Source organism: Cinclus cinclus, chromosome 8 (genome assembly GCF_963662255.1).
Source record: "Cinclus cinclus chromosome 8, bCinCin1.1, whole genome shotgun sequence".
Classification (NCBI taxonomy): Eukaryota; Metazoa; Chordata; class Aves; order Passeriformes; family Cinclidae; genus Cinclus; species Cinclus cinclus.
In genome coordinates this window covers 23382482-23454123 of record NC_085053.1, presented here as the reverse complement: position 1 = coordinate 23454123, position 71642 = coordinate 23382482, and the positions used below count along the sequence as shown (strand labels likewise).

General features: G+C 41.2%; 2 protein-coding genes across 2 annotated transcripts in view; one reads left to right on the top strand and one right to left on the bottom strand.

Annotated features, from left to right (window-relative positions):
- The first annotated feature begins 12821 nt into the window (after positions 1 to 12821).
- On the top strand, positions 12822 to 48938 carry SPATA6 (spermatogenesis associated 6). The gene is made up of 13 exons (XM_062497416.1): positions 12822 to 12869; positions 17462 to 17599; positions 18961 to 19009; positions 19734 to 19775; positions 21132 to 21256; positions 25404 to 25484; positions 27279 to 27557; positions 29193 to 29280; positions 30890 to 30930; positions 32023 to 32213; positions 41289 to 41388; positions 44896 to 44963; positions 48758 to 48938. The coding sequence occupies exons 1-13, from the start codon at positions 12822 to 12824 to the stop codon at positions 48936 to 48938; spliced, it is 1431 nt and encodes a 476-aa protein (XP_062353400.1).
- An 11493-nt stretch (positions 48939 to 60431) lies between these two features.
- SLC5A9 (solute carrier family 5 member 9) overlaps positions 60432 to 71642 on the bottom strand; it is a 23670-nt gene continuing 12459 nt past the window's right edge. The window contains exons 9-15 of the mRNA XM_062497942.1: positions 70863 to 70998; positions 69892 to 69999; positions 69559 to 69709; positions 68345 to 68513; positions 67623 to 67838; positions 62058 to 62205; positions 60432 to 60640 (exon numbers count right to left, since the gene is read on the bottom strand). Coding sequence (XP_062353926.1) covers positions 60432 to 60640; positions 62058 to 62205; positions 67623 to 67838; positions 68345 to 68513; positions 69559 to 69709; positions 69892 to 69999; positions 70863 to 70998 — 1137 coding nt within the window. The remainder of the gene's footprint in view (positions 60641 to 62057; positions 62206 to 67622; positions 67839 to 68344; positions 68514 to 69558; positions 69710 to 69891; positions 70000 to 70862; positions 70999 to 71642) is intronic.

Below are 71642 nucleotides of genomic sequence, written 5' to 3'. Positions count from 1 at the left end.
GGGCCAGATTGCTCTGGATGATTTAGATACCTAACTCAATCAATGAGTATGAGACATTGAAATGCCTTTGGAAAAAAAAAAAACAAAACAAAACAACCAACCCTGCAGTCCCTAATCTTTAAATTTCATCTTTAATTTTGGAGTGAAATTGGTGCTTAGAAAATATATCTCAGGGAGGGCAGGGAAAGAAGAGTCCACTGAGCAAAAGTGAAATCTCACTGAGCCAGGGACTGTCATCAGCCAAAGAGGAGATGGGAAATTAGCACACAGCTCAGGTTGGCTCACTCGCAGGAATACACTGACAAAATCCATGCAAGCAGATGACGCCATCCAGCCCCTAAAAATCGAAAGTCCTTTAAAATTAGGGCCCTAGGTGAAAGATACTTTCCCAGGCATTAAGACTCTGGCAGCCCAACCAAAGTACAAGATCAAGAAAATATATTCGAAGGAGTTACTTTATTATAGATAACACTCCTTTTTCCAGATAGCCATGCTTCACTTAAACTCACTGAACCAAAGGCCACGTTGCAATTCACTTGAGATAAACAACTTGGCCTAAGATACGATACAGGACAAGAAAAATTAATAATTTTGAGATGCATCATCATAGGAAGAATGTGAGGAAAGTTTTTTATCTTCTTTTTATTGGGACTCTTGAGATCTCCTCCTGGGCTACTATTTAAGGCCCAACTTTCTTTGTGCTGCTTGGATCCAGTTCCCATAGCCTGGCACAGAAACAGGCTTCTGAAAGGAAAGCAGCACTATATATACTATATGTATATATATATATATATATATATATATATATATATATATGTATATATACATATAGAATGGACCAAGAGGAGAAGAGCCACCTCAACAAGAGTGTTACTCAACAGGGGGATGAATTTAAGTGATTTTCAAGAAATCAGTGATTTAGTCCACAAAGGGGCTTGGGGACACAAAGGCTTGAAAGATTTGGAGGCAAAATAATAGAATTTTGCTTTAAAGTCAACTTGAGACTGAAGAAAACCACTCTGAAATTACCTGCTGGCTACAGGTTATCCTTGTGTTGGGAAGGAAATGCTTCATCTGTCTGCTCTGGGGCTAGTGAACAATCTCAGCCTTCAGAGCTGCCTGTGCTCAGCATTGCAGGTAAGTTGTGACAAATAAGAAGAGATTTACAGAGGAAGAAGTGCTGTGGAACTGCAGTAATGGAGGTAATAAAGACTTTCCTCCTGGACACACAAACAGGATTTCCTACTCACTTGACCAGCCTGAGAAGAGAAATGCTGCTCATTTGGACACCTTTGAGTCTAAGTAAGAAGACACTTGTGTGAGCATGGGCAGTCTGGGGTTAACAAAAGGTTTCTGTCAACTTCCAAGCACGGCCAGTTTGTCCTCTGCTATACCTAGGAAATGTGAATAGCATGGAAAATAAGATCTACTCCTCATGAGCAGCAACTTAGCTCTTTTATGTAACACGCTGTAATGAAGAATATTAAAGCTGCTTTCACAATTTCCAAGTCCAATTCTTTTTCATTTTGCAAGGAATTAAAATTTCAGATCCCAAATGCAGCTTTAAAATCTCAGTTTGTAGGTCAAAAACATCAGAGAGGATTGTAACAACTTTCTCCATGTCACAGGCTTTGTCCACAGACACAGTTCAATGAAATGGGACTCCAGTGATGGATGCAGACAAGTGATCAACACTTGGACCCTTCCAAGCCCTGGGACCACAATCCAATGGATGCGAGAACCTACAGCAGGGGGATCCCACTGGCAGAACATGCACAGACCATTCTTAAGGAAGGAGAGCTTCATCCAGTTGCTCTTGTTACTCCATTTTACTTACTAGAGCAATTATTTGATCTCCAAGAACTGGACCATGCAAGATTCAAAGCAAGCCAGCAGAACTCCTGTCCAGCACTTAGGCATATGTATATTAAATTCAGGCGAGTATTTGATTGCCCAGTGTGGCAGGCAGAGGGCTCAAACAACAGGGAAGGTTGGAGTCAGTCACTACAGCATCAGCCTGGGTTGGGAGGATCCCTCCTCTGACCTCTAAAGTAAAAGTTGCAGCTTTATATTGATGTCCTTTTTTATTTTGTGATCGTAGCTAATTAAAAAAAAAATATAGAAACATATACAGATCCAAAAGTGTATTAGAAAAGAAACATTTTAATTATGCCACTATGTTGTGTATGACACAAAGCCCACTGAAATCTGAATATTTGATGATCTCTGGAATTTGACTCAGAGCTCTTCAGCCTTAGGGAGAAACTTGACAATTACTAATCTACATATGCTGACAATATCGGGGGCCCCATGAGGGTCTTTAATTGCTCTGTAAACTTCAAACTGGAGTGTTCTTCAGTAGGACAAAACAAGATGCTGCATTCAAGCTAAAGAAGAGTGGTAGTTGACATGTTTATTAAATACCCCCAGGCCCCAAAGGATGGCAGGGTGGAAAGTTCTCTGGGTAGAAGAAGTTATAAACATAGCATCCAATTTATTCCAGACAGAATAATTAAGCATTAATGCTCAGGTGAAACTACAGCATGATGGATCCACGAAAACCTTCTGGATTTCCATAACTCCAAACTGTTTTTCCATTCTCTTGCTTCCACAGCCCTATTTGCTACATTTGCTTAAGCTTTGTGACTGAGTGCACTAAATGTCTGCATAATGTGAACAGAAGTGGGCGGTTGGTTCTATAAGGTGCTGACCTGAGCTTTTTGGAAAGCAAAATGTGTGGCATTTGCTTTACTGTTGCTTAATTGGAGGTAGTGAGTTTTGTATCTGTCTATCTGGCAGGGGAGGGACTTTTGGACTTTGGTTCAGTGAGTCCTCCAAGATACCTTCAACACAGGGAGTGAATTTTTGCCAGAAATTTTAGTAGGTCTGGCTCAAATTGCAGCTGCAGGAAAATGGATCATTTCATAGGAGAACTGATAGTTTCCTATTCTTTCCCTTTAATTTACAGCTTGACACAAGCCCATGCTTTGATGCTGAAGGTTATGAGTATGTTATGGCCAGCACAGAAGGTTACTCTGGCTCATTCTCCTGTTGCTGTATTGACTTTGATGTTTACCTTGCATGTTGTCAACATACTCATCAAGAAAATTCTGATTGCTTCATTTCTCATTTTATTTCTGTTTCAGGAACATGTAGAGTTATCCTCCCACTGCTGTGAGGGTTCATTACCTCTGCTGAACTGGCCATAGCTCGTAGAGAAAGAAGTAATATTAACCCCTCCAGAAGCCACTAAAACATCAGCATCTATCTTTTAGGAGAGGGCTTTTACAAAGTGTTTTGTCACTTCTGGGAAGAAGGAACAGACATAGCTTGGATCACAGCCCAATGGGATGGCCCACTTTCCATTAGGGGAACACCGTGCCTTGCAATGAAGTTGATCAGGAAATAATAGGATGGAGTAAATCCAGAAGGTCCCAGTGCCAGCTTCATTCTGGGCTCTAACAACACAATCCAAACCTTTCAATTTGGGATGGGAGAGTGCTATTGACACAACACATTAAACAACCTTAACTCCAGTGAGCAATGGCACCAGTAAAACACTTGTTTATTAGCAGAATGCATCTGATCTCAAAGGCCTGCATGACAAGTTCATTACATATCAATTTAATTAGCTGATTTACATTTAATTTACATTTCAATTAATGTCTTTAGCAACAAAACGTTGCCTTAATAGGGTAATTGCCTATTAGGCAATATGTAAAAGAATAAATAGTTGCATTCTGAGGAAGAATTCCTATTTTCAATTTTTTATTACCATAAATAACCTAAATAATTATTGCTCTTAAGGGGACACGTCCCAGCTCCCTTCTGGGCCTAATTATAAAGACTTAGTACCTCATTAGGCAAAATGGTTTTGGAGTCACAGAAAAGCATTACTCTAATCGTGACTCATTAGTTTCAACAAAAGAAGGGGAAACTGCAAAAGTCAGCAAATTTTGCCATATTAGTCTTGTGGTTCACAAGCAGCGGAACATTTGAGAAGTGCCTTTTACAGCTGTGTAGGTGTTTCTCTCATGAAGTCCCGTTTTCAGAGGGGTTTTTTTGGTGTAACTTTGGTCATTAAGAGAGAGTCACATCCAACTGGAAAACCTGGCACGTGCATCCCTGGCATGGAGTGAGAACTTGAGGAAACTTTTGGGTTTCTGTTCCCTGGGAGCTCATCTTCTGCCCTCATGGCCATGAGCATGGGTGGCTCGGTTTGAGGCTGTAATGGAGGGTTCATCTTCCACCATGCCAGAAGACTTGCTTTCACCACCCTAATATATTCAAATGCATTGAAAATGGACAAACAATTTACAGGTTTTATTTGAATTCAGTGGTGTTTTATCACAGTGAAAAATTTACTGCAGGCTTGGGTGTGACCAAACTGCAACTTTAAGGCTCTCAGTGTTGGATCTATCTACTGATGTAAAACACTGATCTATATGCTCACTCTGATGGTTTAAATTTGTTTTAAAAAGCCATGGAAGGTTTGGCATGGTCCTGGTGGGGTTTATGCCACGTCAGGCATCACCTCTCTGTGCTAAGCTAACATTACACTGGATCCTGAATCCTCTGTTCCTCTGGCTGCCAGTGTAAAGCCAACACTGGAGCACCAAGCTGGCACGAAGTGCGTGCCAGAAGCTCTGGCTGATTTGATGGACATGTCTGCACTTTGTTTGGATGAAGTTTGTTCTGCTGGAGATTCAGTGGTGCAGAGATTCAGAACTGATGAGTGGAACTAAGGGCACTGATTGCAGTTGCTTAAATTTATGCCATGTGAGGAAACAAAAAGGGACTAGTTAAGACACTCTTTAGCAAATAATAAATTAATAATATTCTAGGAATACATAGAGCTTTTAAAATGAAAATGTTTAAATAATGAGAAAACAACCTTTTCATATAGTGTTAGTTTTCTCATTAACCTTTAATGATTATTCATATGTAAAAGAAACACAAACATAGCTAGAAATAGGGTTGTTAATTCTAGCATTGTATGGCCTCTAAGAACAGATAATCAGTGGGGTTTCTCCTTTTTCCTCTTTATTTTCCTTTTTTTTTTTTTTCCTTTTTTAGTAACTAGACATTAGTGTCCTCATTTTACAGGGAGTTACATTGGCAGCACAGAAATATTAAGGGATGTTTCATATCTCAGAGCTGTAAGGAGAACCCCTACCCTTCCACTCCAGGCATCCTGCTCAAATGTTTACTGAAGTCAACAATGCCTCTAGTGGATTTTGGAACTCATCTTGAACCCCAGGATCTCCATGACTGTCCCATAGTGTGCCAGCTTCTTACCTGGTGGCCTCACCAAACTCTGGAGGCAATTCAACTGCACTCTGTGTTTGGGCAAATTCTTTGACAGAGACTGGGCAAGTTCTAGTTCCTTAACAATTAACTTTCCTACAACAAGGTGCTGGGTGTGTATGTACCATTAGGACAGTGAAAAAGAAAACAGGTAGGAGTCACTTTCTTATAATACTAAGTATATTCTTTCACTAGGATAACAGTGCTAGAGAGAGAAATACAGAGAGGGAGAGAGAGAGACTTCCACTTCCAAAAAATGTCTTATTACCTTCAAAAGTTAATTACTCAGGATTCAGATGTATCTTCTATTCAGCATTTTATTTTTGCCCCTACACCTGATGGATCTGGAATTCTCTTTTGAGCTGCTAACCCAAAAGCTCATTTAAAACCTTCCCTACTTTCCCATGCCTCTGATTAACACTAATCCACTCTACCCTTTCTTTTCCTACAGCTTCTTATGCTCACTCCTTGCTGCAGCCTGCAAGAATTCTAATTGGCATCTGCTCTTCTTTGTGGGTTTCCATTTTTTTCTTTCTTCCTGCTCCATTTTCTCTCTGTCACTATCTGGGCTGCTCTATACCGTCCTGTTATACTTTTTAGCCCAGATCTGCCTAGTGCTGTAAAGGATTTGATGATTTTCTTTAGGAAGAACTCTAATAATAGCCACGATCCTACCCTTTTACAAATCTTCTTACAATGAAAAGAAAATGGTCTGCCTTCCAAAGTGAATCCCATTGAAAGCCAAAAGTTCTTGTCATAAAAAAAAATAAAATTATATATATATAAAAAATATCCCTCTCTGTTGCTGATGGATTGGAGACATTTTAAAGGAGCAATGATATAATTTATGGGGAATTTGAGCATAGATGTCAGAGCTTCATATTAGAAATGGTAACTTCTGTTATTATTTTGAAACAGCATTTCAGGGGTTTTTTCTCTAATATAAAAAGCTACGATTTATAACAGGAAAACAAGCCAGTAAGAAAGTCCTTGTGGTTCTCTAGTGACTTGGCTGTTGTCAATCAAAATAACAGGGAAGATGCTCAAACACTGCTACTTTAATGGGCAGAGGCATAAAGCTCTTGACACACTGCAGAGGCTTTTGGAAAAACAAGTGTTTGATGCCATCTGAGCTGGGTGAGGCTGGCACAAGCCAGAGCCTTTATCTGGATGTGATGGATTTTGAGCTTTAACTACGATTCCAGGTGGCCTGTGCCAAATCTGCAACTTCTGAGTCCCTATTCAGCTGCTGCCTCAGCCTGGCTGCCCAGAGGTGAAGCTTTTCCCCCTGCAGACTCAGAAGCCTCAGGAGCTGGCATTCCCTGGTACCCCCCAGCAGCTCCCTGGGCAGTGCCAGGTGCTGCAGGGTACAGGCTCCAAGGCAAATCGTCCTCTCCCCTGATCTCTGCTCAGGAAGCAGTGCTTTGCCATTATTTGTTAAAATGCTGTACAGAGTCACGACATGAACACACAGAACATACTGTTAAGACCATCAGGGCAGCCTCCTGTACATCTCAGGCCATTAAATACTGTTGTGAATCTTCTTTTTGTTTGGATAAAATATGTTTTGTTTCAACAAAAGCATTTCTTTTGTCAGCTTCTCATTTTCCTTTGGTATTGTCAGGAAATGGAGAATTCCCTTTGATAGCCCACTCCAGTGGTTACTCCCTTTCTCTGTTGCAATATAATGCCAAATATATAATTCATTTTTTTTTCTAGCTTCAGCCTCCAGCAACTGCTTCTTGCTATGCCTTTCACAGTCAAATTAAATATCCATATAGTATTCTGTGCTTTCCAACACAAAGGTACTATCTGCTGTAATCAAGCCACAGCTTTTGGCTTTCTGCTCAGGCCACTGGGCTCTTGCTGCTGCAACCAGAGTCATTGGGGCTGACTTTCCATCAGCAGAGAATCTTCCCTACAGAGCACTTTTGGACACTCCTGAGCTGCTCAGAACTACTACAGGACAAGAGTCATTGCCTCTGGGACAGCAGAAGAACAGACAAGAATAGTGAATCATTTTTGCTTCCTCCATGACCATTGTCTTGAGTTGCTTTGCCAAGCCAACAATGTTCTTTTCTTTGCTTTTTAAATACAAAGCCGTACATACATAAGGAATAAAAAGCTCTAATTTATTCTGTGAAAGTGTTCATCAAGTGAGAGACAGGACTCTGGGAAAAGATTAAGAGCTTACATTTTTCATTTGACTTATTTCACATAAAATTTCATAGAGGATAAAATGATGGGAGGCAAAGAAGCAATGATATTTCTGTTTTATCTCTTTCTAAGGACCATAAATCTTTCTGAAGTATCATTAATTATAGCAGCACCATTCACAACGCTATTGTTAAGGGTCTATCAGCAGTCCCATTATAAAGCCCTATTTCCAGGGGTTTATAATTTGGTTAGAATAATTTTGTTTCTGGCAAAAACTTTGCTGGGCCAATGTCTCCATCTAAAACAATTTACTTTAAGTGTAAAGCACAAAGAAAAATTTACCTCTTTTGAACTGAGTAAGGGAGAGACTAGAAACTTTCTGGGGTACAAAGCTAATGCTGTCTTGGCTGATTGAATTTGTGCCATCTGTGAATTCCTAAGACTGTACTCAAAGAAGTTATCTCTTAGATGAATTTAGATGGTTCCTTTACAACACAAGTTTCCAATTACTACAACCGAATTCAAGATCTGGAATATTCCTCTAGTGGCTGTAATCAAATCAGGTTTGATTTCTTTAGCTGCAGCCAGTCAAGAAAGAATTTAGCAAATGTGGAAAACAGCTTACATGTTAAGAAAACTTCAGTGTCTTTAGCTAGCTTGCCTATTTTTTTGTTGCAGGCAGGATTCACATCAAGAATGAGTGAAGCTAATGTTCACACGCGCCAAAGTGAGTATTGACTTAGCAGCAATATGGAGGAATTGCTCATGCCACAGTGAAATGTTAAAGAGGCACTGAGTTTCTCCAGATGTGCACTGAAAATGCTCTGCAAAAGGCACCGGTGAGACTGGGAGGGCATAGCAAAGAAAGGTCACTGCTTCACCTACATAAAAACATGAGCAGGTGCCCTTCTGCCTGCAGCAACTCATAGATTCATCAAGAAAGCCAAGAGTGCTGCCCAGTTGTGCCGTTGCACATCGGGAAAGAGCAAGATGCTCAATAAGACAGGATCAACAAAATCATTGTGGCCTTTTTTGAAAGCAATAGATATTAATGAATGGGAACTTCTGGGGAACTTTTTTTCCTGCTTTAAAGTAGAAAGATTAGATGAAAATGTATTTTGTGAGGAGTGTGCTGACACCCTCAGGTAATTTCCATCCTCTGTCCTCATCAATAATCTAGCACTCTGCCTTTCCCTGTTACATTACTGTCTGCAGTAATCCAATTCACTTCGGTCCCCTTAGATCCTATTAGAATCTCTCACATCACAAAATTCTTCCAGCTCTGCTCTATAGTGTTCTGGGATTATTTAGTCTTAACTTCTGCTGCCTGTTTTCCTCGACTACAATTCTTTGCACAGGGACTGACTTGTGTGGATTGCACATTTAACCTCACAGTGAGTTAGAGTCACAGTGAGATCAAAATTAATGCATGGGGGTATTGTCCAGTGGGCCCCCAGAGCACCCTAATTCTGTTTGGAACACTGTTGAATGTATCTTGTGATAACAAGTTTCACTATCTAAAGTACTTTCTTCTATCTATTTTGATTTGGTTGCCTATTAATTTTACTGCATGTGTCATTTGAAAGGTTAAATAGGCATGGGCAAACAGAAGAATTTATTTCTACATATAATTCAATCCCTTATGTACCTCCTTTGTATTACATCTTATTTTTCTCCTCTCTAGAGTAAAACAGTCTTAATGTTTTGTTTGTTTGCCTTTCTAATGTGGAAATCTTACCATATCCTGTAATTTATTGCTGTTATTTGAGCAGATGTCTTCCTGGAATTCTCCTTAGTTATTAATGGTAAGTCAGTCGTGCTCGGTGATGATATCTAAATAACAGGCTTGACGTGCAGGAACAAAGATGTCTCCTCTGGCTGCCTCGGCAACATCAGGGGCTCAAAGTAGGCAGAACAGACCTCTAACAACATTCCTAAAACTGTATCAGGACAGCAAAAAGTGGAAGGCTCCTTTAATCCCTTCACTCTGATGGCCAGGATGACTGTGAATTACGACTTTGCACCCAGTGTTCTGCATCCAAAGGAACAGAGAAAACCATTCCTGGCTTCTTAGCTGAAAGTGAGCCTCTGACAAACTCAGTTAGGTTTGCTCTCCGATCTCCAGCCTGATCTGATCTCATTTGGTCTATACCCACTATTTTTAAGATTCTGAACTGTACAATACCCACCTTTTTCAAACTTGATTCCTCCTATTTTCCCTGCTTTACCTATTTTGTAGCATATTTCAATTCACTGAAACTCCTGATGCCTGACCATCACAAGAACTGCAACAATATTATATAAATCTTGCAGTAATTATCTTAAATCAGTGCAGCTTCAATCTTTTGATTTTTGCTTCTTCTAGCTTGCAGTGGTAGAAATAAGAGTAAAATTGAGTATTTTGATGGCATCACAGCTCTTCTGTAGCAGCCATGTTGGAGAGCCCAGAGGACAGGAAAAGCTGAAGCCCATAACTGGAGGAGATTGTAAAAAAAACAAAAACAAAAACAAAAAAAACCCAACCAAACAAAAAAAAAAACCACAATGCAGAGCAGTCATTTGGAGTCTTTTAATACATGGAACTAAGTAGTACTGTTACAAGATTTACTGCTGTAAAAGCAAAGGAGTTCATGTGTTTTCACAGCAAGGAACTTTACAGCAATTAAAATCTCAGGTCTACTACACGAGCAAGCACTTTCTTTGTTGTTTTGCTTAACAGTTTTTTCTTATTAGAAACAGACTTTTACTAGAAGATGGGGTATTCCCTCATCATCCCCCAGATTCCTTCATTACTGCTCCTGCAGTGCAAACACAAGTGTAAATCATGCATATAACAAAAATGAGAAGGTCCAGCTGGGTCTCACACTGCTGCAGAAAGGGCTGGACAGGAAAGCCCTGCAGAAGCAGCAGCCTTTCTTCCCAAGGCCCAGCAGGGCAAAGGGGCAGAAACTCTGCAGACCAGAAGGGTTGCCAAGGAAGAGCACTGAAATTCATCACTGCCTTATCACTTTGGAGAAGCCTTCTGTCCTGCCTTGTGCTCCTTTTTTCAAGGGCTATAAAGCACTTCTGTTCCAGGGCACTGCACATAGATATTAAATTCTCATCACAAACATGATAACATTTTTGATTTTAGCATTTATCTATCTTCTGTTCTTATACAGCCACACTTACCATAATATCTCATACTTCACAACCTTTAACACATTATTTATCCCTCCAAAAAGCACATATATGAAAGGTAGCTGAAAATATGCAATAAACCATTTTAATACTGTTACCATCTGAAGCTATGGATCTGTGAGAATTTTCTTCTCATTAATTTTCTTCTTCTCTGGAATGCTATTCATAACCTTGAGACTCATAGTGCTTAGAAAATTATTTTATCCAAGAGTAAGCCCCTCCTTAATATATGTACTAGAAGTCTACAGAGAATTTTACACGCCCTAAACATAGAATCCTTTGCTAAGACAAAAAAAAAAAACCCAAACCACACCCCAAAAAAGACCCCAAACCACCTAAACAGAAACAAACAAAAAACTTTCCCCTTAGAAGCTGTTACAGAAGTCACATTAATGAAAACAAGGCCTGCCTTTCAAATCCTTTATTTATTTTAAAAGATGGGTGTCAAGTATTAGCAGTGATATTTAATCCATCCATAGATTTCACTTTTGTCTGCACTGACATATCATGTTCTTTTCAGTTTCCTTTAAAAAAAAAGCAAGCAGAACAAAAAAATCAAAGAGAGAAATCAAAATATTTTGAGAATGCTGTTTCTTTTTTCTTTCTTTCTTTCTTTCTTTCTTTCTTTCTTTCTTTCTTTCTTTCTTTCTTTCTTTCTTTCTTTCTTTCTTTCTTTCTTTCTTTCGCATTATTTTTCTTTGAAATTTTAAAACTAAAATAAAGAAAGCCAAAGGATACATTTGAGCCACTGCTGTCTTCTGGAAGCAATTAAAATTTTCTGTCCTCTCTACAGCTGTACTTGTGAACTTGGAAAGAATATTTAAAGCGTGAAATCCCCTCACGGTCTGAGGCTGAAACGACTTGCACTTGCCAAGACAGAAAATCAGACAATTTTGGTGTTGGATGGGATTGTAAATAAATGAATTTTTGGGAGGGTAGGAATAAACAGAGAGTTTCAGATATGAGCATGCAGACAAGTCTTCAAAGATGGCACCAGTCAGAATAGACCCTGTGTCACCCACAGAGGACATTAAAATGGGATACTTGAGTCAAAAGGGCCCAGATGCCTACAACACAGGCCAGGTGAACTGCATCAAAAGAGAAAAAGAAATTAAAAAAAAAAAGAAGAAAAAAAAAGCAAGCAAGCAAACATGGAAATCCAGTGTTTTATAGCTATTTGAGCCTGTAGTTGTATACAACTTGGTTGAGACCCCTTTGCTGAAGAGAAGGCTCTCTCTGGCACCTTTCTACAGGAGGACCAAGAAGCTGGAGGAATCTGACACATCCCGAGGTTCACATTCCCCCTGGATGCCCCAAAGCAGCCCCGTCCTTGCCTGCGACCTGCCTGGTTCCCTGCCCCACACTGGGGTTTCACACCAGTGCTCCATCACCCACCCGTCAGTCACGGTCCGACCTTCAGGAGCCAGAGGCTGGAATTTGTATTTTATCTGCTGTTTATCACTTTCGAGGCTGGAAATTGTTATTTTGTCTGCTATTTATCACTTTTGGTACACTCCAGCAGCCCCCCAGCAGCTCCACAAGTCCCTGTGGGGAGTGCCAGGACGAGCCAGCCTGAGGTCAGAAGTGGGAGGGTGGGAGAACCAGAGGCTGTGGGATGAGCAGGGATGAGGGACAGGATTAGCGACAGGACGCATTCTTAAAGGTGCGCCAGGGGACATTTAAGTTGGAAATTAGGAAGAATTTCTTCAGGAAAGGATGACTGAACACTGGAACGGGCAGCCCACGGCGGTGGTGCAGCCACAGTCCCTGGAAGCGTTTAAGCAAAGACGGGGAGTGCCATGATCTAGCTGAGACAGCGATGTTCGGCCATAGGTTTGACACGGCGATTTCAGAGATCTTCTCCTGGTTCTGTGAGGGCAGGAGGCCCTGTGGAGGGCAGTGAGGGACCGCGGGGAGGGGGACATGGGCGCTCTGGGGACGCGTGTGGGCAGGGCCAGCGAGGCCCCTCACCACTGCACCGCGATGGCGGCGGGCGCGGAGCAGGGCGGGCACGGTGACAGGAGGGGAGGGGAGGGAAGGGAAGGGAAGGGAGGGGAAGCCGCCCCCGAGGAGGGCGGAGCGGCTGCCGCGGGCCGGACGCGCCCCGGTTACCGTGACAACAGCGTGGGCCGAGCCCCAGCGGCCCGGAGCCGTCGGGCCGCGCTGCCCGCCCGCCCATGCCGCGGAAAGCGCTGCGCTGCGGCCTGCAGCTGGAGCTCCGCTCGGTGAGTGCCCGGGCCGCGCTCCCCGCCCGCCTCAGCCGGGCCCGGGAGAAGCCGCGCTTGATTCTTCCGGCATCGCTTCCCGCCCCGCTTTCCTCCGCCGGCCGCAGCCCCGCTCTCCCGGCCCGGCGGATCTTCCGGGGGGCTGCTCCGGGCCCTGCTGCCGAGCAGGGGCCGCGCTCCGGCTGGCGTTTCGGCCCCTGTGTGTGGGCATCCTCCGGCAGCCTGTCCCTGCGCCCCCGCCTTGGTGTTGGCAGCAGTCGTGCCGTGCCCCTCCGCAGCTCCCGTTTTCCTGTGGAAAAGTTAGGGGGGGTGTTTGTCCCTGTGCCCCCGCCTTTCCGCTGGTGTTAGCAGCAGCTTTAGAGTTGTCATTTTCCTGTGGAAAATGTGTTTTTTAAAACACGCTGATTCTTAGGAAGGTGTAGGGTGTAGGGAAAAGCGCACTTGTGCTTTTCCCTAAAAAAAGCCGAAACAAATCCCAGGAAAGAGTGGCTTGTTCATGGCAAATGTGGCCCTATTAGGGGCGAGATGTGTCTCTGAATACCTGGGTGTTACACGGCGGGGAGTGGAGTCGGAAAGTGTGAAAGTGCAAAGTTTTGACATTAATAACGTTGAGCTTCGCAAAGTTTTCTCCTTATAGGCAAGCTGGGAACACAGCAAGGAGCTGTACTATTCTTCAGAAAACTTTGCAGAAGTAGCTGTGTTAGGCAGTGCCCTGTTACGGTGGAGTTAATGGCTTTATTCACCCTGGTCCTGTAATCCAGAACGAGCCCTGCTATATACATAAGAACACCTGCTGCTGAGAGGAAAACACGAGATGCCATCCACAAAACTGGAGTGCAGATCCGGGAAGTGAATAGTGGGAAATTGCCCAGGTATTCCTGGTTGCTTAGCTACCCTTGTTCCCAGAGTTGAGCGGCTGCTCCCGAAGCAGAGCTGTGGATTTCCACACGTGGATGGCGAGGGTGTCACCCTGGCAGTGTTGCTGTGCTGTCTCAACAGCTGGTGTTTGTCTCCACGATGCCAAGGCCTGCTTGCTTCCTGGAGCAGGGCGATGTGCTTTCCTTTTCTGTTCCCACTGGCTGTGAGCTATTCCTGTACCAGGAATGAGTGGCAAGACAGGCAAGATGCTTCCCCAGGGTCAGGTTTTCAGTTGTGGGGTATTTGTTATCTACCCTACTCTCAAGGCTACAAATAAGAATGGAAAGAGACTACTCTTACACAAATGCTGGCTTTTCATTTAAGGAGTTTTTTCTTTCCTTGCTGTTTGCTCACTTGTTGTGTTTTTTGGGCAGCAGTTCTTTCATTTCCCAGTTGCTATTTACCAGCTAAAGCAACCTGGTATTTTTGGTAGTATTTTGTGTGATGGACTCACCAGCCTTCTAACCATCTTAGGGATTGGAGCTGCCCTTCCACTTTGAATTTGCATTGATCAGAGTCAGAATTGAACCCTACATTCCACATGGGGTCTTGCTTTTGTCTTAGGTGATGTAAGGAGAAAAAAGTCCAACTTTCATCCTATATATCTTAATGTTAATTAGGGTCATTCAAAATGTTAAAAGACATGAATCCCAGTATAAAGAGAGGAATGTTTTTAATGGTAACCTCAGCTTGATGCCTCCTGGTTTTTGCTCATTATTGATGCTGTCCTTTGGCAGGCCTGTACCCCCTTTGATACTAACTCCTCTACTAATTCCTCCTACTTTTTTCATAAAAAATAATATTTTCTCATTATATTATATTATATCCTTTATCCAGAAAATGGATTTTCAAGAAAATGTAGAATTTTGCTTGGTTGGTCTGTTTTTACGGAACGTGTCATGCTGGGATTTTTTCTAGTAATGTTATCATCCATATCTTTATTTTCAAATATTTAAATATTTCGATCAATGGGGTTATCAGTTTTCAGATCTCTCTTTCTGTCTCACATGGTCCTTGTGTTTGTTATTTTTTAGCAGATTCTACCCTCTCTGTTTTCATTACATTTCATTTAAGGAAAATTACATTCATTCACAACATATACTGAAGATGATTCAGCCTCCCTGTGGCTTCTTGGTCCTGACTTGGTGCGTATTGGATGACTTTTATTTCTAGCATTTAATTCCTTGAGTTGTCTTTTTTCTCCTGTGATAAATTTTATTAAAACCAAGGCAAAATATTCAGTCATTTTTGGGACATAGGTTGGTTAGCTTTCATATCTTGACAGATCTGTGCTATGTCCACTAATTCTCTCTTTGTTTGCTTTATTTGTGACCAAAGTCTTGTCCAAATTTCTGATCTCTTTTGCTGCCCTTTTTACAGTGCTGTGCATATTTCTCTACCCTCTTTGAAGTCTGTCCAGTTGGGTCAGAAGTTCTGCCCTCTTTGTTTTTCCCTTGCTTTAGGAAACAGATGGGTTTTGCTCCCTTTGACTTAATGAAATTCCAAGATCTTCTCCAATCTGAGTCCACCAGCTCTTTGGTTTGTATTGCTGGTAGTTTTCTTAGTTTCTCGTCTCAAATGGAAGGCCTTACTTAAAGATTTTAGTTTATTAGTTTGGTTTATCCTGCCTTGGACTTTGTGTAATGAGTGTTCTAGAGGGTTCAGATCAGTAGAATTCAGTCCTTTTCCATGAGCTTAATTCAGTGATTCCTTTATGGCTGTTTGTGATGTCCTAGCAGTGGGGCTGGTACACATTTGCCATTGTCCCGGGAACTTTCAGTAGAAATGTCCAGGATAACACTGTCCTAGAAATTTCTCATGGTCCTTGGGGTTGCTTTTGAGGTCAGTTAATTGCAGCACTGATACCCTGCTTGCTTAGCTGATCCACAGATAACACTATTACCATCTTTAAATGGCTCCTCATCCTGTTGGAGCAGCCTGCAGTCAGATAAAGAGCTTCAGTTTGTCTCCCAAATGTTTTGCAGCTCTGCATGTTACAGAATAGGTGTAATGAACTGCACATAACATATGTCATTCATTTCTGGAACTTCTTTAAAGTTACATGGCCACATAGTTTTGGTGTTCCAGCCCAGGTAATGAATTGTGCTGTATGTCCAGGGTAGTAGAATCACAAATTTCCACATGTACTATCTTGGCCCACATGCTCATTTATAAGAATTTGTTTTCTTTTTACCAGATAGCCAGAAAAAATGGCATCTGTTGGCAGGTCTGCCTATTCCAGCATCTTCAGATCTCTTACTTTTCATCTCAATCAACAGGCAAACATTGGTTCCCTTCTCTAAGGTGAAAGGCACAAAACTCCAGCTAAAGATGGTTATAAATTCTACAAAAATGTCAAAAACAAAAGTGAAATGTAAAGCTGATATGACATGTAGTATATAGGTTGGAGAATCTTTTCTTGTATGAGTGAAATCTGTCTCTCTCACTCCTGTTCACACTTGCAACTACATGAGTGTCATACAGGCTGTTTAATGCCTGACAGACTGTTTCAATTGGGATATCCATTATTCTGACACTTTCCTTGTAGATTTGAAGCCCTCATTTACATGGAGAGGAAAACCTTTTTTTCTTCTCAGGTATTTGTGAGTAGAAGAACTGTTTTTTACATTATACTTTATCTGTAGTGATCTGTCACACATCGTTTTCGTTTGGTTCTTTTTGCTTCTACCTTTTTTCCTGCTGTTTATATAGTTTTCTTTTAAATCCGGTTAGGATTTCTCAAGTAAAGTGTTCACTTGGGAATAGGAGACTAACCAAACCACTTATTTTAATTCCCATCACTCTCCTCCTTTCTACCTGGCAGTTGAAAGTCTGAACACTTTCTCCAGAAACCTTATGTTGGAAGAGACAACCTTGCATTTCTAATACTGACATAAAAAATGACCATGATACCGTAAGTGAAAGATGTCAATTCTCTGTCAGTGAGATAAAATAAATTCACATGGCTTGGAGAAAATAGCAAATAGTTTTGCAATGAGTTGTGTACATTCTTGCAATCAGAGCTTTAAAAGCAGACTGACCTATTACTTAAAGAATTGTGGAGAGAAAGTTGAGAGATTTGTGGCAGCATATGGCAGCCTATCAAGAAACCTTCCCTGCTTTAAACATGGCCAGACCTCCCAGAGTAAGAAATGTGTCTGGTAGTAATGGAACATCAGTTGCTTTCTCTCATTTACAGAAAATTTTCAAATAAACGTCCCTTTCTGCTGTGCTTAGTATGGGTATCTAAGCACATAAATTTACCAGCTTCATTCTGTAGTTAGGCTGAAGTTTGGGTGGGTTTATTTGTGTGTTGGCATCATGTAGGCTTCATTCTACGTGAGTCTTCATATAGAAGATGGTTATGCCTTACACAGTCAGTGCCTGCCTTTAACTGTATTAACCTGGCCTTGGGTTTCAGTTTTGGTTGAAGACAATGGAGTGTGCTTACTTAAGAAGAATATGGTCGTGGTTGTTTTAAAATGGTGACTTTTCCTGGCTCGTCTGTACAAGTAGAATTCCTTTACATAAGACTTGTTTTTGCTCTACTCCTGTTATATCCTGACTTCACAAATCAACCATTTCAGTCCTGACTGTTTCATTTTTATCTTGAAACCAGCCATTACTTGTCTAGCTAAAGTTCAGTTTGTTTAATGAGTGTGTTACTCCTACAGATCACTTGTCCTGGAGTGCTGCTGAAAGACAAACAGGAGCTTTATCTCAATGTTTTTGTACTTGGGCAGTACAGCAAAACTGAATGTGTCCCTGCAGTGTTCCCACTCTTCTTTCAAGAAAGACTAGTATTTGAAAAGGTAAGCTATGTCAAGGGCTGATACTACTCAAATAAACCCCATCACAAATTTCACAAAAATTGTCTGCAAAACCCATGAGCACAAATAATCATGCAGAGAATGGAGCTCTTCTCTTTAGCACAGAGGAGAGGTGTACCTGTATTATCCATATGGGGATGCAAGAATTATGTGTACTGAAGATTCTAATGTATGATTAACTTTTTTGGTGTCTGTTGATTCTTTTGTGAACTATCCTTCCTCAGTGTCTGTTTTCCTGACTTAAAAGGGGACTGAATGTTTTTGTTCTAAAAATTATGGCAAGGTGAAGAACAGGGACTGTACAATATAGGAGAGGCAACTTAATTTAGTAGAAAGATAAAATAGAAGCTCAAGCCTTTTTGGTGACATCTTACTCCCTTTGAGATACTTTTCTCGTGGTTTGTCACCAGAATTCCCAGATTGGTATTCTGGCCCTGTAATTTATAGTTGTTTATTTCATATTCTGAGTCCCTGCTAGCTTCATTATTAGTACCACAGGGATAATGAAACACAGTATCTTACAGATATGATCTGGCTTCTTCACTGCCTATGAATAATAATACTTTGCCCTTTCTAGTTCTTTTCCTTTAAGCATTCCCCAGCACTTTGAAAACCAGGCTACTTGCTCAGAGTGATGCTCTGGTGTGAAGTGGAAAAGAAACAAACAGTGATAATTTCACTACCCATGAACAGTAGAAAAGACCATCATTCTTTAAAGGCAAACATAACACAAACTTCTTAAGGGGAATGTACTGAGTGCTATTTTCAGTGTAATATAGGGGACCTCCATCCAGTGCAACATTGTCCCCTGTTTATTCCTTGCTATCTATTCACACAGGATTCAGGTTAAAAAAAACCCTTAACAAGAGACTGAAAAGTCAACTCTGTGAAAATTAAGCTTAAAACATTTTTAATAAATTAGAGAACATTGATCTACCACAATTGTACATTCAGGAATTTATGTTTCTCTCTTGAAATTTTCTTAGATTGTGCTTACCTTTGCATCTTCAACTCTTCACAATGAATTATTTCTGTTATTTACATAGAGAACTCTGTATGGATAGAAAGTATATGACAAGAACTGCTGGCTTTCAATGAATTTGATCATGTTCCAAATGATAATTTTAGTATCCTTTCTTTTTCCACTGGGGATAGGACACATGACAAACATCTTGGCAAAGAAGAGCATTGATTTATGGGGTTTTTTTCCTCCTCTTTCCCCAGAGGTCCATCTGAATACTTTGACTGTGCTATTACTATTATTACTATTATTATTACTATTATTATTATTATTATTATTATTATTATTATTATTATTATTATTATTATTATTTCTTTTTCAGGAATTTGCTAATATAGTTGATCCTGGAGACCTTGTGAAGTTGCTGGAGTGTACGTTCTGGTTTTTGGTATACTATGTTGTATCCATTAATGCCATGCATATACAGGCTCTAAAGATGTTTTGGAGGTTTAAAGTATTTGATAGTTTTTCTGTCAGGAGCCTGTTCTCTGAAAAACAAGTGTGTAACTACTATTATCTAACAAAATGCCTCTAGAAATGTGTATTACATGCTTTGGAACAGGAAAAGGCAAAAAGTCAGAAGTGGTTGTCTGGTAGTGGGTTCTTTTTATATGGTCATTTATTTGATTAATTTTCAAATTATAGAAGGATAAACCTCCATTTTTTGTAAAATTATTCTTTCCATTTTTAAGAAAATTATGTCTTGCTACATGTGTATGATGAATTGTGGTGAGAAAACACTGACCTGAACTCAAACTGCAGGAATATGGACTCTCACATGGGAATTATCTGTAAAGGGGGCAAAGCTTGCATAATCTTCTTTAAGAGAGGACAAACCTGGCAGAAGACAGAACTTAGCAAGTTCTAAGTCAGATTTAGTGTTGTCATTTGTACCCTGCTAATGCCATTGTGTTAATCTATGATAAATAGGCAAACTGTACTTAATTCTATCCTATTATTGGTGTGGTGGAAATAGTGCAGTGATGTACAGTGCTGTGAAGCTTAAATCAGTGATCCATTTTTCTTGGGCTTTGACTATGGGAAGTTTCATTTTAGGTCTTTTTTAACTCATAAAAAAACTTTTTTCCCTTCTAGTTGACACAGCAGTACTTGAACTAATACAGCTCGTTCCTCCAGGTATTGTATCAGTCTTTTCATAAATTATACAGTTTAGCAGGTGAATTTCCAGGAGGACATTGCCCATTACAGCATAATCACTTTTTCCAACACACAAACAACATAGAAAGCCCTTCAACAAATAGTCCTCTGAATAGAAAATGTTAATAAATCAAGAGGATCTCATTCTTGAAAGAGAAGAATAACTGAATATTTAAATGTATCATACCCAGGCTTATGAAAGTGATAATATTTTAAAAATGGAAAATAAACTGAAATCATCCAGTGCATAATTATTATCTGCATCACAATTCACTTGCAGAGAGTCTGTCTGTGAAATTTCAGAGTGCATAATCTTGTTCTCAGAGTGACACTTCACTTTTTTTCCTTCCATTTTAATGGTGACCATTGGGAAAACTCTTATCCTCACTATAAGTATTACAGGTCTCTTGGGATGTGTGAAGATAATAAATAGCGATTTGTCATACTTCTGTTATTGGTTTGTGTGATTATAAAAATCTATTTTAATGAAATTCAAGTGTTCCCATGAATAATGTAAATCTGCATTTTATTGGAAATAAAGTCAAGTTTTAAAAAGGACTCATTTGGAAACTGTGGTATTAAAAGCACTCTCTGTCACCTGTCCTTAGTACTTTCAAGGAAACTACTGCTTCTCTCAGGTGACTCACCAGACTGTTTACTTGAAGAAATGTAGTGAATGGGAATTTATTTTTCTTTTTGTGGGAAGATAAAGGATCTTGAATAAGGAGTTTATTTTCAGGGCTCAGACAAAAGTGTGATACAGCCCAACATAAGCTAGCAAGATGGCTGCAATAGCACAAGTTACATTTTTTGACAATGTACTTTCAAGGGTTTACCTGTAAAGAAAAACATTTTTTTTTAAGAAGTAGCAAGCCAGGGTGTTGAGAAATTCTTGAAATAATTATTTTGGTGTTGCTTGTGTTTCTTGCTGCTAACATTACTATTCTGTAGTATGGAATGGTAGTTTATTATAAGGGATTGGCTGCCAGTAAAAAAATACTGTTTTTTTCTATGGCATGGAAGGGAAAGGAAGAAGAAAAGTACTGAAAAGTTAACTGAAGAAAAGCTTTCATGTGCCTGTTATAGAACAGTTAACACAATCTTCTTTAATTTTTTTTCCAATAACATTGAAACATAATTTCATAGTAGATTCTGCACATTTTTGCTGCTGATTTAACTTGATGAGGTTATTTCCTAGTGCTATAGGAATTTTAGAGCCAAGCTGTTAATTTATAAAAAGCAAAATTTATCCTGGTTTCAACATGGCTCTGTGTGTGGCGTCTGTGCTGTGTGGCTTTGTCTGTTTTCCAATTAAAGTATGTATTTTCTTTTTAGTGGGAAAAGTTCTAGCTACATATGAAGAAAATACAAGAGATTTCCTGTTCCCTGACCCTAAGCTTACCCATGGGCACCGTGGTTTGGAGCGTGAGATTTTAATGAAGAGGTCCCCGTCTTTCACAGTGAGTGAATGTCTGTGGATTGTATTTATGACACAGTCTGCTTCACTGAAGAAACCCCTTGAACTGCTTCAAATGAAAAGTGATTACTTCTGACAGATTTTGCCATTTTAAGGTGTTGAATGTACAAATCCACAGTTGAACTTTGGGGAAAGTATAATCTTTTCTCAAAATGCTTCAAGAAATTATTTAATGTGAAAAAGTTAGTTTCCACTTGGTTTGCAGTGTGGCACCATGACATGTCTCCATTCAGATTAATCTATGATGCAGCTGGTGGCTGAAGGGATGCAGGAGATGTCATATTGACTTCATGGTTCTCAACAGAAGCCATGTAGCCCTCCTCCTTGGTCCCTCTCCCTAGCATATTGGAACAACAGCTAATTGGCAGAATGAGTGCAATGAATTAATGCTAATTTTCTGGAGATAAGGGCTCAAGTACGTATTAAATGAAAATTAATTCATTTCACATTGCCCTTTCATGAGGTTTGACTGTTGAATCTTAATTGTTAGCAGAATTAGGAAGGCACTTTAAGGAGGTTGGCGATGATGTGTTTTGAGGTTATTGTGAAGTTGTCCTGGTGGATTGGCAGGATGTTTGGATAAGATCTCAATTATCCTGTCTGTTGTGGTTGGACTAAAAGCACATGGGAGGGGGAAAATGCTGATTAAAGTTCATTGGTTTCTTTTAGCTGGTGTAATCTTTCCCCTGAAAGGGCAACCTGGAAACTGCCCAGACGCTTGCAATTTGAAGTGCTAATTTGGTGCCTAATACTGTGTTACATTTGAATGAATTAAAGTTGTGATTTTGTGCTACAAAAGATCTGATTCTGCAGCAACCTAAACAGTCCCTGCAAAAACAACCATTATTTTTTGGCTGTAGTAGCTCTTTGATATGGCTCATCCCGTGCATCGTGGTGTGGCTCAAGAGATGGGGTGGGACTGTTGTGCTTTCGTACTGCTCATAGGATAGGTACTTTCCTGGTGTTGAGAAAGAATAGGGAGGTAGGAACAAATGAAGTGCTATTAGCTGAATGGTTTTAAATTATTTTGTGAGCAGAATATAGTGAGTCTTTGTAGAAGCAGAACTGCTAGAGGAGTTTGATGGGTTTTGTCAAACTGAGTTCTTTAAAACAAAAATTATGTATTTTCTAATAAAGAGAAGGTGCCATAATCGGTGAGCTGTGGGAAGATGTGGTTAGAGTAATTTGGATGTGTAGCTGATGAATGATGGCACTGTAGTACCTTTAAAAAGTTGACGGCTGTAAGACACAGACATACTTCCATGTCCTTGGGAACAGCATAAACAAAATCCATCTCTGCCCTGGAACAGGGACTGCAGAAGCCTTTGTTGCTTCCACAGCTTGAAAGTACAGTTTAAGAGAGGATTTTGGCATAGTGACCCCCATTTCAGGAGCATTGCAGAAGCTGTGTTTGATGGCATTGGGGGGAGGCTCCCAAAAGAAACTTCTTGTTCCTCTCCTTGCTTGCCAAATGGAATAACTACGAAAGGATTTTTACCTCCAGTGGAAATGCGGTCTCAAGTGCCTCCATCTCCCAGTGTTCCCTGAGCTTTAGTGGCAAGTGTCTCTTGTTAAGTCTGTCAGCACAAAGTGCTGGATGTGAATGCTGATCAAAAGGTGTTAAACAAGGTCGTGAGAACCCTCACATTATTCCTATACTATTGAAGCCATGTTCTTCCCACATGAAAAGTTATTTATAGCCAGCTGAGATGCTGAATATTTTTGAATGGCAGCTGTGCTTCAGTGGCACTTTGATTCCCAATAAATTTGTCTTTTATTTAAAAAATAAAGGTAGCAACAGTAAAGTTACGGTTGTGGAGTTCAGATAGGCAGTGACAAGCAGTGTCTGATTAACACTGCTAATCTGCCAGTTGGAAGGAATCCCAAGTTGAGAGGATCAGAACTCCTCCAGAAATCTGGCACTTAGCTGATAATGTCCTTGGCTAAATGTCTTAGGAGGTTTACAAACTCAGTGTGCATACAAGAAATCCCTCGAGTTATCTCTCCTGGTCCAGTGTTGCCCAGCTGAGGCTCTTGCTGGCTCTTCTGTATTTCTCTGCAACCTTTGCTTTTCAGAATATGTTTATGCCTGGACTGTGGTAGTGATTTCTTACAGATGTTCTTATCTACATTCCTCACCTTCATACAGTATTTGCCTAGTTATGTTATCTTCTATTAACAGGCCAGTACAAGGCCTTCTGTTATATTCATATATACTTTTTTAAACTAGAGTTGTACTTGTGTTCCTTACAGTCAAAAGCACATATTAGACTTGTATTCTTCTAAATATGAACCACCATTATACTTTTTCTGTGACCAAATTGATATTATGTCCCTTCTGTTTAATGATTGGTGCAGGACTGCTCAGGGCTGCAGACACCACTAAGCCAGAAGCAGAAGAAGAGACCCCAAAAACTTTCCAGCTGGCTTTTCATTTACAGATGTGTTTGGGACTATATGATGGTCTTTACATAATTCTGTGTTGAATATCCTACAGCAATCCCTGATTTGGGAACTGCAGAAACTACAGCAAATCCTCTGATGGCTTTGGCTTGTGTGTTGTTTTTGACATATCCATGCCTGTGGATTCAAGTGCCATCCCATATGCTCTCTCCATAGACTATTTCTCTGAAGAAACAATAGTTTCATGCACTTAAGAATTTTGTAATCCTGTCTCTGTAAGAGCAGTAGGTGCTCTATTGTTGTGTTTTATAGTAGACTTACTAACTCTGACATGTCCTTTTTTATTGTTGATAGCACTTAACAATTCATTAGTAATAAAAATGAGTTGATTAAAGATGATCAGGCTTAAAACCTCTTTTATGTGCCATAACTTGACTTGATTGAATCCTGGACTCTGTTAATTGCTGTGACTGAGCTTTCTTGGCTTTTTTGTCATTTGATTTACATAATCTATCCTGGGGCCAGATCACGTTCCCTAATAGGAAATCAGTGTTTAGGCAGGTGGTAGTAAATAGTTTGGCTCATCAGTAGACTTCACTCATGAAGTTCCTGCTAATTCTTACAGATGTGGGACAGAGTCACAAACAGACCCAGCTCCTTTTCATGTCTCAGTGATTTTTTGTGTTCATGTGTACAAATGCCTGTGCACTGAGATGCCTCAGGCAGCAAATTGTGTCCATGTTGAAAGAAGAGAGGGTAGAAATTTTGGGGGCACTTGATTCTCTCTTGGATTCTTCAGAACTGTGTAGGATGCACATAGATGATTGCCACTTGTTTATAGCATATGTGGCATTTAGTTCTTTTATGCCTTTTTGAATGCTGCTGTTTTGGAAATAATGCTTGTGTGTTGTAATCCCTGTCCTTTACACCCAATAAATTGTGAAAGCGTTGGCCAGTGCTCAGTGAATAGAAAGGTAGTGGTTTTCTGAGGTGTTATGTTCTAGCCATGGCTGCAGTAAAAGGTGAGTGGAACAGAAGGTGCTAATCATGTAAAAATAGAGGGACCTGCTGGCCATTACTGTGTGTGCTGTGCTTGACCAGGAGGCCCAGCTGGACCCCACTGATTACAAATGGGACAAACCAGGGCTGCCCCACGGGCAGGAGGGGATTGTCAGGGGATGGAACATGGTTATAGAATGAGGGAGGCATCCACAGAAATCAGACTATTCCGAAGATTACAGAATGAAGAGTATTCTTAGTCAGACTGTTACAAAGGAATAGTTACTTCAGTGTGATTGACTGATTAAACAAAATGTTTTTACAAAAGAAATGGCACAGCTGAGACTGTTCTCAAACAAGTTTACAAAGTTAGCATTAATGAAACTTCTAGAGCATGACTGAAATTTTTATTGATGCCATATAGCATGGCATGAAAAATCTTTAGAAGTACTTTTGACAAAAAAAAGTATTAAAATAAAAGTCAGACCTTAATTGTTGTACGAAAGCAGTGTAATCATCTGTAATTGAATTGTCAGAAATGCAAATGTTAGCATCTTGACATTTACCATTGCTGTTCTGTCTTTTCTAATTATCTTTATTAAAGGCTGAAATTAACAAAGGAAATGGCTGAAAATTAGGAATGGTTTGTTACATTAGGTGACATTTATCTCTTTGATACCCTTTATCTTGAGTTAGAGCTTGATGTTCAATTATTGTCTCTCTTCTAGGGAATTGCACCAAAATTGAGATTTTCTACAATCTCCATTATTTCAGACAGTCTGTTAAGCTTAGGAAGGAGTCACATACAGGTTAGCACAATTTAATTTTTTGCGATTTCTAGATTTAATATTGATAGCTTTGCTTCCAATTTTTGCATGCGCTGCTCATTTCAAACTTGCCTTATTCTTTTGTTGTGGTTAAAGCAGGTATCGTGGGTGCTTGACAACTTGATTAAATTTTTAATCAAGTATGAGTAAAGAGTGGGTTTGGTGCATGACAGTAGATGCTAAGAGTTCCTTGAATCTGAAACAATTATCAGCTGCTGTGTTTTGTGATCAGCTGAAGTGTCAGTCCCTGGTGTATTTGTACATGGGAAGATGCCTTTTCACCATTTGTTACTGACACTTAAAATTAAGGACAGTGAAAATTAGGTGAAGTTAAAGAAGGTACATTATTAAACAAAACAAATTAATTTAATTGTTTTCCATAACTGTACCATGGACAGTAATGGAAATGCAAATTTTTGTTGCAAAGGCTATTACCTGTATTAATCTAGAAATGCTGCTTTTGCAGCAAGTTAAAGGTGAAGTAGCACTCTTCTCTGGTCTCACAGACTGGAATTTTGGTTTGGATTTCTGGCACAAGCTTCCATGTAAAGTTACTCTTACATCCTCCCTTTTTTTCTGTACTATTGAAAAATGGTGCAGCATCATTGAAAGGGAATGGTTGTCAGGAAGGCTTGTGTGCAAAAGACACTTAGGTGACTTTAACCTGCTGGTGGCATTGCTAGTGACTTCAGTGAGAAGTTTCTTCCAAATTTAGCACATGAAATGTATCGACACAGAAAAAGAATTAAAAATCTGTGAAAATTATCATTGTCAGAAAAGTGGCTTCAGTGAAGGTGACTTGAATAAGGGCAATTTGATTTAAAATTTAAACTATTCCTAAAAGTGTCTATGAATGGCAGCTCAGATTTGCTTGTGTTGCAGTGAAGGTGCAGTTTCACAATTGGTGTAAGCCAGGAGCAGCACTGCCTGCTTCTGATGAAGCTGAGACTAGTTTTAGGGAATTAAGTCTGGCTTTGTGTGGGCCAGGTCCATGCTATGTCTCACTATCTGCTGCACCAGTGGGAGTTCTGGTAGGAGTGGTCTCAGTGCTGCTCTGAGTTCAGATTCTGTCAATACAAAACAAACACACAGGGTGTAGAGGGAAAGGTTTGAAGGCAAGCTGGACATTTTATTTCTGGGTTCCTCTGATGTGAAGCAGTACATGTAACATTCAGATTTAGGGCTGATGTCAACTAGCTCCAGCTTGAAAAAGAATTTCTAACAAGTTTTCTCAACTAAATTTTGCACTTTAAAGAATTAGTAAATTCACCATAATCCAAGAAAATATAAATTTTAGAGAATGTAGCTGCACTTCTTTTGGAGCCTTAGGCAACTGTCAATGAAAATAATTTAAACTATTAAATAGGCTCCTATTTTAATTTATGTCTTGCGTTTTAAAGGGTAAGAAATTTAAAATAAAAGCTTAAACAGATGAAAATACGCTTCAAATCTCTGTATGGCTAATTCAGGTAAATTTGTGACAAAATTCAGTTTAATTTTTGCAATTTCCACTAACTATGTGCAAAAGCTAATTGAGTAAGTATCACACACTTAACATCTAACATGTAGTACTAGGTGTTTAACCTTCCTTTGGTTTCAGAGGAAATGGTAAACAGGGTGTTTGTTAAATTGCTGTTTGATTATAGCTTTGTGAGGGGAACTTCAGCTGCCGTGGCCTCTCCTTCTGGTAAAATTTTTAGTTCCTCGTTTGCATTATGTTCAGCGATCTTTATCCTACACACTGTCAAATCAGATAATTTCTCTTCTTCACTTCAGGCTGATACAAACTGGGTGCTTCACTCAACCCTAAATGGAAAAATGCACTCAAAGCTCCCAAAGAAAAGCCCTCGTCCAGCTGAGAAGGGCAGGCAGAGCTCGGCACTGAAGAGCTACGAGCAGCCCACCATCGCCTCCAAGTCGCGCTCCCCGTCCCCGTACACCAGGCGCCGCATGTGTGAGCTCTCGGAGGAGGCCAGGCAGAGACTGGCCCACCTGAACCTGGGACCTCACGAGTTCAGGAGAGACACTGACAAACCTCCCTTTGTCATCAGACGGGTTGGTGTTCCCTCCAAGGTGCTTCCAGCTTAAGCTCAGTTCAAATATTGTTCTTTCGCTAAACAGTGCTCCAAAAATTCATTCAACTCTTAGTTTAGATGAATAATTTTCCCTCTCCTTAACAGTCTGTCGCAGAGTGATTTAAATGTAAAATTAACTAAAATAAAATTTCTTTTATCCGCTTTAGTAGCAGACAAAGATCAAATTCTTTCATGAATATCTTGGTTAAATTCTCCGAGGTCCCATTTCTTTTCTTCCAGCACACTAGACAGGATAATAGGTGTATAAATTCAGCTTGGAAGTAATTTATATTGGTATTAAAAATTCCTGAATAAGACTTTAAAGAAAGAGTGTCTAGTCACATTATGAGCACTTACACTTCCTCTCTTTCAACTTTTTTTTTAATGTTGGCATCCTGTGATCTTTGGAACACTTCCTTTCCTCACAGCTACATCTCAAACACTTTGACTTAGACATAACATAAGGACATTTTGCCATACAGGAAAAATTGTCCTGAAATTAGGTCCTTATTTAAAGAAACTGTGTGTGACTCTTTTAAGATGAAGGGGCTACGTGTCCCAGCCACCTGGAGGGTCATATACTCATTCCCCCCCCCCCCCCCCCCCCCATTAACTTTTGTTCTTATTGCAACAATTATCTGGTTTCAGAAAATCACTTTGAATTTGTAGGGGCAGAAATGGGATTGTTCATATTCTGTGCTATTATGATTTGTCATTCTGTGCCATTATGATTTGTCTACAGTTCTGGGCACTACTTGCACAACCAGTTAGATAATCTAGTGGTTAAATAGTTTGCCCCTGCCTTATCTTTTTACCTAGTATCAGTAGTAATTAGTTAATAATCTACTGTCAAAGTTTAGAATTCTTTCCCAAGTTTTATTTTACATATAGCTAGCTTTTAGAAATCCAGAATGGCCTTGTTTAGTCATTAATCATTCATCAGTCTACTGTTTCTCTCAAATATTTTTCTTTTAGCTCCTTTTATTCAGTTCTTCCAGTTTTTGATCTATAAGTGAAGTTCATAGTTTGATTACAGTATCATTAGCACTGATTATTGATTTTCAATGCTTGATTATGTTTGTACAAAAAAAAAGAGGAAGCTTGTCTCTTAATTCAGCATATCCTGACCGTCATGGCCTTTCTAGATTGAAAATTCTCTTTTAGGGCAGCTTTACTGCTGAGAACTCTTTTGGCCTGGAGATTTTGTGTTACATGAAGATCAAAATTGAATTATATTAAATGTAACTTGTTAATTAGAAAGCGATTCAAGATCTCTCTTGGTGAGATCTGAGCTGTTTAGAATAAATATGAGATACTAGGAATTGTTTAAAAAGACTGCCAACATTACAGATGAAGGAGAAGCTCTCTGTATTTTCCCTTTATTTGAAACACAGGATATTCTGAGATTTCTAGACCTTTCTAGGACTGTTTCTGTTTACGCACAATAATGCACATGAGCCAAGTGCTACAAAAATAGTCTAAAATAGTATTTAAATAAAGTAAAATATTTCAGAAAGTACTAGTTGTGGTCTTATGAACAAAACCATGAAAACCAGGAATCGATACATCTGATACCGATGAATTTAACAGCATTTTAACAGTATTTCTGCTTCAGGTTGGACAACCAAGTCCTGGTGCTAAACTTCATCCCTGGTGTTCCCTGCGAGAAAGCACAGCAGAAGCTGGGCCCAAGATACCCCATGGTCAGTATTTTCTACTGTAGATCTCATTAATGCTTTTGATTGCTGCAGGAAGTTGTTTTATTTGGGGCTTTTTATTATTATTTTGGTTTTTCTTTTATTATGAAAATATCAGTCTATGATGGAGGAAAGGGTGTTAGTTCTTCCTAGGTAAAGGAAGAATGCTGAATAAATTACTGGTTCAAATGGTGACCATGAATAATTTTTTGTCTCATGAAGCTTGGAATATAGTTCTACATTATATGAAAATAGGGGTAAAAAATTCCAAAGCTCAGACGAGTGTTCTATTTCACTTGACCTCTTTTGTTGACTTGGGTGGTGGAGAAAATCTGCACCATGGTTTGTGGGTGTGTTGATCAGGCTTGGAGTATTGATTATTTTGAAGTTCAGGGGCTCAGTTCCTTCAAAAACGAATAATGTTTATTTCAACAGTATTTGTGAGTAGTGGATCAGTGACTTATCATTATCTAGGATGTGCTCCAATATCTGCTTCAGCATCCTTTGGTAGCAGTAAGTGAGAGTTTAATAAAAAGTGTGGGACCAGAAATTTAAGAAAGCGCCCTAAAACTTGATTTTATTGCACATCTTACAATATGAGGATTTTAATGAGTCTCATCAGTATTTGTTTGTGTGTGCGCTCTGCCTCATTTTTATTTCATTTCCTCACTAATTTTAATTTGTTATGCAGCAAATCATTATGAACTTGTTATTTTACATTTGTTCTTTGTCATTGCACTGAGTGCTGGATTTTAAAGGTTTCGCATCCCCTTTGGGAACAGATTTGCCAGTCTGTGATAGCTGGATAATAGAACAGATCAGATCATCTGATACCATTGCACACTTACAAAATGAGCTGGTGGTTTCTGGCCAGTATTTAGGAGACCAAAATCTACCTCACTATTAATATCCAGAGGATTTTTTGGTCATCTGCCCATGTCTTGAGGCTTAACTGTAACTTCTGAAAAGACCAGATCCCTAGGATTAGAAATCTTAATGCAGACAGTACAGTTTAGTCCCTCTTTGCTTTTCCTGGGTTACAGTGTGAGGGTTATTCAGTAAAAAACGGTAGAACAAGAAAGTAGATTTAATGTCAGTCCTTCAGGGATGATTTGCATATTGACAGTGGTGAAAAATCCTAACCCAGTATGGGCCTGAGAGTTTCTCCATGTGTTTCCCTGGGCTTTGTATTTGTGTCTGTGAGTCAGTGGTGAAGGAAGGAATGCAGAGGGGCTAGGAGGAGTGAGAGATGCTCACAGGGAAACTTGTTTGGAGAGGATTAGTAAGGTACAACAATGTACATGGGAATTTTTGGGAATGGCAGAACTTGTTTTGATACTGATTTAAGCAATGGATAGTGTAACAAAATGTGCCACTTCTGTCTGTGGATGGTGCCTACCCTGATTCATTATTGCAAACACTATTCCATTCCATGGGAAGTCATGATTTTCAGCAAAAGAAGGTGATTTCCTGAAATACACTGAGGAGAAAAAAATAATTGCTTTAGTTTTGTTTGTGAGGATAGATAGGATGCTTTGTAAAAAATTTCATAGAATTTAGGAAATGTAAATTTCTTTTTGATTTCTTCTGTCGCGGACTTTTTTTCCTTCTCCAGATCCTTCTCCTCTTGACAGTTACAGACCCAAGAAAACTGAAGTGAGTACTTTGAAGTGTTTTTTGCTTACATACTGGTTTTTTGAGAAGCTCTGAGCTACCCAATCTTTCTTGGATTGTCTTGCATAGGTAGTTTTGAAACTATCTCCTGTAGTATCAGAACCAAGAAAAAGGACATTTTAAATCTGACCTAGCCCAGTTAAGGCCTGGTGACAGATTATATGCAATCAGCAGAAGAAAACGCTAGCACTCTTTAGAGATGCTTATGCCTGCATATACAGACTTTGCTTTTCCTTGGCATTAAGGCTTGCAGCAAGGCCTTAGAGGAGCCTTTAAAGCCATTAGCATTTGCCTTACCACTTATTCTGAGAGCATTCTTCATTCTGGAAGTGTGTGAAAGTGACACTGGTACAACTGGGAAGGCACTGCTGTGTTATTTCACATCCTTTCTTTTTCACATTTTAGCTTCTTTTTGTATTAAAAGAATCTAAATATTAATTTCAGGGTTGTTTTGGGTTTGGGAGGTTTTATTCCTTACATCCTCATTTAGTTTTTTTTTGCCTGTGTTCCTGAAGTACTGTAAAAATTGTGGCTTTAGGCATTTAGTTATGTGTGCCCTCCTAAATTGCCTAATGGCTGGAAAAACTGATGATAGGGAGGAGGAAAGAAAGGGAATTATGAGGATAAACCTTGATACATATCTTAAGCACACTTTTGTCAGACTCCAAACTTTTATTACCAAGGACTGTAGTTCAGTGTACCATGTGAGTCTGATATATTGTGCTGACTCTGGATTATTCCATGGGTTTTTCAGACTGTCAGGCATTATTCTGAATCTGTGAGATTCCTGGGAAGGGTAAGCCTGTACACTCAGAAAAGTTAATAAAAGGGCTGTTGCTGTAGTTTCACATAAGATGGTGTGTTAGTTACCAACAGATTACTGAGACTTGTTGGTTTATTTTAGATCATGGATTTTTGTATGAAATGAGGGTCCTTGTTCTTTCCCCAGCAGACCTGAATGAATATCCTGAGCAAATATACGGCCTTTAACCTTTCGGGTTGAGAAATAAAAATACAAAAATTGTACCTCGTGATATTTGTAATAAATTTTAGTTTGGTGGGGTATTTTTTCAGGCAAAATCTCCCAGTGGAAAAGTCTTGGACAGTTCTGCTGTTTGCATGGAGGATGTGAGCCCAGAGCCACCCAAGAGAGAGTCCCATTCTGCTGCTTCTTTGGAGCATTCAGCACCTCCAGCAGCTCAGGAGCCTTCTCCAAGAAGAACTTCTCCGAGTTCTGTGCTGAATCGATCTTCTCTGAGAGAAAGGTAATGCCCTGGCTTTGTTCAGGACATTCTGGAGCTAGGAACGTGAGCTGATGATAACAGTGCCTGCATGACTGTTAGGTTTGCATGTTTGGAGATGTGAGGGCTGAAGAGACTAAAAATCTTCCTGCAACAGCTGTGTTGTTTTACTTTTCCTTTGGCTGTGTTTGCCATTACCTCTCTGCTTGATGATTACAATCCTAGTGACATGGCAGTGAAAAATCTCTGAAACGGTGACACCCCAGGTTTTGGGCTGCTAGTGTCCATCTGCAACAGGGAGTTAATAAATCATCACTTAATGAATCATCACTGTTTCAGAGATTATTGGAATCTCAGGAATGTAAATTCACATATGTAAAAATGTAATGGCAAGTAAACTTTACAACAGGTACTTGGAAAACTGTTTTCCATATAACTTCTCACAGGTATTTTTTGAGCATGTACTTGTGGCTGTGCTGTACTCAGATGTTTGACTGGTGTGGATAACACGCCTGGGCTAGCTTTAATCTACTCAGTGTGTTATTTCCCAATCTCTTTTTGATGTCCTAAGATTTTGGTTTTGATTTTTTGAGTTGAAGTGTGGACCTCTGCAGCTATTGTATGTATATTAATTGCTGTATTTCAGTTATTTTTTTTAGCTATCTCCACTGACTCCAGTGGGACTGGGTTGGGGACAGTTTCAAATACCCTTTAATTTAGTGGATTTCAGTCCCTGGGTTAATATTTTGGGCCAGCTTCCCAGCTTCAGTGTCTTACGAGGGTGGGATAGAAGAAATGCCAAAAAAGCAACAGATGGTTTTATACTGAAGCCCTCCAGTCCTTCAAGGAGCATATTCCCTGCTTCTTGCTGAGTGGAATGCTTTCTTGGTGCTTCTCTTGTACATTCAAGTAGCAAGTTACTGGTTGGCTTTCTGGGAACAGAAAAACTGTATGCAAGGCTAGGCCTAAGTAAGCAAATAGGTAGAGTAATTGGGAGAAACTAAGGATTAAACTGATGACCTATCCTGAGTGCTGAAGATGTACTTTGGTGACCAGTTCACACTCTGTTACCATTGGTACCAAATTAGTCAATGCTTGCAGGTTGCATTTTACAGCCTACACACTGCCTAATGCTTGTTTCCAAAATAGAAAAACTGACTCATTTTTCTTTAAAAAGAAAAATGACAGATGGCAGGTGGGGACTGAATTTTTAATACTCACAAAGATCAAGTTGGTGTTTTAACATCTTCCCCTGCTTGAAAACTTGTTTGTTACTTGTTTTGTGTAATAGTGTATCTTGAGAAGTGTTACACAGAGATTAGGATGTATCTGGGATTTGAAGGAGGTTTCTTTGTCATCTTGTCTGCTTCCTGACTCTCCTCTGACAATGTTTGTGCATTAGTTACCCATATCTGGGGAAGAGATATTGTCATGGTAACTTTTTTATCCTTTCTTCAGCTGGACTCCCTTTGGAGGGATTTGGGCTAAATTATATATGCATTTTATTTTCAGCTGATGGGGTGCCTTCTATTGATAGCAGGAAAGTCTTCTGTGTTGTGAGCTGCTGTTACATGCATAGTAATTTAGTCATCTGCCAGTTAATCTTGAACTTTTCTGAATGTTCTTGCTTTTGCTCTTTATAAGCCTCTCTCCAGAAGAGAATTCTGATCTTGTCAAATTATGTTTTTTCTTCTTATTAAAGCAAATGTTCTCATCTCTTCAGAGCTGTAACATCTCTTTATGTAAAATATGTACCATTAACTTCTGTCATCAGAAAAAAAAAAATCAAAATGGGAAATAAAGGGCATAGTCTAAAAAAAGTGATCTCTTTCATGCTACTGAGATAACAATGGTTTTAGCTGATTGTGTACTGAGAGTTACACTTGGAATGACAAACATGGTTTAGAGGTCAGTGTTTGGAAATGCATGCAAACACTGCTGTTCAGATCATAGAAATACAGAGGAAATCAGGGCACTGAAAGTAAAGCGGTGTTGTGTAATTGCAAGAATATGGAGTCTTATCTCAAAGTATTTGGTGTTTATTTCCTCAATCTTATTTTGAATTACAAAGACAAATTGCTTAGCTTATCCAGGCTACTGTTTTTAATGCTAGTCAGCAGACAGTCAATATGAAACTTGACTTCCCACCTCGACCTTAAGTTCCCTTTTCCCTTTCTTTTTTAAAAAGTAGTGTGAAGTGACTGTCTGCCTTCTTGGTAGTACCAGAGCCCTGCTGTGTGGCTGTTAAACCACTGCAGTACTTTTCAGTGAGACAGAAATTGGGGTCTTAAGCAAGGTCCTCCAAGCCCTTTTGTATCTTCCCTGGCAGTTTCCAGTCCCTTTCTTTGAGCCTGCTAGAGACACCACAAATCAGTCCTCTTCCCCTTTCCTCTGGGATTTCAGTCAGAAGCAGAACTGTAAATAGATTTACTATTGAACAAGACAGACAAGTTTTAAATACTGATTTTTCATACTTTCTTTTTACATTTTTCATTATGCACATTATCTAAGGAAAGCATTTGCTGATGTTGGAAGATGACATTTAGCAGAGTGATGTGGCCATACAACCCTCCAGAAGTCCCTTCTAGTCCTCACTATTCCATGATTCTGTGAGGTTTGATTGCAGCTCCTGTGCAGACCATTGGCACTCGCAGACCCTTGAGTTCCTGTCCATAGTGTGTGCCCCACAGTGTGCCAAGGCAGTTGTTCAGTTGGCTGTGCAGAGAGGAGCCTCCTGGGTGCTTTGGGAAAGAGCATTCATACTCTGTCCTTTCAGTGCTGCTTCAGGAAAGCAAAATTGGATTCCAGTCCTTGCTTTCATGGTGCACAGACATCCTCACGCACTCCTAGAAGATGGGGTTTTTCTTGGGGACTTGTAAGCTAAGCCTTCCTTGCAGCACTGAAACCTGCAGCAAAGTAGCTGTCAGAAAGAAAAGGAGAAATAGTGAGATGGATTCCATAAGGTCAAGAAGTCCTTTGAACAGAGCTGTGTTCTGGCACAAAAAAAAAAAAATCTTTCCTCAAGAGACTACAACAATCATGGGAGTATTTGACTATTTCTGTTATGTGAGAGGCAAAGCTACTTCTCGTGCATTTGGGATCAAAGGAGTCTTTTTCCTTCTCTGGAAATAGCATGCTTCTGCTTTTGTTTCCAGATTGAAGTGCAGTTCGATAGCTTTTTTCATGTTCTCCTGGTTATGCTGCTGCTATGTGATCTTACCTGTTATAAAATGTAACAGAAACTTAAGTTCTCTTTGAAGTGAGACAGAGGTTGTCTGGACCACTTGCCCTTCTGTAATACTCCTCTATTGTTTTGCTGCCATCTTTTTATGTTCTCATTTTTCTCGTACCAGGGAAATAGCAGCATGAAGTTTGATATTGGTGATGATAGATAAAATGACAGATACTAATAGATATTAATGAAATGCTAGATCCTATGTGAAGTCCTTGAAAATACCAGTTACCAGAGTTTCTGGCTTCAGTGATCTTGAAAACGATCATCCCAGGATCTTGGGGGTTATTTTTATTGCACAGCAAGAAGCAGAAACAGGTGGCTCACCTGATATTTTAGAGACTGGCATGCATCCTGAGACACGGTTTGTTTCTGTGAGAGGGTATGTTTTAAGTTTTGAGAACTTCTACTACAAAGCAGAACACTGAAAAATATTGCAGACTACTTAGGAAAAAGCTTGCTCAAAGGAGAGGCTGCACCTTGATTTCCTGTCTGTTTCTAGCCATTTAAAAGTCATTATTTCTGAACTTTGGAAATTACTTTGGTAGGAGGGTTTTAGGCTTACCAGTCTCACCTCTTGGGAAAGTTTACTTCTTTTGCATCCTTTAAATATTAACTTCTGAAATCAGCACTACAAAATCATTTATTTCATACTACATTCTGCAAAAGGGAGCAGTACCTAAGTCTTGTTTCATATTTTTGACCAACATCTGTACTATTTATCATCTTCATTGGTTTATTTTGCTGCAGCAGTAAGTAAATTTGAAATTGATTGCTGTCAGAGCCATTTTGTGTATAAATTAATAAATTCATAGAAGATAGAAGGTAATGGAAAATCTTGCAAAGAGCATAAGGAGGTGCAGCCAATTTGTGACATACTAATGATTTAGTACCACAATGACTTCAACCTTTTGGGAGCAACTGCTCAGCTGGAGTATTGACTTTCACTGAAATTTCGGAAGCTGTCTGCCATTGTTTCACTTTTTGCATGATGTATATTGCTACAGTTTTAAGGGCTGGATATGAGAAGGAGAGGGGAAAAATCATTTACTAATTTAACAACTCGGCACTGAATGTGTCACAAGTGCTTCAAGGCCCAACTATACTCAGGAATTTTGAAAGTAAGAGAAGCTGCATAGAAAGCATGAGAAATTTTACGATTTTTTTTCATGTCCTGCTGAAGAGGGAGAGCAAATTGCTACACAGCTAAGCTGTCAGCTTCTGTTTCCAAATATTTAGGCTTCTGTGGTCTGATTTAAGGCCCTGTCTGTGTATGGTTGTTCCTGCTTTGTAGTAATACCCTGCCACTGTGAAAGCAGCCACCCTCCTCCACTTCCAACGTTGTGAGAATGTAGGGGGTTTGTGTTGGTATAACTTCATTACAATTCAGGCTTCTGTGCAGAAACAGAGCCTCTAGAACACTTCAGAACTGCATCATAGCCATCAGTCACTTTAAGAAAAAGCAAACCGAAATTGTGACCTTGACTAAATAGAGCAGGAAAACCATGAAGTGTAGCCCAGCTTTTCTATTGTGCCTCCTTACAGACCAGTGTGCACTGCAACCAGGTCCATCCTGCTGAATTACCACCTCATGTCCTCTAAAATGAGAGTAAAGCAATGTCCTTCCCTACTGTGAATGCTGAATAAATACCTGCATAGATATGAAATATGTGAGGTGTTTTTTTTTTTATTTCAGATTTAAATATTTTTGGTTCTGGTAAGACTCTCTCCTGTTCCATGTGTAAGTTCTTGCAGATCGTGTTTTTTTCAGGTTATACTCAGCTTTAAGTGTTCTTACTCCCTCTTCCCCCCAGTTACAGCAATGTTCTCTGCAGTTGTGAATCTGGTACTGCAGGACTTGGTTGATTTCTGTCCTCTGATATTTGTCCTTGTATGTGGTTTTGCTCAGCGTGAGGACTGTGTCTTTGAAGCTGATGAGTTCTCGTGGAGGCTGCATACAGAGAATTGTTCCCAAGGCAGGGAGGTGCCGTGCTGGGGGAAGGGGTCACTGCAAATACTCTGCACAAGGCTCTGGCATTAATTCTGCTGGTGTGAAATGTATTAATATCTCTTGCTGAAATGTGATATAAATGTTTTTGCTATGTGCAAGTGGGTGATTGGATTGTCTGACATTTAAAAATTCCTATTTATTACTGCTCTCAAGTTTGCAAGCTGCTGTTGGAGTAGTGTACATGGGTGGATGTATCCTGTTTGCATTTCTAATGGAGTATTTCATCCTCATGGATAAAATTATACATGAAAATAATCTTTAGCACAAAATCTACACTGTCTGTTTGACTTCTTCTTATTTTTTTTTTTCCATCAAAGGAGATGTTGTCTGTGTGACCTTAAAAAAATCCTTATCTCATAAAAGAAAATAAATGCTTTTTAGTCATATTACAAGGGAAAATTGTTCTGTTTCCTTGATCGGACTCAACACAACATCTTTGGAATTAATCTTGAAAAGTTTTCTGATTGATCTGGCTTTTTCTAGGTCACTGAGCTATATTTCCAAAGTGTTTATACAATCTATTGGAATCAATAAACAATTTAAACTGATGTAACTGCAGAATGTTTGTAAGTCCCAGGGAAAATTGAAAGTATGAAAAAGAATACAGCTGTAGAAGTTTATTTCGTTTATCAGGACAAACAGTCATTGAAATGAAATGACTTTCCTTTGAACACTGCAATATGATAGTGACACCTTAATCACATAAATAAGTAGCTGGTCATTTTAAGGAATTGTTACTGGTGATTTTGGGCAAATGGAATCCCTTTATTTATACTCCAAGAAGCTGTGCAATAAAGCCTGCTTTATAAAGTATTTCCAATAGGAGAGTTAGAATATCATAAAAAGGTTTCACTTCAGATTATAGTTAGATAGTTGTTGTGTTTCAGGCATGACTTTTTTTTAGTCTGCATTTCAGGCATGATTTAATTTTAGTTAGCATTTCAGTTGGTAAATATTAACATTATTCTTTAAACATAGATTAGACCCTATAGTTGTTGCTAATATTAGACAATGAAAATACTAGAAAAGCTAATTAAAAAGAAGCTGATGTCATTTTTAATCACACTTAAGGGGTTTTTTTTGGGGGGGGTGGTTTGTTTTTTTTTTTTTTTTTTGGTAAATGTGGAGGGCCAACATTTGTTATACCACAGCGCACACTAGTGGATTGATCTATAAAATCACCTGAAGGAAGAATTTAATAGTTCTCGAATTAAGTACTTAAATCTTCTTCTTGCAGATATAGCCATGTATTTTCTAACTGATACAATAGCAGGCTGGGTTTTCTTTTTTTTCCCCAAAAGCATATACATTTATCTCCAAGAATATTTGTAAATTTACAATTAATAACAATGACCTGAAATCTTACATAGGAGTTTCATAAAATTTATTTCCCAAGGGCAATCTATTTCAACTTCTCAGAGCAAGCAACCTAAGTGTTGGAAGAACAGCAGCTGCTGTATAAATAAGCGAAAATGCCATGACTTCATGGCTCTATCTTTTATTTTTCAGATGGGAAATGACTCACTGCATCTAGGATGCAGATTTTTATATGTGTTTTTCAGATGTCCTTTAACATCAGTAAATGTTGTAAATTCTAATGGGAAGCCATAAGATGATAGTATCACTGCAGACCCTTTCCCTTACCTCTCTTCTTTTACAAAAGAGTGGGGTTGGTTTTTTTTCAAAACACAGGTGGTAGAGCACATGCATTGCAATGCAGTACATCAAATGGGGTTTGACTGCATTAGGGAAATGAATATTCCTTTCTGCTTAAGGGAATCAGACTTCTGTTTCTTTAAAGGCAATGCTTTTCTCTCCTAACAAAATTCTCAAACCATTTTACTTTCTTTTAGAAGAAGTTATGTGAAATCTTGTAGTGCAGCAGATTGCTGGATACTAGTATGCAAAGAATTGTACAGTATGAATTTGCCATACATACTCTTGGGTTTGGAATTACTTGTAAAATTCTCAGGATAGTAATATGAACGCTGTAGTCAACTTGGTGAAAATTCCTGCTTGTAGTGATCCAAGCATAAACAACAATAAAATCATTAGAAATGTGGAAATACATCCCCATATTGATTATATGTTATCTACTTCCAATATTGTGTCATTTCTTGGCACCCATTCCTGAAGAAAAATACAAGCTTTCTCAAGTAGATGAATTGATTTAAAGAAATGGATAAATAAGCTGAAAATACTGGTGCTGTTTAGAACCAATAGAGATATTTTGGACAAACAAACAACAATAATTGAGTCCAAAGAAGTTGCTTAGATAAAAGAAAATGGAAGATTAGTGAAAAGCAGCAAACTGGTCACTTTCCAGTTGTATTTCAGTCTCAGTCTCTGGTACTAAAATGAATAATCCAAAAGATTGCAAAGAACTCTATGCCCTGCCTGCAACCTTCATGATAATCTGGCACTTCCCATTTTCAGGATCTGCTTTCATTCATTTTTACATTGCCAGGCTGCTTGTTTGGTACTGAAGCTTTCTCTGTGTACTTGGTTTGTTCTTTTTGAAAGGAGCTGGGTGATTTTTAAACTGTATTGAAATTTCTGGAGGTTTGGTGAAGGTGAACTGAGCCAGGCACGATCAGACTGGGGATTTGAGAGTGACAGATTGGATAATGCAGGGAATGTGATAACTTGGAGAGAGGAGGGCAGAAGAGCTGGCACTCCCAGTCCCTGTACAGAGCAAACTGTGGAATCTCAGGGTTCAGAGTCATGCTGTTCCACCGCTGCATCAAATTTGGGAAGCCACCAAAGCATGTGGGTGTTGCCGGTGCTGCCGATGCAGGCAGGGAGTGGCAGCTCCGTGCTGCTGTTGGCTGCTGTTCAGCAGCTCAGATTGCAGTGCCTGCTTTGCCAGCTCTCAGCCCGCCCGGTGACCCGTGCTCACATTAGCATGATACCACATCATGACTTGGGATTTTCTTGCTGCAAAGTCAAGCTGACAGAGCTTAGGCAACATTGAAATGAAGATGCACAAATTTTCATTTGGTGCTCTGTTTCTTTCCAGTGTGATGAGCTTCTGTAAGAGTAAGCATTTCATAACTTTCCTCCAATTATTCTTTCCTTCTACTGATGTCTCTTTTTTTAAAAAAAATGCATTTTTAGTGTAATAACACGATTGGCATGTAAACGATCATATTCTTGAAATCTTAATAGCCTCCCTAAGGCTGCTGAGAATAACTACTAATATGAAATTTCTGCCATCTTTTAACTTTCTAAGAAGGATGAGGGCCTTTTTTAGTAAAGTGAAAAAATATAATCCAAAACAACAAGGTAAAATCCAAAAGTAGCTATTTGTTTTAAATTACTCATACCAAGCAAGCTACCTAGTTTGTAATATAAAAAACCCCAAAACTTAAAATGAAGTTCCTCTTACGAAATAAAGACTGCAATTGCAAGTTTTTGACTCCCATGTGTTTTGCAATTTGCTTGCATTGAGCTTAGGTTTCTTTTGCTTTATTCCAGTGAAAAGAACTTCATGTGTGCAATACTTCCTTTAAAGAGAGGCGAGTGAAACCTGATCACTGGGAATAGTATAGCTTTTTTATTCTGTAGGGACCATGCAAATGTTACAGGATTATTACTCAAGTTACAAAATCAACAACATTTTCTGTGTTTTTTGTCTTCTGTTGGTGTTGTGGCTGCATACTGTTTATGCACTGTTTTGAAATGTTTCTTTATTTGTACCCCAGAGGAGAAAAACAATCAAATCGAAACATTGTGTGTGTTCCAAAGAGAAGGAAGTAATGCATGCTTCATAATTAAAAGGAAAAAGAAATCTGAATCAATGAGTTTTTCAACAAGAAAATATTTCTTCACTTTGTTTTTCCTCTTCCTCTTGCAGATTTAGCATTGGTTGGCCTTCACCAGCAAATGGAGATGAGATCCATAAAAGAGTGAGAAATATTTTAAGGACACACAGTGCTAGACAGCGCCTAATATTTGTAAGTTTGACTGCAAACTGAATCCTTCTTTTCTCAAAAATAGCTGAAAATGAGAACTGTGCCTACAATCTTGGATTTATTATAATGTTGTCCTTTGGGACAGCCTTGTAGAAATATGGATTTGGTGTTTGATTTCAGAAGCTTCCTGATCTTTCGCCTTTAGGGGCAAGTGGTACAGGCAACCCTCTCATATCTTACTGAGAACAATATATTGGGGTTTGGGGTTTTTTATATTCTGATTCTCCACTCCCAATTTAAGCAAAAAATGTTACAGATGTGTAGAACATCAAGGCTCATCATGTTGTGCAGCTGCACATCAGCAGCTGCGTGTATCCAGCTGTTTCTAGAGCTAATATTATTCTTCAGATGTGCACTTTTCCCCCTTAATTACCTGGCTTTCAATGAACAGAGCTCTTTCTCTAATGAGATTACACCTGGGAATAGAATGTTTTACCCTTGATGAAATTTTGAGGTGTGGTTTTAGACAGACAAAAATTCTTCCCATTGTGATTTTGAGAAATACAGTTTCTCAAAAAAATGCCAGAGCATTATACCAGCTGAATAAGAAGATTGTTCATCTACACAGAATTTAGAATCTTGAGTGTGAGGTGTGGCAGAAGAAAAAAGGATAGGATAAAAAAGTTCTAAGGATGAGAGATGATTATGATACAATGATCATAATTATGATTATAGTATAAGATGATGAGGAGCTCTGGAAATCTAACTCAGAAATGTTATTGGTGGGCTAGAAGAGACATAAGTCTCCCAAAGTGGAGAAAGGCATCTTTTTTCGGTTCAGTTTTTCTCTTAGAAAATGGAATGTTGACAGAAATCTGCTTTTGAATGTTGGTGCAATTTTAAGTTGCTGCTGTCTCCATCTGTCCACCTTTCCCCTCGGTGGTAGTTCCCTGTATCAGTGGGAAGTGGGATGAAAAGTGTGGGAGCCCTGGTGTGCCCCCCTCACATTCCTCACAGCAAGGGCAGGTGCAGCACTGATGGGATGGGGGAACTCTACTGGCTACAGGAAACCTATGGCAGAAGTGATTGTTGTCCTGATCCACTCCTGCAAGATGGATTGGAGAACATCTGTCTTCACTCTTGAAGTCCTTATTTATTTATTTATTTATTTATTTATGTCCCTAGATTTAGCCATGTTGGGCAGTTCATTCTCTCATCTCATTCTCACTTAATCAGATTATTTTGTCATTTCTGTTCAATGTTCATTTTCAGTGTAGTTGTTTTGGGTTTTGTTTTTAACTCAGAAAACCTTGTCTCATCCATACTGAGACTATTTGGTCTAGTTCATGCTGTAACTCCCTGAGTTTTTATATGAATGCTATGATTTTGTGAGCTGCTGCCTCTCAAATAGAAGATGCCCATGACATTTTTCTGTGTTTCAGCCACTCAGAATAGGTACAAATCATGTCAAATGCTCCCCTGATGTTTCAATGAATTTAAGAGAACAAACTGAATTTCCTGACAGTCCAGCACCTGCATTTAATGAATGCTTGCACAGCCTGAACTATCTCCAGTGGTTCTGGACTGCTTTCCTTGAACAGCAGACCATTAGTTCATGATAAGGAGAGTTGGATGATTGGTTACATGGTCTCTCCATACAGTCAGAAAGACTCTGCAAACCACTGTGGTGGAATTCTTGAATTGTGGTACTTTCTGTTGGCTTTCTCTTGGTGTACCTTGTCATTTCCAGAATCAAGCACTTGCTGAATCCTCACAGGGATTAATAAGCAGAGATGATACTTTGTCCTCTTCTGATGGAAAACCTTGTCTTTCTGCCCTAAAAAATCCAGCTATTAGGGTATGGGGTCTTTAATTACCAACCTGATCAAACCAGTGCTGGCAAAGGACCATTTTTCTCACTTCAGCAGAAGGAAGGGAAGGATGCTACAGAGAAGTCTTGTGGTGTTGGATAGTTGTGTAGAGCTGGCTCCTGAAAGCTCCTTCTAGCAGCAGCTGACCTGATTAAAAAAAAGAAAAAAGTATCAGTTCTCCTTGCAGTGAGTGCTGTAAAATACACCAGGAGTGGTTGCGCTTCCTGACATGGCCCAAAATCAAGGCTGTGGTGTTGCCCAGGTAAATGGGTCATCTTGAAAGTGAGAGAATAGTAAAGTAAGTGTATTGTCAATGTGGTGAGCAGATTCTGCCTCCAGTCTAGATCTTCTTCAAACTTTGAAAGGTTAAAAAGAACCTCTTATTCAGTTTCATTCCAAAGAGCCTAATGCTAAATAACCATTCCCAGAAGCATACATCTGTGTCTTCCAAATTTTCATTTTCATAGTGCTCTGCAAAAATAGTGTGACTGGAGCTCTGCTGCAGATTCCTTAGGGTGTCCACTGTACCTTTCTGCTGTGACATTCTGACAGTATCGTAATGTTTCCATCTTTTTTTGCTTCCAAGAAAGTAATTTGCCTCTGGCAAATGCTGCAGAGTTTTATTTACCACTGCACCCCATTTCCTCTTCAGTGCTTTGTAGTCTGTGACTGCTGAAGGAAGAGAGCTGTCCTGTTTACAAACACACTTATTACCTTGTATTTCACCACAATAAATTCTCTCAGGTTTTTCCTCATCCATATGCTGCTGTTCAGCTTGCTCGGCATCTTATTGCCATCTACCACTATATTTATTGTCTTTTCTCCCAGTTCTGTGTTACCAGCAAGTGTGATTATTTTTACTGCAGTCTTTTTTCCAGTTATTTCTCCTATAGTATGAAAGATGACTTTGTTTACTAATCCTTACAGCAATTGACTTGTGCTGAAAGCATCACTTAATATCACCCCTTAAGTAGGGTCTTTGGTCTTCAGAGTAGAGTGAACATGATTGTGTGTGCTGGAATTTCTACCATCCCATCTCAGCTGAGCAACTGGCTCCCTCCACATAAAACGCAGTATTTTGTTTCTTCTTTACTTAAGAGGACAAATTTAGGTTCATTAATGTCTAGATAGCATTTGGAAGGTAAAACTGCATTCTAGCAACTGAGAATACCTGACTGAAGGGTCATTAAGTGTATCAGATTTTTTTTTTTTTTAAAAGTTCAGTTAGCATGTACTCAGCCTTGGATATGAAGTTGAAGAATTGACGTGTGGAATGCTTTTGTCTTGTAAAATACATGAAATGGATAACATAATAAGTTTTAAGTTCTTTTTCCCCTTTTCTGAAGAAACACAAAACCAGTAAGCAGTAGGTTTCATAGCATTTTGCCAATATGTTTATTGGGGTTTATTGAAGCTTCTGCTGTCTGCATATTTCTCTAGATCTACACTGTATAGAAATTCTTTCCAGTTTATTACCTGAAAATTATTAGCTGAATTGTACTGAACTTAATTAAAAGTGTTCATAAATGGCATTTGGCTCATTACACTTTATCCCTTTTTCCCCCAAGAAATGTAAGCACTTTAATAGTCCTCTAAATGGAAAGAAAGTATTTTTGAAATGAGATCATTGTAATCAGAAACCAAGGTAATGAGAATTTGATTTCTGGGTTTTTTTTAGGACGATTTGCCTCAGACAAGAGAACCTTCAGATAATGTGCCCTTAACCATGAGTGAGCTGCGGAGCAGGTAGAGTTTTCCTCTGACCAAGACAAAACAGTCATACTCAATATAGCCCTTTACATTTACCTAAAAACTTCTCTTCCCATTTTCAGCTTTGTCCTAAATTGCACAGGAAAAAGATTTCAGGAGGCGTTACTCAAGCCAAGCTTTCTCACCTAAAAGCAAAATATATTTAAATATAATTATGCCTTTGAAGTTGTTTGGCACTGTGTTGGTATCATCTTCATAAATCATGGAGTTTGAAACTGGACTTAGCTATAAAAATGATTCTTGGGCAGAAGTTTTTGGAATTTGTCAACCAGATATCAGATGTCACTTTTAAAATAATCACTTAGTTATTTTTTCTTCTAACTATGGGAAAGCGAAAATAAATGTAAGTTCATTTAGTAATAAGGTTTGAGGCTGGGTTTTTTGGATGGTTGTCTTTTTTTGTTTGGTTTGGTTTTGGGGGTTTTTTGTGTTTTTTTGTTTGTTTGGTTGGTTGGTTGGTTGTTTGTTATTTTTTTGGAAAACAGATATTTGACAAACTATTATCCAAAAAATACAGCAAATTTATATGGTATAGTTTAGTGATTCAACATGCCATATTTCAGAAGCTCTTTTGGAAACCTGAGTTCTTAAACTGAGTTAGACTGAGTTCTGGATTATGTACATTAATTACTTTGTGTACTCCTCACATATAGGAAGCAGGGTTTAAATTGAATAATTTACTTATAAGATACCAATTAGATTGATTTTGATGACTTCTGTAGTAGAAGTTACCAATATTGATGTTCTATGTGTATGCACTCAGTATTGTATACAATGTTTTGGGTACCAATTGGAGGAAAGGTACTAAGTACTGGAAATCTTTTTTGGGCTCCTGTGGCTTTTCTGGTTTTCTTTATATTAAGGGAGAAGTCCTAGAACTGTGGTGCTATTTGAGAGGTGTTGCTATTAGAAAAAGCTTTATTTTGATCATTAAATGTCACACACTGTTTTCTGACAAAGGCACCCGAAATCACCACTGTATGCCCCTGGAAGGAGGGTATTTCAGTATGGATACCATAACAAACTTCTTGGAATTTATAAGCTCCTAAAAGTTCATTTATGATTTCCTGGCTTCTTTAGGAATCCCTGTGATTTGTGATCTCCTCTGTGCAAGGGATTACTCCCAATTCCCGTATGGTTGTGAAGTTGCTGCTGCAGTTGTGTCTCCTGTACCTGTGCTCACTCCTGTATTGTCTGTAGCTTTTCCGTTCCCTTACCTTTTGTCCTGACAGCTGGGGCAATTAAATTGTGTAGGATGTGTTTGTGAGAGAGAAAGTGCGAGTTTTTGTTTTGAGGCAGCTTTGGGACTTTGAGATTTGTGCTGAAACTGCAGACCATGAAAAAAGTGGAAAACAAACCCTAATACTCCAGAATCCTGAAGTGATGGGATATGAAGTGTGGCACTCAGGCTGGGAAAGGAATGCTCCTTGGGTTTAGAGGCCAGCAGCACTGGGGGTGAGACATGAAGGCCTCGAGGACAGTCAGATTGCTGAGTGTTTGCCACAGTGCTCGTAAACAGGATACAAGGACAGAGACAGAGTTCATGGAAGGACAGGCTACTGTCGACCAAATGCTGGCAGTAAAGTAGATGGATGATTGAAAACCGCTGGGAGTAAGGAAAAGGTCTATGTTTTGTGAAATATTTAGTATATGATTCACTCAGAAAAGAACTTCTGGGACTCTTAAAGGAGATGTATGAGGGAACAAAAGCATATGACAGGTATTTCAGAGCAGGGAGTTGCGTGCAGAAATCCTGCTGTTAATATGATTTGTGAGTGTAATTCCCAGATTGCTTAGCTCGGGTTGTCAGCTGGTTTCCAGTTGAGACAGGAGAGGGAATCTTCCCTAACTTGGCTGTGGTTTTGTCCAGGTATCTCATGCACAGGGCTGGCTAATGGAAATACATGAAAAAACATATCCCTCCAAAAAGAGAAGGGAAAATTAAGGGTTTTTTTAAGTCTTTGTCAGTACCAGAATAAGGAACTTGTAGAAGTTACGGTTGGTTATTGAGTCTTTACTGCAATTAAAGTTGGATTTTGAGTGTGTCTAGGTAAAGTCAGCTTTTAGAAGAAGAGGCAAGTACAAAGCTGCTGATGGAAATGGATTCCAAGGAAAAGAGTGTCAGAGCTGTTTGATGTATAGTTATAAGTGCTGTGCCTGCTTGCTGGCCGGAGAATTCTCCATGAGAAGTGAGGTACCACAAACTGGAGGAAGGAGGAGGTGAAACTGCAGTTGTTGATGAGGCCCCTGGGGATTGACTTGTCTGCGTTTGACACAGACCTGTCTAACTTCTCTATTGATTTTGGTTGGTAGGTTGGTTTCTTTGTGTCCAAACTGTGAAGCACAATTAACTCGAGATGATAAAGAGGTTTAAATTTGCCCTATGCCACTGACTGGCTTTAAATGATTGAGCCTTTTTGAATAAGTATGAAAGTGGCCTTCCTCTATTTTAATACTGGAGCCACACAAGAGGTCTTGTTTTATTTGGTGTAGGTTGGCATCACCCTAATACTGGATTGTAAGAAGTTTAAAAGCAAAAGCTGTTCCTTCTTTTTTTTCCCATGGGACAGCAGAAGCTTAGAGATATGAATTAAGAAAACTGATCCCACATCTTCCATGTCCTCCCCTTCCCCTTGTTCTTCAAATGAAAACCTTGTGTTTTGATGCAGCAGGATGTATGTATTCATGGGTTTGGCATAAGGTTTCTTTCAATTTTGTCACATGTTGGTTGATACTAACTTGAGGATGAAGTTTTAAGTACTGGTCTGATCGCAGACAACGCTATCATTAATAAATGACATATACAAGAAGCTATAAAGCCTCCCTGTGAAATGTAATCGATTTCCTAAGTGAAGATGGTCACCTTAAACTTCCCATTTCCAATTTCATTTCCCAGACAGAGAACATTTGCAAAAGCTGAAGATAACTCAGTCTTAATTTTTAAGTGTCTTAACTGCCTGAATCTCTGAGCAGATGTGAAAAATGTCATCTCAGTTGTAATTTTTTTCTGATGATTTTTGAGCTTCTTGTTTCATGCTTTATTACAAGGAAATTGCTCATTTAATTTTATGACACAAACCTTTGTTTTGAAAGTATCAAGAGGAAGCAGATAGTCATGATGTTTGGATATAAACTATTCAGACTTGTCAGTGTTTTGTAAGGATTTGCAGAGTATAAATTTCACTTCATAGATCTAGGGAATAATTTCTCAAAGCTACTGAAAGATGAGCCTATATTTGTGTTTAGTATTAAAACAGTGACACAGAAGATGAGGTGGGTAAGGAACCCTGGATTGCCACTATATCAGAATGTATTTGGTAGAAAACTTAATCCAAGATGCTTCTGATAGAGCACTTTACAGCTGCAACCACAGTAATTTAATATCCCCCTGATAGATTGTCTTCATATTGAAATAGCTGCTTGTGGTTACAATTTCACCTTCAAAGGACACAAAAATCCTACTGTGTTGCTCTTGCCTAGTCACGCAGTTTGCAAAAATACAACAAAATTACTGCAGGTTCTCTGAAGATTAATTCTAGTTGGGAGGCAATGCAAAGTGTACTCAGGTAAGTGGGGGAGGATTTGTTTGAATGAATGACATGGTGGGGGGTTCCCATTTCTTAATAGTAGCTGTAGTGAAGTTTTTATTTTGTTTTCTGGAAGGTAATCTGTGCTAAGCAGCTCTACACTGGTATTTCTGCTGGTTTTGTGCTGCTGATTCCTCTTCCATATCTTGATTTGATCATTGTTTCTTGTCTTTCCTCTGACAGTACTCGAGTGCAGCAGAACACTCCTGTTCATTTGGATAATGGTGAATGTTGGTCTGGTCCTGCAGCTGTATACAAAGAGAAGCCTCACAGAGCAATCTTGGAGGAGACGCTCGCAAAAATATATAGAAACATGTACCAAAGAACTGCAGGTGCTGTCTCAGAGCACAAAACACATTCCTGAAAGCAGCTCACCTGAAAACGCACAGTATACAGTATTTGTAACTAAGCTATTTTTATATAACAATATTTGTACTCTATTTTTTAAGGTGTTTTTGTGGTTAGGCAGGGTTTTGGAGAAATGGGGATTAGGCCTGGGCAGAAAAAAGGAAATTTTTAACATTGACCCCCCAAAAAAAGAAACAAATAATCCCTAACAAAAAATCCCCTCCGCAGTTAAGCAAGGTGGTGTTGCTCCTTTGAGACTCTGATCACAGAGTGATTTGATGACCAATAGGTCTGCTGGACATTCCTGTTTGACATCAACTCGGGTTTCAGCTGCAGCCAGTTCTTATTGAATATCTAAATCTATTTAGCAACTTAAACAGAATTGGTTGAAGGAGCAATATTTCCTGGTGGGGAACCTTTAGGGGACCTAAAGGGGAAAGTGAATGTGAGTGTTGGTTTAAAAGTGACCCACCTAGGACAAGGAGAATTGTTTCCTAGACAATTGCCTTTGAATTGTTTATTTTGGAAAACAGTACAAACTGGTACTGTAAGACTCATAGGCGTATATCTGAAGTGGTTTTGAGCACCTTTAGCCACAAGTGTTCTAATACTGTGAGATTTTGAAAGACAACCACCCGGACCAGCAGCCTTTGTGTGAGATGAAAGGTCATCTTCACACAGGTTTTGCAATTGAAAGCTTCCATGTTCTCCTAAATGCAGCCATGACATTTGCCAATACACTTGTCATTTAAAAAATAGGAATAAGAAAAGACTGTGCAGGGGGAAAGACCAGAGCTAGTCAGCAAGCTCCTTGTGTTCTGTACAGGCCTTCTGAAATTCCTGCATCACAATCTCACCTAATTTGGAGCCTGTCCTTCCGGGTCTGCTGGGATCCTGTTGGCAGCAATCACTTAGTTTTTGCTAAAGGCCACCAAATGTTCATCAGCAGTTCGATGCTTTCCCCAGGGATGGAACCTTTTCAGCCTTGCACTGAGCAGATCCCACATTAGCAGACCAGGGCAAATTGCCCATCCATTGAAAAGCTGAATGTTTTAAAAGGGCAAGAGTGTCCATCTCCTGCTTCCCCCCAGAATGCAGAAAGAACAAATGCCTGTTCTGGCTGCCTCCCTCTCTGAGCAAACAGAGGCAGCTCCACTGATGCCATTTTACCTGTTGTGATTAGATAGAGGATAAAGCTAGCAGTACAGATGGCACAACATATGACTGGAACCTGCCAGCATGCCTACATAAATAAAAAGTTGGTCTATTCTGCCTTTGCCTCCTTTAGTGCTGAGACAACATAATTGATTCGAGAAAGCAGTTGGTGAGCAATTCCACTGGTGGGAGAGCACGTGGAGGGGCTGTGTGCTGCAGCTTCAGGCAAGGGCACTCTCAGGGGGAGTGTCTCACATACAGACATTTCTATTTCTTGTAACTGTTGGGCCAGTTGAAGTGGATTAACAGTGATAACTTCCTGTCCCTGCTGCCATTTAGCACATTAGTGCTTCCAGAGGGCATTAGTGGCACCATCTTATGCTATGGAGAAGTGCCGAGTCACTCTGGGAGGTAGCAGGACACCTTTTTTTTGCAGAAGGGAAAAGTAAAACTTGCCCAAGCTGTGTCCCTGAAGGCATGGGGGCCATGGAGGGTTGTGCTACCAGGACCTGGTGTTCACTGGCCTCTTGAGTGACCCCATATTAGTCCATAAAGGAGTAGTTGTCTTTCTGCTCTGAGGAGGAAGTATATTGAAGTAGACAGTAGATGCTAAATAGTCAGGGCAGATTCTGAGAAATACTTTCCAAGCTTTTGGTGTAAAATTAATCTGTATGTGTTTGAGCCATAAGATTCAGTATTCTCCTGGTATTCTGCAGTTTTCATTCAACGTTCTCTGTGCATTCCCTCCCTAGTGTCACAGCTGAGTAAAAGTTAGTCTTCTGAAGATTGGCTGCTCCCCTTTGGCCTGATCTGGCTCCATGACATAGAAAACCTCTTTGATTTTTCCCTCCCCAGCAATCCAGCAGATTTCACTCCCTTTTTGTTCAGTGTGTAAGAAGGCCTGAATGCTGAGGGATTGTTGTGGGGTTTTTCAGTATGTTTGATGAAGGATACACAAGATGAACTGAGGACATGAGGGGATGAGAAAGGTTGGGGGCCACTATAAAAAAGCAAGGTGGTCCAAGAAATGGCTGGAGGATATCTGTTTGATCCCCCTAACTAAAAAAAGGAAGCATATGGTAATATGGCAACCTTCAGTTCTCATCAAAGATGAAAAATTTTCCAGCCAAGGTGAAAACTGCATGGGAGAAAAAAATATAATTACTGAAATTTGACCAGTATGAATATTTTCAGTGTAGCCTCCTGCAGCATAACATCAAATGGAGCAGACAGACTCTGAGTATCTTTGGCCCTGCTCCAGCTGGGAGGGAGATGTGTGTTCAATGTCTCTCTGAATCAGCTGCTGCAGGAGATGTTCCTCTCCTGGGTCACAGTCATTCCACAGCTCACACTGTGATACAGCGAAGAGTGCTCTCTTCCAAGCACTGTGCTGGAAATCCAGTTTGGTAAATGGAAAACTTCCCTCTGGAATGTGACTTTAGACCCAAATTACTCTGCTCTGTCCCTAAAATCTTCAAGGCACTTTGTTTTCAGAAGCATTTTCCCCTTCCCTGTTTGCTCAGGTGGCCCTGCCAGCACACACAGCTCTCAGCATGGCTGCTGATCTGCCCCTGCAGCCTGGGAGAAGTGGAGGTTCAGGCACTGAACCAACACAGCAACAAACTGTAATTGTTTAGTGCACCTTGCTTTCTAATACAATTTAAATCCCTTCTATCAAATGCAAATTTCTAGGTTCCCGAGTGGAGCTTTAAATAGCATTTTCTGTGCTCATTCCTTATCTTTTGCCATCCACAAAGTTCTAGTGACAGTGGGATGGCATAATTCCACCCCCAACTTTTTTGCTCCTAAAGGAGAGCTGCCTACTCAAATCTGGCAATAATGGGCCAGATGAGGAGGGAATTAGTGCTTTTCTGTAGAGTCTGTGTCTCTCTCTTGCCCTCCCCAAGTTATTATAACCCACGAGTGTTCTCGCCAAAAGCTGTTCAGCATCCAGTGATGCTTGCAGGATGCAATCAGTGCAATATTTTAATCACTTTCATTTTAGTGAGTCAGACTCTGCTTCCTACTTGCTCACTTCCACTTCTCCTATGAATAACTTGGTACAGTTTAGGATCTTGGGCTGGCTTTAGATGAACTGCCTGCCTGTGTACAGAAGAAATGCGAATCCTTGGCTGAGGAGTAGCTGCTTTGGAAATCACTCAGTCATTGACCTGATGTGAATTAAAGGCAAAATTGTCAAACTCTTTAATGATTTGCCATATCTAAGTTTTTGACTTAGAGGAAGAGAAGCTTAAATTGCTCCACTGAGGATAAGAAGTATAGGGATGGCTGGAGTAATGGGAATAGCTAGAAGCAGCTTTGTAAGATAGATGGGGAGCAGTGTTTATGCTACAAAGCTGAGCAGCTTGGAAAGTGATGAGGGCTGTTCTTTAGATTGTGCATCACGTTTGAATTTTACTATTACTTCAGAGGCTGCCAAAATTGTCAGGGGAGAGAGAAATCTACCTGGAGATGTTGGGAATCTATTTTTGGGGCAAAATAACAGAACATTTAGCTCAGCTCAGTCTTAAATAGTCTTTTCCAAGCCCCTTCTCATTGTTACCTCAGCTGTAAAATGGGGAGTTTGTGCTCTGTTGAAGCTTAATTAAATGACTGTGAAGTGCTTTGGGATCCTGAGGTGAATGTTAAAGAAATTATTTTATGGAAGCCTTGCTGAAAAGTCCCATCTCATCTCCAGGTTACTAAAAAAGCTTTATTTTAATTTTCCAGGTTTATTATGTTTTAATCAGATAATTATTAAACAAATCTTAATCAGATTTAATAGATTTCTATCTTGATCAGAGAGGGCTAGAAAAGATAATGAGCTGCTTTACTACATGTGCTCTTAGGAGCTAATCTTTGCTGTTGGTGTCTTGCTCTGCTTCTGTCTCCTGCATGATCCAGGTTCATATCCTCACACTGACTGCTCTTATATCTTTTTTTACCTTATTTTTAATATAAATAATTTTTTTCATCCTGATTTCTCAGTGCTGTTTGCTTTGTGTACCAACCAGCGCTGTTAACGTCTCTTGCATCATTTATCCACATCCTCTCCCCAGGAACAAAGGGTGCAACGTGACAGTGGAAAATTTTGTGTGGTGTGCCATGGTTTGGTCAGAGAAAGCTGGAAGGAATCTCTGCTTTCCCACTTCATGTGTGAGGAATAACTTTGTACATAATTCTGCTCTTCCCAGTTTTTAAGCTTGAAATGTTTTCTGAAACACTGAATTATGCAAAAAAAAAAAAAAACAAAAACAATCTCAGCCTTTTAGCAGCGGTCTCTTACTGTATAAATCTGGTAATGTGGAATCTCTGGGTCATAGGAAAGGCCATGGTGTTAATTACTTCAGTGGTCATGGAGTGATCATTATCAGGATGCTGAGAATTTCTCGTGAGATTTGTTTAGTATTCAAGGAATTTGAGGAAACTTTCAAATGAATGAAATTGAGCCTCTTGGTTCCAGTGAGAACACTTGCAGCTGAGAGAGGACAGCGCTCCTAGGGCTGGTGAGCTGCCTCCCTGACAGAAGGGGTGTCTCCCTTAGCTGATGTCTCTGGGGCCAGCAGAGAATTGGTCTTTGCCCAGTTCTTTTCAGTTCCAACAAATGCAGCAGCGTTGTGAGAAGTGATTGAAACCCCCTGTTTCCATTGCACAGCAGCTATTAAGCGCAAGCCCCCTCGATTACTGTTGGCTTCTGTCCTTTCCCCATGGAGTTCAAATCATCATCAACCAAAGCCCTTCAAAGATGTGGCTGTAGCTCCTTTTATCAGTGTTGGTTTGCCAAAGGCATGGGGTTTGTTCCCATTTTATCTTTGTGAGAAATTTTCTGAAATGTGGTGATAATTTGTCTGGATGGTGGCATTAAGGGACTGTAATCTTTCTCTTTGCTTGATCTGTGTGGAGATTGTCCTTTTTCTTAGTGTGCATTTCCCTTCAATTCTGGGTGATTGCCTCTGGCCCAGCAGAGAACACCCTGCAGCCTGAGCAGTGGGATCTGAGCCACGTCCTCAGGGAAAGGAGTTTGCTGCTGCAAAACAACATCGCTTCTGGTTCATAAGGATTTACTGATCCTGAGGAGACAGCACAAAAATTCTGTTCTGTGGCCTGGCCTTTGCATCACCCTGTGGAGCTGATGGCATGGAATGAAGAGGGCTTCACACAGAGCAGGGTGGGAGGCTGGGAGCAGAGGAGACGAGGGGAGAGTTTTTATGCCTGGCATGCCATGAATTATGCACTTCTATACCATGAATTATCAGTGTAGAAAATAGCCTGGGCAACTCCTGAGTAACAAAAGCACCATTTACATCACTGAGTGGTGGTGAATTCTAATGTTTGTATTTGTATTGTTACCCTGACTGTAGCTGTAGGAACTGTTTCATTCAGGATTCCAATAGTAAACACTTGCTAAGAGGTTGCTTTCCCTGCCTGCCTTGTTTTCACCACAGTCATCTAGTGTTTACATACATTTTAGCCTCTGTGCCATTTTTGAAGGCTTTATTTGTCTCATTTATGTTTCTGGTTTGGATAATACTTAAATATGAAATCCATCTGGGAAACATATTGTATATTCACGTCGAGGGGTAAAACCAGTTTTTAATTAAAATTTTATACAGCACTTGTATTTCACTTTGTCCTGTTTTATTATGAAACACTTCAATCTTCTTCCTAAAACACATATGTCTTGTGCGTTTCAAGATGTTCCTTGTTGCTCATGCAGAACCAGTTTGGGAGCTCTGTCAGCACAGTGCCATATGTTCTGGGCTTCATTTAGCTTCTCTGCCGTTTGTGGAGGCAGCAGATTGGATGGAATGCAGCTCAGCTCGGCTTCATTCTTCTCTTTGTAAACTTGTCAAGAGATAAAAAAAGCAGGGAGAAGGAAAGCACTGAATAATACTCGAGTGAGTTGAATTATCAATAAGTTATGGGAATGTGGCCAATCAAAATTGAGGTTTCTCGTGTATTTGAGGATTTTCCTTAATTGCAGCTTTTGCAGAGCCTATAAATTGATGCATCCCTTGGTGCTACCCAGTCTTACACCCAAAATCAGTGCTGAAGATTGAGATATTAGTTGAGTCATTTGGAAATGACAAGCATGAAGTGCTCAATTTTGCATTGATCTGCTGGTTTAAATTTAAAAAAAAAAAAAAAGTGAGTAGATTTTACAGAATATTCTGAGCTGGAAGGGACCCACAAGAACCATTGAGGCCAACTCTGAAGTGTGTGGCTCGTACAAGGATCAAGCCCTGCCTGCCCTCAGTGTTGTTTGCACCAGGCTCTGACCCCTGGAGCAGGAGCAGGTGGATGTGTGGAGGGGTCCTGCTCCTCTTTGGTGTCTCCTGGCTCTTTGAGGATAAAGCTCCACTCTTTAAATGCCTGATGCTGAAAAGAGGAAGCTCAAGAGTGAAGGTGCCTTCCTGCTAAAAAAAACACACACGTACCCAAAAGAGGTAATTTTTCTTACCACTCCATTCCTGTTTCTTCCCCTGCCCCCCATCACTTTGACCATGAACCAGTAGGTGCCATCAGCCTTTAATCCATGCTGGTGTGTAGGGACAGCCCAGCTGGCCACTGCTGGTATCCAGGGGTTCCAGGCACTGCTTTTCTATGTCCAGAGATTTCAGGTCCATCACCGTGGCTTTGACAGAGGACCAGAGTATTTCTGTGATTCTGTAACTAAAGCTTAAAAACAAAACCAAACCTAAAAGAATAAGAAACTGGCAAAAAAAAGGAATCCATATTAGTCTGCTTCCCCTATGCTGAGGTGTGAGGTTGGAGGGGAAGGGCACGAGCAGCTGTTTGATGTGACTGTGGAGGACTGGGGAGGGAAACTTCTGCAGTCCTGACCTGAGGTCGGTCAGAAATCACCAGCTGGAGTGACAGGAGTGTGAACCTGGTTGAACTGACAGGCAGCTCAACCCCTGGGACTCTATTTACATATGTTTAAAACAAACAAAAGAAAGCTGCCTTTGTTCCCCAGGAAAATCTATTTGCTTGGCATTCAACTGGTGTATAAGCTGGAACTTCTTTCACAGAAGTAGAAACAAAGCGACTGACATTTCTGCTTTGATGTAAGGCTGCAGCTAAGATTTGATTTTGAAATATGAGAGTAAACCGAAACTCCCTCCAATTTAAAGGTGGGTTTTTAATGACCTTAAAAGTTTTGTGAAGATTTTTTTTTTTTTCCCTTCCCTTAGGGACCAGAAAAAATTATAACTGTAATCTTACTCATAGCTGTAAGTCTACAGAGACAGTGGCTGTAGGTTAATGAAAAATTGACACTGCTACTTGCTGTGCTTCCAGCAGAATATTTTTTTTCTTCAAACTGAAGTGAACTATTGCACTGTGTGAGCTGGTTATGAGTCTCACATATTAAATTGGATGCTGCTTTTGTGGAAACCGCAGGAGCAAGTCACAAAACAGCATTTCCGTTTGGAACACATGCTGCAGTAATTATGGGTTCTTAAAATGGTTACCCTGCCTGGTCCTTACCACAGAAGTAAAGAAATAAAGAATTAAAGAAATGAAGAATTAAAGGTTGCTGGGTTAGTCTAAACCAGAGTGGCAGAGGAGCCATTCCCAATGATCTCCATCCCAGTGCCTGATCCCCAATGCTGTCAAGCAGCCCCATCACCATCCAGCAGAGAAACCTCAGCAGGAACTGGGGGTTTTGTGTGCAGATGCTCCTGCTTTGCACACACATGTTCCACCCTGCTCCTGTGGCACAGGGACTCCTTGGGGAACACCCTGTGGCTCACAGTTGTTCAAGTGGCCTCTCCAGGAGCCTCTCTGCAGATATTTTGGGGACAGCTTTTTTCCTGGGAATCAGAAATGGCACCAACTTTGCTTTGGGCTCTGACAACTTCATGACAGTTTGTTGTCCTTGGCGTGGTGGTGCCATCTGGTCCTGCTTGGACAGCAGGGCTGTGATCCTGCACTGCCTGGAATTCCAGCTCCTGCTGATGAGAACTTGGGCTGTGCTGGAATGGCAGCACTGGCAGCTCGGTGCCAGGCTGTGGCAGATGGAACACGCCTCAATCACCCCCCGTGAGCTGTGCTGGAGATGGACACACAGAGGTGTTGGAATTGCCTGGGAGACAAAGGGAGGGAAGGCATGAAGGTGGCTTCAGGTGTCATACGGGATCCCAAGGCAGGAATTAAAGAGCCACTGGGTGTCTATAGGCCTCCCTGCTCCCCTCGAAGGATTTTAGACCCATACCAGTAAAAGTAGGAAGGGAATTCTGATAGGTTCTTTGGTGCATATTTTTTTATTATTATTATTATTAGTAGTAGTAGTAGTAGTTGTAGTAGTAGTAGTAGTAGTAGTAGTAGTAGTAGTAGTAGTAGTAGTACTATTCTTGATATTGTTGTTGTTATTTTTATTTTGTTATTTTACTCAAAATAGGGGAAGGGAAAGTTAGAAGAGAGTGCAGAAGGAAGGAAACAAAGCCACGTACATTTAGTGAGTTTGTTTCTTTTCCTCCTGGGGTACAAAAGTACAGAAGGGTGCTGGCACTCAGCCCACATGTGCCATCCTCTTCCTGAGAGCCCCATGAGCTTTTCCCTGGTGGAGTTCCCTTCTGTGGGAGCACGGGGAGGGCAGTGCTCCCTATAGGAATGAGAGCTGTGATCCTAGTTAGGATCCACTTTAACAGGCACCTCCAGCTGCAATTCCCCTGGGCAGGTGCCCATCTGGGCATGCCAGAGATGCTGTGGGTGCCTCTCTCTCCTTGTCCCAGAACTCCAGGGCAAGGAACCAGAGAATTCACAGTCCCTGTTTGCTGACTCTCCACCCTGCTAAAACGCCTGTGGTTTGATTCCTTTCCTTTGTAATAAACTGTGCCCACCACAGCGTATATTCTTTTAAATAACATTTTAAAATATTTTCCAGTAAATTAAAGTGATGACATGTTTGTGGGGCTCATTGTTAATTTCATTTCCTTTGGCTCAGCAAGCCAGATAAAATGCAATGTTATTAATCTTTGTTTAAAAGAAGATCCTTTGCTGAACAGTAATAAATGATCTTGATAGATTTGTCAGGAAAATGAATGATAATCATTTGCAGATAGGCACAAGCCTAGTATGGAAGATTAATAAGAAAATATGTATTGGCATCATTAATAACATCTGCTGCCAATGCACTTGGATATTGGTTACAGCCTTAGAGCAATGTGTTCTTGTTAGGACACCACAACTCATCCCCTGCTGCCACAACCAGCCTGCACAGTGCTCCTGTTCAGCTGGAGTTTCATTTTTTGATTGATTTGTTTTGGATTTTTTTTTCAGCTAATTGCACTGCTTTCTTAGAAAACACAAGCAAAGGTCAAGATGTTTTGAGACAACTTTGCTTTATTTCAATAAAACCTCTCAGACTTCCCCTCCTGAATCTTTCTTTTCTCTTCAGTGCTTCAAAGCAGAGTAGTGAAGTCAAAAAAGTTTACCAATGAAATGTGTTCCTCCTGGGGGTGCACATCTGGCTGCATCTGGCATTGTGGGTGTCACCACTCCTTTTCAGGGCCAAGCTCAGAGATGCAGTCACAGCTCTCAATGTGCACTACTTTGTTTAACCAACATCAACATCATCATTTTAAAGAAGTTACCTTCAAGGACCCGTGGGACGAGATGGGAAGAACTCATCACATAACCAAAGATCAAAAATCTTCTGTCATTAGGGAAAAAAAAAAAAGGCTTAGTGAAATTCAGTTCTACTCTCTGCAAAACTGAGTGTTTCTTAGGGGAAAAAATAATCTCAAATGTTTAAAAAAATTGCCCCAATTTTTCTCATCCTGCTCAGTGTTGCTTTGTCATGCTTTAAGGGGATGTGTGATCCAAAAAAGCCAATTAAGCCATTGAGCTGAGAGCTGCTGAGGGTCTCTGTGGCCCAGGGTGAGGAGGTGAGAGCACTAGTATTTCTAAATGCACTAAAAATATACCTATTATTATTAGACATTTCCCAGCAATTAATCACTCCTGGTAACTTGATTTTCTCCAAATGCTTTGAGGCACCCTCTGATCTGGGAACTGCCTGCTTGAAACTGAATATTGGAAAGGCAAGACCAGCTCTGTGTCATTGCCTCTTCCCATGGGCATGGATGGGCAGCTCATGGTGATGAGAGCTCCCTTGTTCAAAGGAATTCTACTTTTTGTCCTTAGAATGAGCAAATGCTTTTCCTGACCTGCATGAGGCCAGCACAGACCTCGTCCTGCTCTATCCAGACTGAGGATAAGCGGGGGAATCGTTGCCCAACTTTCCTGTACCTGGTGGAAAGAGAGCCTTGCTTCTTCCTTCCTTCCTTGCTGTCTCATGACTCATTGTCTTCATCTTTATGGTGCTGTGCTTCTCTGTGTGCCCTCACCTCCTCACACAACCCATGGTGACTTGGACCTGCCTTTTGGATGCAGAGCTCCCTGTGGACATTATCAGCTTTCTCCAGGCACAGATGTTAACAGTGGGTGCTGCTATCTCTTCATGGTTTCAAAGATTTTGGCTGTGCCACGTTCCATGGTGGCACCAAGATGGGTCAGAAAAGTCCAAATTTGCTCAAGAAAGTGAGATCCTGATCCAGGCCCCAAGGAAAGATATTTCTTTTCCCTGCCACAACCAGGTCGCTGTGGTCCCAGGGTGCTCTTTGTGTTTCAGGGCAGGACAGATCACCACAATAACCACACTCAGGACTGGCTTGGTCACCCAGGCACCTTTATTGCTGGAAGTGCTGTTAAGGGACAGCATCAGCCCTGTGAACAAACAGGCTCAGGCTGGTGAAAGCCCAGCCCTCGTGCAGCAGAGGGGACAGGATGGGGGGGTTCAGGGAAAGGAAGGAGCCCCCTGTACCCACTGCTGATGCACAGGAAGGGTGGGGTGGGGTGGGGTGGGGTGGGAGGGGTCTCACACAGGTTGTGGGGAGGCCATATAAATTTTGGCCATATAAAAAAAAACCACAGCCAATGTTTAAGTCTGCTTCCCCACACCTCTGTAAACCAGAACTCCTTCCCCTAAGCACAGCAGTGCAAAGTCAGCCTTGAGAGAGGCCCCAGCCATGCCACAGCTGGGCTTTCCAAAGCCTTTGCTCCTTGCTGGGCTCAGCCCTGCACCCGAAAACTGGACCCCAAACTCCTGACTCGACCCACATCCCCCACACATCTGCTGCATCCCAGGTGTGAGCAGTGCTGAGTTTTGGTCACCCCTCATGGAGAAACAGATCCCCACAGTCATTCCCAGCAAGTGGTGCCCCCAGGGAAGGGCTGTGCTGTGTGTGTCAGTGTCTCAGGTACTGTCACCAGGAGCTCTGTCACCTGCTGCTCCCAGCTTAGACGGGAAGGTGAGAGCAACCAAAGCCACGCGACCGCTGACCCCAGCTCAGCCGAAATATGCCCAGAGGAAGACATTGATGGTCATCAGGATAATGGCATTAGCATTGCACACATTCCTCCACAGGGGCTCTTCCTCGATGCTGGTGAGTCTCTGCTCCAGGGCAGCTCTCTCCTCCTGGGACAGGGTGGGCTTGGGGCCAGTGGACAGACCACAAAACCACATATACACCATTTTCCAGCAGGGAGGTTTGGCTGCTGCGAGAGAGGGACCAAAACGTGGCTGTTGGAATCTAGTGGGACTCTTCCCTCCCTTCTCCCAGTCATTTGGAGGTGCATTGGCCAGTCTGGAGTGGGGCTTGAGAGGCACCTTGCATGGGAGATACAAGATGATGGAAAGAAGGGAAAAGGGGAAAAAGAAAAGGGGAAAAGGAAAATTCTCCCTAGACCAGGTACATCACAGCCTGATTGCAGTTGGTTGATTACACCACTCACTCATTAGTTAATTAAAATACCTCCTCCTCCTCCTGCCCAACACAGATGCCATCTACTTTTAAAAGTTCCTGACAGCATGATGGTCCATTTAGAGATATCCCAGCTTGTTTATTACACGTGGCATACCAGGTGAAATGTGTGCTTTAACTGTCAGTCCTGTGCTGTGTGTATTTCACTCACTGTTCTTTCAGAATATAACCTTTTTCTGAAATGCAGGATAAGGCCTTGAAAAAGGTGTTATCCAGAAAAAAAAAAACCCTCATTAAACTGTCAACTGCTGTGTTTCACATTTCCTTCTTCATCTCTGCTAATTACCAAAAATACCAAGATACATGTTTATCAAAATCTGAGCTAATGAACTAGGAATTGATAAGAAATAAGAAATAATGCTGAAAAACTGCATTCAACTTAAACTCAAATTTAGTCTATTGGGGAAGAAAAAAAATAAGGGATTTGTTTAGATGTTTACTTCTGTTTAGCTTGGCTGTGATTGGTCCCAGTATCCTTTGGAGTGACCAGCAAATGGAAGGAGTGAAGAAATCCTGTGTGTGTCTTTATTCTGAGGTTCCTGCTCTGTAACCTTTGAAGGTTAAGCTCAAAACCAGAAAGATGCATTTTTAATAGATTTGCAGAATAAAGCTCTGTCCACTCTGAAAAGAACTTGCCTATGTAGCATCTCCTGCTACTGTTCTGTCTCCTGACAACTCTTTCAGTTCACTTTGCTCTGCCTTCCTTCCTATTAAATACCTCTGGTAGGACACAGAGCTATTTAAGGTCTGAGTTTAAACCATGGCTTACATCCTAAGGGAAGATGAAAAGATCCTGTTGGCATCATGGAAATGAGAAAAGTGAGGCCTGTGGGTTCATTCTAGGGCATTCACAGAGTACACATGGCTGCTCCCAGAGTCTCTTGGTCCCCTCAGACTGTGCTGCTGTTTTGGTGCTCTTTTTTTCAGGAATGGCTGCTTTTCAGAGCCATTCAGAGGGATGTGACATTAAGGTATGTTGGGAGGATGAAGAACAGCAACACTTCCATTTGTCACATCCTTAAAACTGTAAGTACAAGCCCCAGCTCCAGTGGATGCACCAGATTGCCCCCCATGAATTTTAGGGATTTGCATGGATCCTGGCTGTACACTGCCAGGCACATGAGTGTGTTTGTTCACACACAGACCCCTACCTTCCTCCTCCTTATAGCCTGAAGCTGCAATTTCCCCCAGGTCCTTGTCTCTGTCTTCTGGGGGGATCTCTGCTGCTTCACTGCTGGAGCTGTTCAGGATTATGGCAGGTGCTTTTTTGTGCCTGGTCCACCACATGAGGCCATCTAGCTGCAAAGTGGAGCAGAGGGAAACTGGTCACTGCCTGTCTGTCCCAATGTGGCCACCCAGACATCTCCCCACTTGGGGGGCACAGGTCCAAGGTGATGCTGAGCCCTATCTGTGGTGATCTCCCACTTTCCCTCCCTTCCTTCCTGCACAGGTGCCCACACCCTGGGTAAGAAGGTTGGCACCATCCAGCTGGAGTTGAAAAGCTGAGGAAAAAATGTGAAATAATCTGCTTTCTCTCCTTCTATTTTTTAAAATAACTTATTTCATCCCTGTCTCTGAGGAGTAACCCTTTAGTAGACATTGGAGAAGCAGCTTCCTATTTGCAAGGCTCATGTGATTGATCTGATATAATGATGGTCTGCATCCAGAACGGCAGCCTTCCAACAGGGAAGGGCAATAACGTCAAATAAATAAAAATAAATCAAAAAAGAAGGCAAGATACCCTCTCTGGATGCAGTCAGTCATTGACAGCAGTTGTGCCCTCAGAAGATTTTTTTTTAATTCCAGACTTCTCTGATGGGCCAATACAAGACATTGCCTGTCCCTGCAGAAAGCCACAAAGGACAATCAGTCTGCTTACAAATACCCAGGTTCTGAAACTCTTATCCTGGAACACAGAGAGTGCACAGGAGACCTCAATCTTGCAAAGCTCAGTGGCCCTTTGGCAGCTGTGGGGGGGTCACACACCCCAGGGGCTCAGGGCTTTGGGGTTAAGCCAAGCCTGCTGTTGCTGTGGCTGACCTTGGCATGCCCAGGATCTCGGTGGCTCTTCCTGACCCTGCCCTGGCCAGGCCAGGCAGCAGGGACAGGCTCATCCATTCCTCCCAAATGCAGCTGCCAGGTCCAGTAGCTGCTCTTCCCCTCCAGCCCACACTCCTGGCAGAGGGGCACAGGGGGGACAGCAAAGCTGCTGTGGTGACAACAGGGCAGGCAAAGTCACACATGTGCCCCAGGAGCAGCTGCCTCCCTGCTCTGCCTGTATGGAAATTAACTTCCCCAATGGGTCACTTACAAAGTAACGTGAGTTTAATTTTTGAATTTTGCACACACAAATCCAGGCAGAAGCTTCCAGCTGACACAGAATGTTGCATAATTTCCAGAAGATTTATAGCTTTATTTAAATCATTTTCAACCAAGATGAGCATTGGGCAGGGCTAATCTTTCTTGTCATGAAGTGCTAAATTGCTTTGATTTGATGATCCTCATCTTTCTCAGGGATTCTTTTTTTTTTAATAACTTAGGAAATGTCACTGGAACATAGTAAAGTTTCAGGGTACTAAAGGATTTTTAAAACTTTTTCCCTTTTCTCTCCTCATGTGTCACTGAACCACTGTCTCTGCGCATTACAGCTAAACCTTCAAGGGCTGGGGTGTACCTGGGGCTCAGACTGCATCAGAGGGAAACAATTCCCAATGGAAAGCAGCAAAAACACAAGGAACCTCATGACACCATCCCACTGACCCACCCAGGAGCTGGTGCCTCTTCCGTGGACAACAAAGCAAGTCACCACCCTAGAGAGCTCCTGGTGATCTCTCACACCAGTGCTCCAGCTTTGAGCTCCCATGGGTTTGGGCAGGCTGCATTCCCCTAGATCCCCCTTTCTCCTTTTTGCCACTGGTGTGGGACAGAGCAGCAGCTCTCTGTGGCCATGGAGGCCTCCAAGGGGCTCCCAAAGGATGGGGAGGGGAGGCAGGTGGTGGCAGTGTCCTGGGGGCCTGGAGAAAGCAGGGAAACAACTAAGAACTGCCTACAGGAAAGCTGTGTCAGCTTCACTGCCTGGGACCTTGGAAGTGCTGCCTGAGGCCACCATGCCCAAGGGCAGGGGAGCAGGAGGGAGCCTTGTGCTGGGTCCTGGGGAGCCCTGTGGCTCTGCTCCCCTCTGCAGGGTCACCCCTGTGTCCCCCCTCTCTTTGCTCCTGTCAGCACCCACAGAGCTGAGCATGTCTGGCTCCCAGTGCCACCAAGTGATGCTGTGGGAGCTCCAGCTGCAGCACCTCAGAGCTCTCAGGGTGGGCTCAGGCCAGCCCAGGTGGGCTTGCTGCTCCTCCTAAGCTGTGCACCAAGAGGAGCCACTGAAGCCAGACCACAAGACACAGGGAAAACATCCCAACCCCAGAGTACACCGGGTGGAATTGCCAATCCATCAGCCTGTCTGGGTGAGCCCTGACCCCTGGGGAGCTGACCTGCTGTTCCCCTCCCTTTTCTCCCTCACAGTCTCCTTGGGCAAGGGAGTTTGCAAGAACTCAGCAGAGTTTTTCTTTTGTTGTTTGTAAACTAGAATAAATCCTTCTGTTCCAAAATGCCATCTGGCACCTGACAGTTGTGTTTCAGCTTCACAGTCTCAAATTTAATTGTAAGCTCTTTTGCAGGATTTTCAAGGACGCCGTGACACAATATGGACTACCTACAATGAAGACATATGAACTCTGGAGCATACCAAACAAATTCCTTGCATACTTGTTTTCCAGCACAGCATCAATCACCACAGGGATGGGAGAGTGTCCAAAACAGCAGGAGAAAATGCTACAGCTTGCAGTTCTCAGATTGTAATTCATTTAAAGCCAGGAACATTAGCTGTACCACTCTAACATCAGATACAAATCTCTTTTCTCCTTTTGCCCATTTGCTATCTCAAAAGCACTGAGATTCAGTATTTAAAGTTGTCCAGTGTAGATCCTCAGCTGGTGCAAAACGACATAACTGTGCTCAACAGCTGTTGCTGGTCTTTGAAGGCAATGGAGTTGTGGTGATTTACATCTGCTGAGCTATGATCTATCACTGTATTTCCTCAGCTTTGTCTTTGCCGCCTTGTTTTTTTACTCTTTTTGCCTGACAAAACAAATGACATAATTCCTAGCTCTTTTACCATGTCTTTCATCATTCCATCCCCAAGCACTGCAGTTAAGGACAAGCAGAACCAGCCCCACACAAGTCTTAGGGGAGAAATACCTGAGGCTCAGGAAGACAATTGATTAAGTAGGAAGCACCAGAGCTTCAGAGATCCTCATGCAGGACACTCAGCACAGAGTCCCCTTCCCAGCCACTGTCATTGGGACACTCAGGCTCTTCATCACAGGTTTGCCCACTTGCATGCCAAGTAAATAATGGCCAAACACGAAGGTCAGGTACCAGTTTCTACCCAGACAGCCTGGCACATCCACCCTGATCTCCACCTCCTCCCCTTCCTTCCCCAAACACTTCTGTCCCTGGGCCAGCCCAGCACAGCCACAGACTCACTGGAGATGAGGGGCAAACAATGAGAAACCATGTCACCAGAAGTGATGGTCCAAGCCTCTGCTCACATCCAGGCCAAAACCTGGGGTAAGTCTGACCCAGGAAAATGAAAAATTTTGGTCTCAGTGCTGCCCACTCAGATTCATGCTAGACAGGCAGAAACACGGCAGTGTTATCTCCTGCTTCAGTTAAACTCCATGCCTTCCCTTTGGCTGTTCCCTGAGGAACAAGGGCAGACTTTTTGTGATGAAATTGGGGATAAATAGTAGAAACTGAATGGAATCAGACAAAAAGAAATGGGGACAGACTCTCCCATTCCTACTGAGCTATGGAAAAAGGGAATGAGCTCAGTGGCATGAATTTCCTGGCAGTCCATCCCATTTTCCTTATGGTGGGAAGATACTGAGGAGCAGGGAGCACACAGGATGGTCATCACAAATATCAGATGATTGATCTGGGTCTCTGTGTCCAGCCTTTGACTGCCACTGGCCCTATCGTTAATTCTCATTCATTTTCTACAACAGAATCTCTTACAGAAAGGTCAAGCACTGAGCTCAGCACTATGTGGGATTCCATGGTATACCAAAAGGCTATCCAGAACATCCCTATTGAGAAATTTTCCCCCCAAAAGTCCATTGATGTTAGTTCCTGTCCAGTGCTGCCCTTCAGCAAGCTCTCCTCCCTCCCTGGCTCTCCAGAAGTACCTGAGGCAGGGCATCTACCACCTCTCATCCTTTGTTCCTCTGGGATAACTGCACACAGCTGCTTCAGACAAAATCCTGCCCTCCCTGACCATACCCTGGCTCTTTGAAGAATGTGTCAAATAAGGTCACTTACATCCAGCACCTATAAACTCACACATTTCAGTAGAAATACCACTGAAAATCTCCCCTGGGGAATCTCTTAAGGTCATAACCTCTTTTCTCTAATTCTTTTATAGTGGGCTCCATGCTGAACTCCCCCTCTTGGAAGATGCTTTAAATATTTTCATACCTCTGAGGTCAGACTAAAAAGCCTGGGGGTGCTGGGGCTAGTTTCTCCTTCTCCTGAACTGCTGTTTTGATGCTCACTGTTCACCAGGGCTGTGTTAATACATCTTATCTTGCTATTGCTGTGGGCAGGGAGCACTGCACATGTTTAGCTATCACAGGTCAGATGATGAGTGGGAACTCATTAAACCACAGTAATTAATTGCTGGCAACCATCTGGCCACCCCTGAGCAGTCATGAACAACGTAAGCAGCAGAACTAATGGTGCCTCCTTGCCAGTATTTCTCTCTCCCATGTGGATCCTCTGATAGCTAATAAAAGCTAAGAGTTTATCTCCAAGCAGACACAAAGACAGCCTCTCTCCCCCCTCCTCTCCCCTATCTGAGCACCTGCTTTCATGTAATCTTTAGGAGCGGGGTGTCTTTGACACCTATAGCATTCCATCAAACATTGATAGAGCTGGTTAATACTTTACAAGTTATGAGGAAGCAACAGATTGATGTCATCATAGCATTTTCTCTCTCATGCAGCTAGACAGGAAAAAATTGGTCTTTTTAATCTATCCAGTAACCTTTGCTGAGAGGTAGGAGGCCGTTTTGTTATATTGGCAGCTGTTTTAATACTTGGGACTGGGAAGAGTTGCTTTAAGGTTTTATAATATAAAACCTCCCAACTCTGCACCATTTTAATGGGCTAAGTAAAAGAAAGTTGTGTTTCCCTCAAAGTTATTAAATTTAATTGAGATCACACTGGGACAAAATGTTATTTTCCTAAATGCCCATGTTGCAAAAGATATTAATCTTGTTTCCCTGCAAGATTGATGCTGGCTCTGCTGAATCAGGCTAGATGCTACAATTAGATATATTTAATTCCTCCTCAGCAGTGCTCTGTAATGTGATTTCATCTCCTTCCCCTTCTTCTTTTCTTTCTACTCCAGTTATGATGGGCTGTGGTGTCTGCCCAGCTCTGGGCACAGCATGGGAACTCACACTCAATTTGAAGCACTCAGTGCTCAGCAGCATTAACACTCTGCGACCTGGGGAACAGAGAGAGCTGAGGAGCAAGGGATTCTTGGCAGCATATGCATTACACACCATTTCTTAGCCACTGCAGAAACAGGAAAGGGCAGATCCCAGGGACTTTTGGTATCCAAACCAGGGCTCTGGGAAAAGGCTGTCACTGCAAGTCACTTACCTTTTCTTCAGGGAGGGGTGGGGTGCAGAGACTGATGATGACGATGACAATGGCAGTGAGGGCACAGAGGATGAGGGCGAAGTAGAGGTAGTGCACATCCTTTAGCACAGCTGGTCTCCTGTCCTCCTCCCCACAAGCTGGGGCACTGTAAGCAAACTCCATGATCATCCGAACCAGACCAACAGCAAGCCCTGCCATGAGGCCCCAGAAAGCACCCTGGGAAAAGGCAAGCACAGAGAAAAGATCACTGCAAATTACCTCTGGCTGTAGTTTTCCTTCTCCTCTCCCTCTTTCCCAAGACTTTTTTTGCCTGATGGAAATCCACGCTGAGGTGCATTTTTTTCAGGTAAAAATCCTAATTTTCTCTCTCTGCCCATGAACATGGACCACATAGAGTACAAACAATGCAAGAATCTCCTCCTAACAACACTCCTCTAATGAGAACTTGACACTAAATGGCAGAGCAACTTCCCTTTCATGCTTTCAAATGGGACTGCTGAAAAGTACCTCTTGCAGTGACTTCTTAGAAGCAAACCCACATCCCCTAGGGGCTGGGTTAAGATCCACTAGTGTGTGCCAGGAAAGGCTGTCTAATTGTCACACTTGAGCTGGACTAGCTCCGAGTTCAAAGTGTCTCAAGGGCTAAGTACTGAGGGAAGAGATATTTATTTATTCTATCAAATTAAGTACATGTATCAATTGGTTGTTGACACTTCACTTACAGGCTCATTAATCCTCTTCCAGAAGATTGCCAAGATGAAGAGGGTTGTGATTGGTGGGGACAGATAGCTGCCTATGGACTGAATGTAGTCAAAGAGCTTTCCACTGTTGGCTGACTGAACAATCGGGATCCAGAGAATGCTGATGACCACAAGGATGAGGATAAAGACTCTGAAAGAGAAGGATAATATTGTATTAACTCTGTAGGTAGATTTGAAGCAAAACACACTCCCAGCTGCTCTTGGACATTCCTAAGAAAAAGATCCACAGATCACTCTCAAGAACTTTTCCTTGTGTACACAGGAAAAGATAAAATTGTTCTCCCAAAGTGAGCCTGGCGTGTCCTAAAGTGTGACATGTTCTTCAATGACCTTGCTCTTGGATATGACAGAAAGAGAGAGCTGGTAGCTTGTGGAAGCAATCTTTCTGCCACCTTTCCAAGCAGGTAATGTGCTCAGTCTCTCACCTTTGCCAAATTCTAATTCGTTTGCTACTTATTAAAATTGTGTTTGGGGTCTCAGGTGAATATTGTAACCTTCCTCTGCCTTTGCACTGTGTGCCACAGAGGTTTGTCCATATTGCTGAACAAGAGGTGCTTGTCTTCTCCCCACTCTGCCATGGTGAATTGTGAGTTTGCCTGCAGCCTTCAGCCATGCCTCAGCAAGGTTTAGAACTTAATGCTTATAACTGGAGAGCAAAACCTCCACTGAATGCAGCCTAAATTCCCCTGACTGGAGGAGAACTTTATATGCCCCTGATACAACGCAGCACCAAAGCACTACAACTTATCACAAAGACAGAAAGCTGGGAGGCTCAGCTCTGTACTTATCCCTGAAAAAAATAAAAATAAAAAAGAAAAAGTAATTGCAACATATCACTTCTGTCTGATGCAAAAATAACATTTTTATAGACCTCTGGTGACAATTACTCTAGAGCACTTTTGGCTTTTCTAAAAGTTACATTTAGAGCAGTATTTATAATAAGTTCTGAGAGAAGAGAGGCAATTATCTGCTTAGCTCAGTGGAACACTCAGAGTTTCTCCTTGACCAGGCCTATCCAAGATGAAGGTAGAAAACACAGCACTCTTTCCCAAGCTGTGGTCCTGCTCTATATTGTAGGCACCAGATTTTTCTCTGTGAGTCCAGCCTGGAGGACGTAGAAGAGCTGCACTCAGAACAAGTGGTGAGAGGAACGAGACTTAAATAAATGCACAGACCTGCCCACAATCATCAGCTCCTGCTCAGAAGCCTTCCTGCGGATCCGCTGCCAGATGTCCACAACGAAGAGGGTGCTGCTGCTGTTGAAAACAGAGGTGAGGGAGCTCATCAGGGCTGCCATCATCACAGCAATCATCAAACCCCGGAGCCCTGCGTGAACAAAACACAGAAGGAGAATCAGGACTGGGCCTTGGGCCTCTGAGCACTGTTTTTCCATTCTGCTGTCTGGCATCTGTAGTAAGATATCCTCATCTTTAGGATGGGTAAGGGCAGCCTGATGCCCTCCAAGCATGAGCCTGGCTCAAGCCCAGCTCCACAAGCCTGTTTCTCACCATCGGGCATGAGTTCGATCACCAGTTTGGGGTAGGCAATGTTGGAACAGCCCACAGCAGCTCCACAGATCCTTTTGCACATTTCTGGGTCCACGCAGCCCACTTCATCTGTGGAACACAGGGAAACAACAAGGAGTCAGAGCAAACCCCATTGAGCCATAGGTTGTTTGGATCAAGGGAACAAATCCTGATGTCTTGTGCAGTCTCATATAAATTCAGAGGTGGAATACAGCTACAATGAGTGGAGCTAGAAAATGCTTTATATCATATAAAAGAGGTGAAACTTTGAGATGACATTTTGAAGTTCTGTTCAGAGTACAGCTAAAACTCTCCTGGGTGTTGCATAACTGTAATCCTTAATGATTTGTCACTTGTGGGAACTGGACTGTTTCCATGAACCTGTCATCTGAGTTCCCAGGGATGCTGGAGGCTCACTTACTCCTGTTTAGGAAATCTGGGAAATAAACTCTTTCCTCTGGGAGTGGTCCTTTTAACCAAGGTATTCTTCCTGGAAAAGGGAAGGCTCTGGAGAAACCAGCAGTGAGAGCTCCTTGGGATTTAAGGGACACTCATTTAGCCTAATCCACCAGGACCTAAATGAATCTGTGAGGTAGGTTGCTAAAACTCTCCAAAATACCTAATGGATGTAATCCATAGGATGTGAAGGACAACCTCAGTGCTCCATGAATTTAATTTCACTGACTCCTTTCAGACAGGCAGATGAATGCAATGTCCACAGCATTGAGCTGTATGTCCAGAAGGCGAAGTGTGTCCCTTATGGCTACTCCTGGTGATTTCTGCCACTGTGGGAGAACTGGAGGTGGAGGGAAGTCTTGGGAACACCACCGTGCAACAGGAGTTGCTATGAACATGCCTGCAGGACAGCAGTTTCTAAGATGTAAAAGTGCTGGCAGACCTGTGTGGGATTAGTGGTCATGGAGCCCCATGTCAAGGAAGATGGGAAGGCTTACCTGGGTAAAGAGCTCTGCTGATCATTCCTGGCATGACAATGAAAAACATAGGCAATGTTTTCAGGTGTCCTGCCAGCACTGATCCACCTTTGGCATGGGAGAGGTTCTTGGCAGAGAGAGACCTCTGGACCATCACCTGAAATCAGTGCAGAAAGGGAGCAGAGAATGAAACAGAAGCACAGCAGAGAGAGCAGGATCCATTCTCTCTCTGTCTCTCCTTCTCAGGGATGACTTTCATCCTGCAGGATCCCAGGGTGTTTTGCATGCCAAGGACAGCTTTCCCACCTTGCTGACTGCAGCCTGCTGCCACTGCTCAGAGCTCGTCCACAGGCTACAGGAGAGGGCAGCGTGGAAATTTCCTTTACAGGAATAATTTCACCCTTGACTGAAATGAAGCCACCTTCAGGGCTGGAGACAGCAGCTGTATGGCAGCAAGAGACACAGAATGAAGCAGACTGCAGGTGTTTTGGTAAAGGCTCAGTGGTGGGGTTTCATAATTATCCCATCTGAAAGTACAGAAGCACCTTGTCTCAAGAAACACACAGAGCTTTACTTGTTTTTAGCTTGAAAAGGAATAAGGGACATGAGACATCTGGGAATATGAATGGAGGAATATTGTCTGGAGGTCTACTCAAGGTCACAGCACAGCCAGCTCCAGATTCACGTTTTCATTATATTTTTGTCATGCTAACTGCATGAAGACTCCCAGTACTCACCAGCACACAGTGGGATAAAGAGGAATTTAAACAACCTGTTCTCACTGCCCTAAGAAGTGCATAA

Bases quoted from the DNA above. Each gene is read 5' to 3' on its own strand.
- SPATA6 (XM_062497416.1), top strand. From the start codon at position 12,822: ATGCCGCGGAAAGCGCTGCGCTGCGGCCTGCAGCTGGAGCTCCGCTCG. The intron at 17,600-18,960 runs GTAAGCTATGTC...TTTCTTTTTCAG, and splicing joins AAAGACTAGTATTTGAAAAG to GAATTTGCTAATATAGTTGA. The intron at 32,214-41,288 runs GTAATGCCCTGG...TTCCTCTTGCAG, and splicing joins CGATCTTCTCTGAGAGAAAG to ATTTAGCATTGGTTGGCCTT.